This window comes from Carcharhinus amblyrhynchos, chromosome 21, assembly GCF_965287045.1.
Source record: "Carcharhinus amblyrhynchos chromosome 21, sCarAmb.v2.hapA, whole genome shotgun sequence".
In the NCBI taxonomy this organism is placed as follows: Eukaryota; Metazoa; Chordata; class Chondrichthyes; order Carcharhiniformes; family Carcharhinidae; genus Carcharhinus; species Carcharhinus amblyrhynchos.
The window spans coordinates 41,583,054-41,641,322 of record NC_137344.1 but is presented as its reverse complement, the minus strand read 5'-3'; the positions used below and the strand labels follow the sequence as shown (position 1 = coordinate 41,641,322).

The following is a 58,269-nucleotide window of genomic DNA, read 5'->3' as shown; positions in this document are numbered from 1 at the left end:
TTGGTAGGAATAATAGTAGGAAGGACTACTACTAACAGGGCGAAAAGCTGCAGCATGCTATGGTGCAGAGGGACCTGAGGGTCCTTGTGCATGAGTCGCAAAAACCCAGCCTACAGGTGCAGCAGGTGGTCAGGAAGGCAAATGGGATGCTGGCCTTCATAGCGAGGGGGATTAAATATAAAAGTAGGGAGGTCTTGCTGCAACTGTACAGGGCATTGGTGAGGCCGCAGCTGGAGTACTGTGTGCAGTTTTGGTCGCCGCACTTGCGCAAGGATATTTTGGCCTTGGAGGGAGTGCAGCGGAGGTTCACTAGGCTGATACCGGAGTTGAGGGAGCTGAGCTATGAGGAGAGGCTGAGTAGACTGGGCTTTTACTCGTTAGAGGTTAGAAGGATGAGGGAGGGATCTTATTAAGATGTATAAGATGATGAAAGGGATGGATAGGGTAGAGGTGGAGAGGTTCTTCCTGCTCAGAAAGGACAGCAGGACTAGAGGGCACAGCCTCAAGATAAGGGGGGGGGGGCAGTTTAGAACAGAGTTGAGGAGGAACTTCTTCACTCAAAGGGTGGTGAATCTCTGGAATTCTCTGCCCGTTGAGGTAGTGGAGGCTACCTCGCTAAATATATTTAAGAAGCAGGTAGATAGGTTTTTGGTAGGCAAGGGGATTAAGGGTTATGCGGAGAAAGCGGGAAAGTGGAACTGAGCCACTTCAGAACAGCCATGATCTTATTGAATGGTGGGGCAGGCTCGAAGGGCTGGATGGCCTACTCCTGCTCCTATTTCTTATGTTCTTATGTCTGGAGTGAAAGATAGAGGAAGAAAATAAGTTTTCTCTTCGTTTGATAATGTAGTAATTCAGCCAAATGCTAGTGTCTGTTGCGGCCTCATGGGTAATGGCAAAGGTAACAACAAGAATCAGGTATGCTGGGAATTTTAGCCAAGTTATGTTCAACATAAACGCAGATCAGTGAAGGCTGCAGCAAGTCATGACCTGTACTGTGAATGTGACCTGACACTTCCTGTGTTGAGCAAATAAGGATGGTTGTTAGGAGGAATACTATACATCTCAGAGTCATTGATTCCCAATGGTGAGGCTATGTAACTTGCATGCAGCTTTGTTAAAAATATTTGGGAGTTGTTTATGAGTAACTCCATTGGCTCTAATAAAACATTGTGATCAGTTTCTGGTGGTATTATTGGCTGAGTGCCAGAGAACTTTCTGGAAGATTGCATAAAGTTTAGGATTAAAGAAGTATTGAGTCTTTCTTCTCAGTGGAAACTCGAATCATATTCGCAATGTGCCTTTTGAATAAGACAAAAGGAGCCACGCAGAAGATCCACTCACAAGGCAAACCTGGCCAGTTCACTCAGGCAGGTAGTATTTGTTTTCATAGAACACTACAGCACAAACAGGCCCTTCGGCCCACTTTTCAATCAAAACTTACAGTTCAAAAGGTTAAAGTTAAATGAGTTAAAGTTAAGGTTGAAGTTAAATGAAAATAGTTGCGAGTTAAAGTAAATGTTGCAATTAATGTAGATTTATGTTGAATATTGGTACTTAAGGTGTTTACTAAAGAGAAAAGTCTTGTTTAACTGAAATCTGAGTCAACTCTATTCTTCTCTTGTTGGTCACACTAAATGTAAATATTTGGGGGAAAAGGCTTATGTATTCCAATCAGATAATGTCATCACCAACACCCTTTATTGTAAACCAAAGGAAAGACCACTCCCACGGCTTTCAATAAGGTAGTCTTCACCACAGGACCTACAACTCCTGTCCAGGTCATGTTACAGGCTTAAGAGTCCCTGTTGGCTGCTGTTCATTGGGCAAAGCTCTGCTTGCTTCATAAGGCAGCTCCTACACCACAAAGCTCACCCATAGATCAATTAATGATTCTCCGTTGCCTTCATGGATGTCCAAAGTGGAACTTCCGTTGATAATTTCATAATAGTACTTCTCAGATTCTGAAGCAGTCCGTTTCTTACATATGTGGAAATACAAGTGAAAGGGCATTACCATCTCCAACAAAAGACAATCGAACGACTCACCTTTGTTATTCAATAGCATCATCATCATTGAATCCCCACCATCAACTTCCTGACAGTTAGCACTGAGTAGAAACTTAACTGGATCAGCTATTAAGTACTGTGGCAAAAAGAGCAGGTCAGATGCTTGGAAGCCTGCAACAAATAACTCAATTTCTGACTTCCAGAACATGTTCAACATCTACAAATATAAGTCCTGAGTTTAATCAATCACTCCCAACTTGGCTTGAGTGAGTGCAGCTCCAGCATCACTCAAGACGCTTGCCTTCATCTAGGTTAAAACAGCCTGGTGTACCCCATCCACCACCATAAACATGCACTCCTCCCAACACCAGCATACAGTGGCAGCAATGTGCAACATCAAAAAATTCACTTCAGCAACTACCAAGGATCCTTTGATAGCACTTTTCAAGCCTATGACCTCTATCATCTAGGAGATCAAGGACAGCTAACGTATGGGAACACTGCTGCAACTCACCCAACATCCTGACTTGGAACCATATTGCTATTCCTTCACCATCAATGGGTGAAACAACCGAGACTGTCCTTTTTAGATGTGTGGATACACCTACACCACATGAACTGCTGTAGCTCAGGAAGGCAGCTCAACACCACTTTTATCAAGGCAAATTGGGATGGTCAATAAATGCTGACCTTGCCAGTGACTCTCACATTCCATGAAGGAATGAATAAAATCAAAAAGGAAAAACTGACTGGGGGGAAGGGGGTGGAAGCTGAACTGTAAAATGATAAAAGCCATGAAGAAGGCAGTTATCATTTTGTCACTTTATTTTGTTAACCTGGAAACATAAGGCAAAATCCCCATGTGTCATATAAGCACCTGAGGAAATCAGAATAGGCTTACAGAAGTCATGAATGACACAAATATAGAAATCATGAGTGTAATCCTCAATGTAAATTTATTTTCATCATTCATGTGGAATGATTGCTAACCATTTGCACATTTAGTGAGTTAAAGCCCTCTTGTTCAATGCCTTATTGACACTGCCAGGCCATGCGCCAGATCTGCTGGCAGCTTCAATGACCTCCGATCCACCCAACATGGCAATGGTACCTGGTCTCTGCTGATGGAGACCAGCAGTTAGGCCTTTTAATTCTTGCTGATCAGCTTTGTACCCCTTCTGAGTCCAAAGCTGATCGCGCTGGCAAAAGAGGGCCAAGACGATAGCAAACCAATTCGCAACCAGCATAGAGCGGGTAAGATTGCATCCAAATATGCAGAGTGTAACCTAACCCATTACAATCACAACCACCGCTTCTATTATGACAGTAGATACCAGGGCATTCAAATACCTCATTATGGAGTGGCAACATAGTAATTAACAAACGTAAATCAGGCTCCTATAATGGCACTGGGATCCTCATGTAAAACAGACAGTGACTGTACAGTGGTTTCCAAAGAGCACTAAAATCCACAGTGAAATGGAGATGACATTGTGTAGCATTTTTATGGTTAAACAACAAAAAGCCCAATCCCAATAAAGACTTTATGCTCAAAGCTGGTTTCTCAGTTCCCTCTAGGATATGGTTTGACGAACATGTCTGGTTTATGAGAGTCTTGAGTTGATTAGATTAGAGGAGCACATGTTGTTTGCCGTAGTTACTCTTGACTGGGCTTCAACAGAGGTGGAGGATGATAATTTACAGTAACAATGCTACGTTATGGAAGAAGTTGCAAATCGTCAGCAGTGAAGGAAGCACAGAGTGGCTGAGCCCTCACAAATACTGCCCACTTAGAGGCTCAACTTCCTTTATGTTTCAGAGAAGCAGCACTACCGATGGCTTAGGTTGATATTTCAGGTGGACATTACATATTCCCCAGGTTCTGAGATGAAGATCTATTGCTTACTAGACCTCACGTGCGCATATTACCAGTGATACTTGGTCTCTGGTTTGCGGTACAGTCAGCTGCACATAAATACATAAAATATACGATGGATAAATTGTTTGTCAGGGCTGGGAGGTGATGACATTAGTCAGACTGAGTGGGCACTCAGATTAATGTGTCTGGTTGGTTGCCACAGGAGCAAGATGCAATCCACTGCATATACATGGCCACATGAGCAGTCCTGATCCAGCAGGATGTTTGCCAAGCAAAAGGAATTTCATTTCATCAGTCTACAGCTGTTGTACATCCATAAAACAAAGTTCATGCAGGCTTGTCTGAAGGTTACCAGGAGCTGCTTGATACTTTTGTACTGTGGCAAGCCTTCATATTTGGCTTGATCTGAGCTGCAGACAACTTCAAAGAATGGCTAAAATAAATGCAAAATACTGCAGATGCTGGAAATAAAAATCAAAACAGAAGATGCTGGATACACTCAGCAAGTCTGGCAGCATCTGTGCAAAGAGAAACAATTAACACTTAGAGTTCATGTGAGTCGTCTTCAGAGTTAAAGAGAGGAAAAATGTGATGGATCTCATACGGTTAGAGAGAGAGTGGAATGGGTGGAGCAAAAGAGAATGACAGTGATAGGTATGAGCTAGGAGAAATTGCACAAAAATATTTAAGGCACAAGGCAAAGGAAGTGTCAATGGTAGTGTTAGGGACAATAGAAAATGTTGTTAATGGCATAAGGCACAAAGGTAAGATAGCAGTATGTGTTAAAAGGATAACAAAGGTCACCATTCAATGAAACCAAATCTAAAGAGCAAGTGACAGATGATACTGCTTGGGGGCGGGTGCATTGGGACAAAAAAATAGATTTTAAAAAAAGGTCAAGATGGAGGAGAAAGTTAACAATCTAAAGTTGTTGGACTCAATGCTGAGGCCAATAGGCTGTCACTTGCCTAATCAGAAGATGAGATGGTGTTCCTCCAGTTTGTATTGGGACACTGTAGCAGGCCAATGATGGACATATGGGCACATGAGAGTAAGATAGTGAGTTGAAATGGAAAAAGACAGGCAAGTTGGCAACATGCTTGCCGACTGAGTGAAGGCGTTCCACAAAATGGTCACCGTGTCTGCGTTTTGTCTCCCCTGTGTGGAGGAGATTAACTGAAAATGAGTGTCTGGGGCTTTAGACAGTGAGGATGGGGGAGGTGATGTGGGAAGAGCATGAGGTGTTTGGGATGATGGAAGAGTGGACCAGGGTATCTTGGAGATATATTCCCTGTGGAATGGGGGAGGGGAAGAGCTGAAAGAAGATGTACTTTATCATGGCATTATGCTGAAGTTTGTGTAAATAGCAAAGGATGATCTCTTGAATCTGGAAGCTGAGGGGGTGGAAAGTGGGCTTTTCACTTTGTGGAACACCTTCACTCAGTCCACAGGCAGCGCTGAGGACAACTGGGAACACTTCAGGGATGCTGTCCATACATCTGCATTGAAGATGCTCGGGCCCTCTACCTGCAAGCAACATGACTGGCTCGATGAGAGTGATGAGAAGATACAGGCTCTACTTGTTGAAAAGCACCGTCTTCATCAGGCCTGTCAGAATGACCCAACATCAGCTGCCAAGAAAAATGCTTTTACCAGTGCTTGCAGGACAGTCCAGAATAAACTGCGTAAAATGCAGGATGCCTGGCTAAGCGCCAAGGCAGATGAAATACAGGGATACACTGATAGAAATGACTTGAAACGGTACTATGAAGCCCTCAACACTCTCTACGGACCTCAAACTCTCAGGAGTTCCTCCCTCCTGAGTACAGATGGTGCAACTCTCATTACAGAGAGGGCTCAGATCCTGCAGAGATGGCTGACCACTTTGAAGCCATCCTCAACCGACCATCATCTATTAATGATGAGGCAATAGACAGAATTCCCCAGGTTGATATCAACAACGCCATGGATGACCCACCGGTAGTAGCCGAAGTCACGAAAGCTGTCAGCCAACTATCCAGTGGTAAAGCCCCAGGGGCTGATGCCGTACCCACAGAGATCTACAAAGCTGCCAGTCCTGTACTTATCGAGAAGCTCACCGAGTTGTTCGAGTCCTTTTGGAAGCAAGGATCCATTCCTCAGGAACTTAAAGATGCTTCCATCGTACATCTCTACAAAAGGAAGGGTAATCCGCAAGTGTGTAACAACAACCGAGGAATCTCACTGCACTCCATCACAGGAAAATCCCTCGCAAGAGCCCTGCTAAATTGTCTGGTCACTCATCTGGAGCTGGGTCTGCTTTCCAGAGTCTCCGTGTGGCTTCCGCAAAGGTTGCGGGACTATTAACATGATTTTTGCTGCGCACCAACTTCAGGAGAAGTGTCAGGAGCAGAATCACAAGCTTGGTTGACCTCGCCAAAGCCTTCAACACTATAAGCCAACAAGGCCTGTGGAGGATCATGTCAGCTGCCCTCCCAAATTCATTCAGATGATACACCAGTTCCATGATGGCCAGAGTACTGTTCAGCATGATGTTTACTGCCATGATAAATGATGCCTTCCAGGACAGTGTTGCCTGTATCAGCCTCAAGTACAGAGTGGATGGGAAGCTCTTCAACCTGAGGAGACTTCAAGCTATTATTAAAGTGAAGGAGACTATTCTGAGAGACTTCCTCTTTGCGGATGACTGCACCCTGTATGCTGGCTCACAGTCAGAGATGCAAGTCAGTATGGACAAAATTTCCACGGCTTGTGACAACTTTGCACTCTCCATCAACATTAAAAAGACCGAAGTCATGCACCAGCCTACTCCTCATGCACCGTACACAGAACCCATAATCACTAATCAAAGGGCAGAAACTACAGGTAGTGGACTAGTTCACTTATCTTGGCAGCACTCTCCCCCAAGCAGTGACTACTGATACAGAAGTTAACTTCAGAATAGCAAAGGCATGTTCTGCTTTTGGTAGACTGCGCTCCACTGTATGGGAACGTTGAGGAATCAGCCCAGGAACAAACCTGAAGGTCTACAGCATCGTGGTACTCACTACCCTCCTGTATGCCTGTGAAACGTGGACTGTGTTTCAGAGGCATGCAAGACAGCTCAATCATTTCCACATGACTTGTCTTTGCAGAATTTATGCATCAGATGGCAAGACGAAGTACCGGACACTGAAGTTCTCTCTAGAGCAAATCTACCATCAGTCCACACACTGCCGATGACAGTGCAGACCCGGTGGGCAGGTCATGTCATCCGTATGCCAGATGAGCGCATACCCAAGCAGCTCCTTTCTGGGGAACTCTCTGCTGGAAGACGCTCACATGGAGGGCAGAAGAAATGTTTCAACGACACACTCAAGGCCTCCCTGAAGTCACTGGACATAGACACGACCACCTGGAAAACGCTGGCACAAAATTGCCCTACCTGGCGCTGCCTCATTCACAAGGGCTGTCAAGCTTACGAAGAAAGGTGCATTGCTGAAGCATAACTTAAGTGCAAGTGGCGCAAGTCCAGAACCACCAGCGCAACAACTACAGTGCCTACACAAGGCTGTCCATTATGTGCCCAAATTGGCCTGATCAGTCATCTTCAGACACACCACAACCAGCCTCAAAACGACTAATGGTGTCAAGGTCCTCATTGATAATGATGGACGAACAGCATTGAATATAAAAGTAGGGAGGTCTTGCTGCAGCTGTATAGGGCATTGGTGAGGCCGCAGCTGGAGTACTGTGTGCAGTTTTGGGCGCCGCACCTGCGCAAGGATATTTTGGCCCTGGAGGGAGTGCAGAGGAGGTTTACTAGGCTGATACCGGAGTTGAGGGGATTGAGCTATGAGGAGAGGCTGAATAAACTAGGCTTGTACTCGTTAGAGTTTAGAAGAATGAGGGGAGATCTCATTGAGACGTATAAGATGATGAATGGGATGGATAGGATAGAGGTGGAGAGACTCTTCCCGCTCAAAAAAGACAGTAGGACTAGGGGGCACAGCCTCAAGATAAAGGGGAGGCGGTTTAGAACGGAGTTGAGGAGGAACTTCTTCACTCAAAGGGTGGTGAATCTCTGGAATTCTCTGCCCGTTGAAGTGGTGGAGGCTGCCTCGCTAAATATTTTTAAGAAGCGGGTTGATGGGTTTTTGATAAGAGAAGGGATTAAGGGTTATGGGGAGAGGGCGGGAAAGTGGAACTGAGCCACGACAGATCAGCCATGATCTTATTGAATGGCGGGGCAGGCTCGAAGGGCTAGATGGCCTACTCCTGCTCCTATTTCTTATGTTCTTATGTTCTTATGCTGAAGTTAGTGGAAATAGAGAAGGATGGTCTTTTGAATCTGGAAGCTGAGGGGTGGAAAGTGAGGATAAGGGGGATTCTAACATGTTCTGGGAGGGGAAGGGGTGAGGGCAGAGCTGTGGGAGATGGGTCAGATATGGTTGAATTCCATGTTCAACCACAGTTAATGAAAAAGGCAGACTTATCAGAATGTTATTTCAAAGGTGGCACTGATAATTGTCTGGGATAAACAATTCCAAAGATTCACAATCCTTTGAGTGAAGAAACCTCTCCTTATCTAAATCTTAAAAGATCGTCCGCTTATACAGGAAGCATGGAAAAGTTGAGAAAGAGATGGTGTTGAGGTAGGGATGAGTGTTGTCAGTATATGTGGAACCAAAACCACTTTCTGATGATATTGCCAAGGGCAACACATAGATGAGCAAGATCAAGGCACCAAGGATCGATGCTTGGAGAATGGCAGAGGTAACAGTGTGGTTGTGGGAAGAAAATACTTTGTCACAGATGCTCTGCCCAAGGCTTAACTGACAAGAGTGATCTTTAGGTCCTTTAAGCCCTGAGTCTATTCTCTATTCAGGGAGATCATATCTGATTTTGTCACAAATTTCTTAATACTTTTTCTTAACAAAGATCAATCTATTTTCGATTTAAAATTGACAACTGACCTAGGATCAAATTCCATTTGCACGAAATAATTCCAAACTTCTACCAATGCTTGGTTTCATAATTCTTTCTGAGTGGAAATCATTTCCTCAATCTACCATATCAGTTTCATTTAGAACCAAAAGCAAAGATATCCCCATCAGGTGAACAATGGATTGGAGGTGTTGGAAGACAGTGGTGTGGTTAAATATGTCAAAGGTTGCAGATCAGACAAGAAGGACAAGGACAAGAAAAGCAGGATAATCAGTTGGAGGATGTCATTTATGGGCTTTAGGAGAGTATTTTGATTCTTTGGCAAGGATGAAAAACACATTGGTGCAAAATTTGCTGAAATTGTGCAACTCTTGACAAGTGGCTTTAATTGAATTTTTTAGAGTATGTGCACTTTGCACTTTCACTGCACTGCATATCACTGGAATTTCAATGAAATTTTCGGTACAACACCCAAGTCCTTCTGAATCACGAATCTCAACATTTGCTCTTAACTGTTCTTAAAAAGTGTCTGCTTTGTACTTTCCCCATTAAAGAACATAATTCTGTTCTTCCTGACGTTGCGCCTTTTCTGCTATTTTCTCGCCGAGCTTTTAAGGCTGTAAAATTGGCCTCTGTAGCACCACTGATGCCAGCACTGTGGAGACTCTAAAGTGGAAAATTGTTGACCAGAATATTTCTGGCTGATTCAAGGGAAATCCAGGCAACTTCTGACTTATTTTTGCTGGTGCTGCATTGATGAAAATACTGTGTCTGCGTTATTAGAGAATTTTTGGATTTTCCAACAAGCAGTGCTATTTCTTGACAAGGGTATTTGGAGGAACTGGTTGGCCTGTGGAGGATGCCAGCTTCAGTCATGAGGCTATAGATTGCGTTCCTCCTGGCTTGCAGTATGATTTGGAAATGGAGGTTAGTAAGTAGGGGGAATGCATTTCAGAGTGTGGAAGAGCATTCTCAACATAAAGACCTATTCTCAAAGTGTTTTAAAGAAGCATCTTTACAGCTGCAACCCCAGCCAGTAGCAGTGTGGCTTCTTAGGTTGTGCTTCACCAAGGTGATGGTTAACGAACTGTGCACTTCCAACAACTTGACCTGCAGCCTTATGCCAGGGTGGGGATGATGCTGCCAGTGGCTGTCAAGATTCCCATTGCCTTCAATTTCTATGCCAGTGGGTCCTTCCAGATATGAAGAGGGAACATCAGTAACATCTCTCAGTCCGCTACTATCGTTTGCTATGCCTGAGAGGTGGACAAAGCCTCTTTGTAAGATGAGAGGGACTTCATCATCATCTTACAAGCCAGAGGGACACAAGACCAGCGAACATACAAAATTGCCAGACTGGCAGGATTCACAATTGTGCAAGGTACAATCAACTGCACTTGTGAATTTGGTAAGATCCACAAGTCATCAGGAGGATTTTCTAAAATCACAAGCACTGCCACATGGCGTGTGACCTTTACCTCAAAGATGATGATTCTTGAACATCTGCTACACTGGTAATAACCATAACACACCTATCCTGCACCAAGAAAACATTGGCACAATGAAACAACAGTTCCACTTTCTGGACTTCTCCAGGGATTAACAGGAATGGGTGTTCTAAGACACTCTCCGTAACCTTGCTACCATGAGGGCACAGCCCTTGCTACCACAACTTTGGATGTTACCTCAGGTGGAAGAAGAAGAACAAGAGGAGGAAAAGCAATAAGAAGATGATCAAAAGAGGATTGTCATAACAATGAAGTAAAAAGCATTGAATTAGATCTGGGAAGATTGAACTCTAAATAAGACCTGACACTTTTTTAATGGATGCACAATGCACTGGTTGAATTACTGCAGGGTAATTCTCTAAAAGACAACGGAACCCCATCCTATCACCAGAACAATGATACATAATGATCATCTCACCACAGGGTTTCCTGAGTACCCAGATGGATTTTTGTGGATTTGTTTTCACACCTGAACATACAAATTTGGTTAAAAACCATCTGAAAAGCTGCCAGAAAAAAATCTGATTGTGTGTGCCCTGTAAGGATAAGTGCTGAAGGAAAAGTCAACAACACACTCAGTATCCATGCAAATTGTCATTTTGCTGAACTATTTCTCAAGTCAAAATAGGCCCTTTAGAGATTGTGATTGGGGAAATAATGTCAAACCAGCAAATGGCAGATATGTTAATTAAATACTTTGCATCAGTCTTCACAATGAAAGGGAAAAAAAGCAAGGAAAATGAATGGATCTAAATGCTGCTAAGTACCGAAGACCTGATGGGTTGCATCCTAGGATATTAAAGGAAGTAGTCACAGAGGTAGTGCATGCACAACTAGTAATCTTCCAAGAATCCTTAAATTTTGGAAAAGTGCCAGAGAATTGAAAAGCTACCAATGTATCACCCTTATTCAAAGAGAGAGGGAAGCAAAAAAACAGGCAATTATTGGCAGGTTAGCTTAACATCTGTCAATAGGAAACATTGGAAAGGCGGCACAGTGACTAGTGCTGCTGCCTCACAGTGCCAGCAACCCGGGTCTGATTCCGGCATTGGGTCACTGTCTGTGTGGAGTTTGCACATTCTCCATGCGTGTGGGTTTCCTCCAGGTCCTCTGGTTTCCTCCCACAGTCCAAAGATGTGCGGGTTAGGTAGATTGGCCAAGCTAAATTGACCCTAGCGTCAGGGGGACTAGCTAGAGTTACAGGGATAGGGCCTGGGTGGAATTGTGATCGATGGGCTGAATGGCCTTCTTCTGCACTGTAGGGATTCTGTAATTCTCAGTATCAATTATCAATATACAATATAATATAACCAAACAGAGTCAGCATGGTTTCATGAAGGGGAAGTCATGCCTGACAAATTTATCAGAATTCTTTGAGGTAATGAGCAGAATAGATAAAAAGGAACCAATAGATGTCGTGTACTTGGAGTTCCAAAAAGCATTTGATAAGGTAAAACACAAAAGGCTATATAAGAAGCTATGGTGTTTAGTGTAGTATAAACAGAGGATTGGCGAACTGAGAAAAGACGGAGTTGGAATAAGAGGTGTATTTTCAGGATGGCAACCTGCAACCATGGAGTACCACATGGATCAGTAGTGGGGGCCACAAATATTTACAATTATACAGTTAAGATTTGGATATGCCAGTGATTATGCATCACACAAACCTCCTCCCAGCCTTATTGGCATATCCTTCCATACTTTTCTCTCCCTGATGTAAAGTACAGTTTTCTCTCAAATGCATCTATGATATCCATGCTTAAGTGAGTTTCACATTCTAACTTGTTTCTGACCAAATATTTTCTCCTGTTTTCCTTATTTGATTTATTAGTGATAATGTTACATTTATGGAATTCAACAAAACAACTCATTTCCATGGAAACCTTACAGCAAGTTCACTTTTTGGGGGCTATTTTGAGATTAATGGTGGAGACAAAGCATCCAGCAATTAGGAAAGAATTGAAAATCACAAAATAACTTGGTTGCCTCAAACATTGCTAGATTTTTTGTGAACTACTAACAGCAGGCAACATTAATTTACCATATTTTCAGCATTTCCTGAGGTAATGTGTGTAACAATGTTGCCATTTTCTACCATATATTTTAGAAAACGTATACATCTCAGCAATTTTGTATTTTAATTAAAACGTTAGATAGACAAGATGTTGTGGTCATACTTCCAAAATTTATGTTAGCCACAAAGGAAGCAGTAAACTTAAAAACGGCAAGTTATATATTTGCAATTAGATTGCTTAACGATACATTCAGTCTTTGCTCACAAGGAAAATTTCACCTGGTCAGCAGAAGCCTATTTTAGAGATTCAGTCGATGAGGATATGAGGAAAAAGACTTGTCATATTCAGTTTCACGGGCTTAACTAATATGGATACGCATGACGATTCTGTACGGATGGTGAAAGATTCCAAACCAAATTGCTTGCTTCTCTAATTATAACATGATATTAGAATAAAGCAACCATCGTGCTTTTTTGTACGCTAAATATAGGAACGGGACCTGCTGTGCCGACAGAAAAAAAGGTATATAAGTTGTCCAGGAACAGAGAAAGCTGCTGGTGTCCAATCATCAGGGTAAGTTTCTTGCTAACTTTCTCAAGAATCTGAGTGAAAGTATTGATTTATTTTTCAGCACTGAGATGATCTCATCAAATTATGTAAAGTTTAACAAAATGAACCAGTCCAGAAAATTATCTCAAAATAAGCGTCACAGGACAAATGTAATTCGTCCGTTCAAAATCAGATCCAAATAAGTAGAATTAATTGATTTGTTGTGCATTTTTTTTTACTAGAATTGCTGTGAAGGAGTTTTCTTACCAGGGACGCATAAAGGTAACGGCTGTTATGACAACCAAATGTAAACTCAAATTTCTTGAATAGAAAACAAGTCAGTGCCACTGTTTGCGTGTGACAGTGGGACTGGCAGACAAAAGGACTTCAGAATCATTTCACATCTAGTTTTTCTTACTGCTATCAAAGATCTCACTGTAAGAAGCTAGTTCAGCCACAAGAAGCACAACACCATGTAGCAGACCAAGGCCACATATGCTGGACACGGTTCAATGTAAAAATGGCTGAACGATCGGGCATTGCTTCCTACAGTTTGGAAATCATTTCACACAATTATTCCGGACCATTAAAACCTGTAAATCACTATGGCATCCTTAAGATGCCAGACAAATTCACAGGACAAGACGTTTCCAACCTACTAAATTCAGCGGCACACAACACATGCTCTGGTTTTGAAAATGTCAAGGCACATCCGGCCTTTTGGCAGTAACCTGGGATCATCAAACCAAAGATGTATTTTCTTTTCCTAGAAATGAATAAACCAGGAAAATCGTAACAATAGGCTTCATGTAAGAAACAGCTACTCCTGAACTTGCGAACATGTCGCTCGCGGAGGCTTCTTACAGATTTTATCTTCTTTAACACACAAATTGCATTTTGTAATCTCGTGTCAATCAAATCACAGATCATCAATCATTTTAAAGGATCTGAATAGCTTTCAAGTTTAGAGGGACTCGCCATTACGTTTTAAAGTTTATTTATTGGTGTCACAAGTAGGCTTTACATGAGCACGGCAGCGGAGAGACTGTTAAAATAGGAACTGACACTTTACTTCTACAAGCAGTTTGATTAGATTGAGTTCAAATGTGAGAGATCTTGCTTTCCGATAAACCAAGGAAGTATTTAAAGGTGTCAAGAAATGATGCAATAGAAGGTGCTGATTCCGTTATTTATATAAACTCACCTGTCTATTTTAGCAATAAACCGAAGCCATGGGGGATGCGGAAATGGCAGTGTTTGGAAAGGCGGCGCCCTTTTTGCGTAAAAGCGATAAGGAACGACTGGAGGCTCAGAACAAACCGTTCGACGCCAAAACAGCCTGCTATGTCCCCGAACCAAAAGATTTGTACGTGAAAGGTACAGTCAAGAGTAGAGAGGGTGGTAAAGCCACAGTCGAGACACTTGAGACCAAGCAGGTCGGTTGAAATTTTAAAAATAAGTAAATCATCCTGAAACGCTTTAGTGTTTTCACAAAACACACATTACTGTAAATAACTTGGTAGGTTTGTGGATCATTTTTCAGACAATAACTGTCAAAGAGGAAGACGTCCTCCCAATGAATCCTCCGAAGTTCGATAAAATCGAGGACATGGCCATGATGACCCACCTGAATGAAGCATCTGTGCTGTATAACCTCAAAGAGCGTTATGCAGCCTGGATGATCTATGTAAGTACAAAAACTTCAGATTGCTAAATGAAAACGATAATTGTCGACACTAAATATGTTTAATTGCTTCCTCTGACTTTAGACCTACTCCGGGCTGTTCTGTGTCACTGTGAACCCCTACAAGTGGTTGCCAGTGTATGATCCCGAGGTGGTGGCCGGTTACAGAGGCAAGAAGCGACAAGAGGCTCCTCCACACATCTTCTCCATCTCTGACAACGCCTATCAGTTCATGCAAACTGGTGAGTATGTGAGTTTTAATTCGTTATGTCGGGTGTTCAGCGAGGAAATTTTCTCATTCTCGTCGAAAATGGGAATAAATTTCGGCGAAACTCAGTTATCTAAACTTTGATCTCACGTTCGTTTTACTTGCAGATCGTGAAAACCAGTCCATTTTGATCACGTAAGTGTTGCTGCTTTAATAGAGTCAGCAGAGTTGTTAATGCAATTGGAATTAACTCTGGTATTTTCAATCGCCTCTGGTAATTCACGAATTCGTTATTTTCTACTCTTGCCCCGTCCAGCGGAGAATCTGGTGCCGGAAAGACTGTGAACACGAAACGTGTCATCCAGTACTTTGCATCAGTTGGAGCGACAGGGGAAGCCAAAAAGAAAGAGGCTCAACAATCCGGAAAGATGCAGGTAAAAGAAAATTGATACAGTGAAATTCGTCAATTTTTTAGCTGTTTGGCTGTAATTCATTTCTTGACTCGGTAAATGCTGCAACTCCTGATGTTTTTACAGGGCTCTCTGGAGGATCAAATCATCCAGGCCAACCCGCTGCTGGAAGCCTTCGGTAATGCCAAGACCGTGAGGAATGACAACTCGTCTCGCTTCGTAAGTTTCCTGCAGTTGCATAAATCAGACCCCCGAGTATGCACCACAATTATTACAACCAAGTTGCTAATAAGTAAAAAATGGATGATTCAATACAAACGCAAGTGTTGTATTATGCTTTAAATCTCTGATTTTAAATTATCTTCACATTCTAGGGTAAATTCATTAGAATTCACTTTGGCGCCACTGGGAAACTGGCTTCTGCTGATATTGAAACCTGTAAGTTCTGCTGAATTTTATTTATAAATATCAGCCAATTAAATTTTCAACACACATAGGTTCTTCAGTGAATCTGTATTTGCGTGTGTACATTCTCTCTAGATCTACTGGAAAAATCCAGAGTAACGTTCCAGCTAAAAGCGGAAAGGAGTTACCACATTTTCTATCAGATGATGACCAATCACAAACCAGAAATTGTTGGTAAGGATGGAGGTTTTGGCAAGTTGCTCCCTTCAATTCTGTACTTTGCCAGGTTGAAATGATTAGTTTTAACACGGTAAATATACCTTAATCTCATTTGAAGTAAAATCTGGTGTATTCTTCTAATTGATTGATATTATTTGTCAACTTTATCTGACATTCACCTTCCAAATCCAACCATTAATTTGTCAGTATAATGAACACCAGTCAAATGGTGAATTGAAACTGAATTTGACAAGCTCTCTGAGTGGAAGAGGGAAATCCTGACTGTAAAACTGAGTGAAACACAACTTTCATTTCCTTCATTCACAATTCCTCCAACAAAACACTTGTTTTGCTTTCTGCAGAGAGTTGTCTCATTACCACCAACCCCTATGATTATCATTTCATCAGCCAGGGTGAGATTTCCGTTAAGAGTATCGATGATACGGAAGAATTGGTGGCAACTGATGTGAGTATCAGCCGTGCATCTTCAGTTGTATTATCCTGATTCGTGCCTCCTAAAGTATTTAAAAATTCAAGCAGTCAGCGCCAATCCCTCTTTTACTCGCACAAAACATGTCTACAATGGACAGCTTGGTGACAATGTCATTAGCACTGCTGCTTCACAGCACCAGGGACCTGGTTTCGATTCCCGGTTTGGGTTACTGTCTGTGTGGAGTTTGCACATTCCACCTGTGTCTGTGTAAGTTCCCTCTGTGTCCTCCAGTTTCCTCCCACAGCTCAAAGATGTGTGGGTTAGATGGATTGGCCATGCTAACTTTCTCCTCAGTGGGGGACTAGCTGGGGTAAATGCATAGGTTATGGGGATAGGGCGTGGGTGGGACTATGGTCAGTGCAGACTCAATGGGCCAAATGGCCTCCTTCTGCATTATAAGATTCTATGATTCGAATCAAGATGATATGGAATAGAAGTCAACTGGACAAAATCAAGCAATGTTTATCAGAATTGAAATGGAAATGTAGAATGTTTTGAGTAAAATATGGCAGAATGATATTTTAAAGGACATTTCTTTTTATCCATAACTAAGTAGATGAAAGATTTCAAACTATTTGAAACAGTTGCCAGTTCTAACATGTAATTTATTTTTGTTGGATTTTGAATCTATTGTTTGGGTTTACAGACTGCCATCGATATCCTGGGCTTCACCAATGATGAGAAATGGGGCATCTACAAACTCACTGGTGCAGTAATGCACTTTGGGAACATGAAATTCAAGCAAAAACAACGTGAGGAGCAGGCCGAGCCAGATGGCACAGAAGGTAACTGTTTCATACATCTCGCATCAACACAGTATTTACTAAAGTCTAGATGCTCAGAAGAATATTCTGAGACATAGTGTATTTCAATTTATAATCTCATATAATACAGGTGTTATTTTAACATTCTGCAACAATGCTGGGCCAATTTTGCACTGCTGATCTCAAACAAAGCTCTTGTGATGTCTGTGACACGGACCTCTCCTTCCTGACAATCTGCCAAATTAAGGTCATTTCAAGGTGAGCAATAGCAGTGAGTTCACCAAGGAGGAAAATCAACCAACTACGCTGAAGCGTTCTCCCAAACAATAACCAGAAAGATAGAAAAACTTTATCTCATTTTTAATTTAAATCTCCAAATAGTGAAATTAATGATTAGGATTGCATCAAGACAGAAGCTAAAGTATCATGTTGTCATGCTTTAAAAAAAGCCTAATTGCAGTCATAAAAAGTGCAAGTACGTATCCTCCTAATAAGGGTATTGTTATATCTGAAATCTAACATTGGACAAGAATTAAATTTTCAGGGCCAATGAGGCTGTTTAACTGGAATTATGAATTTAATACACAATTAAAAGTCCAGTTACATGTCATCCAACAAGCTACACTTTTTAAAAGGGATTTTGAGAGAAACTAATAGTATTGGAGAGGAAATGCTCATTAGTTCAATTCCCTTGGTAGCAGATTGGGGAACTCAAAGTCACAGACTTAGGGAAATCTTGAATGAATGACGGTAACTTTTGATTTTCCACATTCTTCTGTGCGTATGTAGACTCCTAAAGTGTCTGTCAGTTTCAGTGGGGCAATTATGGTGAACACTGATAGTCTTGCTGCCATTATCACTGTAAAGTCTGGGCCACTCATAAATGTGGAAGGAATTATCTGCATCTCCTTCATTTAGTCCAGTGCCTGTATGTCTATGGTTAGTATCATGCTCCCTTCAGTCAGTTAGATTGCAGAGATAGAGAACACTGTCCTGTAATCAGTTATTTCCTTCAGATATGCTAAACATTACCGACTAGCAAATCTGTTGTTTCTGCGAACTGAAGGCTTTGAGATTTCGCTCTGTGTATTTTTACACAGTAAATTCCAAAAGTTACTTGTGCGTGTGTCTCAGATAGCAGAGGAATTCTTATCATGATACACTTTAAATCAAATGTCAAATTATTATTCTGAAGAACAAGAAACACAATTAGCTGCAATTAAAAAGTAGCCCTTTGGTGTAAAGTGTGACATCCTGTGATAAAAACATGTGCAAATACTGCCCTTATTTTACATTATCCATTGAAGCAGTTTAGCCTTAGTCCAAAAATAACTACAGGTATATCTTTCTCCATTAGTGAGAAAGAGACAAAAACAGAAAATGCTGAAAAGGTCATCAGATCTGACAGCAATTATGGAAAGATAATAGAGCTAACATTTTGAGTCTGGATGACTCTTTAAAAGAGACCATTGGTTATACATAGCTTGGAGGTATTTCTCCATAAGTGTTGGCAAAGTAAGAAAGCAGACCAGAATAAACAATCACAGCCAGTATGGGACTTGAACCCACACAGTAGATGACATTCTGCATCACAATCTGGCCACTCAGCCAACTGAGTTAAAGTCTCACAAAACAAAGATATAAAATAGCATTCCCTATTTCATAAAGGAACAAACTTTGCATTTGCCAATCTGATATCTCTACAGCATTTTTGTCTTGAACAATCGTGTGTGTTGATCTAAAGGTCCCCAGTGGTGTATTACACGACTCAAGGAATCTGGGTTTCAATAGCAACATGCATTTTTACCCGATGATATAATCTGGAGCTGCGGATAGTACGGACTCCAACTTTTCTTCCTGGCTCACAAGGAATCACTCCCATGGCTACTGCCTATCATTGGTATGTGTTGAAAAGATTTGCAGGTTGATCCTCAACCTGTTTGACCACATCATGAATACACTTTCCGTGCCAACCAAGTCCTGCAGTGGGGTATGAACACAAAGGCAGAGATACATTCCAAATTTAAAATTAGATGTTGTACACAAATATACTGGATTGTCATTTCTATTTTTATTAGATGCCGACAAGGTTGCTTACTTGACTGGACTCAACTCTGCAGATTTGCTAAAGGCTTTATGTTATCCCAGAGTGAAGGTTGGCAATGAATTTGTGACCAAAGGTCAAACTGTTCAGCAGGTAAACTTTGAAGAATTTTGTAAAGTGACATCAATAAACCTTGAATATATTTACTTAAGGTCTTTGACTATGATGATTATTAAATTTTTTCAGGTCTACAACTCAGTTGGTGCCCTTGCCAAATCCATTTTTGAGAAAATGTTCTTGTGGATGGTTATCCGTATCAATCAGCAATTGGACACAAAACAGGCCAGACAGTTCTTCATTGGTGTGTTGGATATTGCTGGGTTCGAAATTTTTGATGTAAGAATCGGAAACATAAATATCAACAAAATAAATTACTGAAACTTTACTGCACCAAAAAGCACAATCCAACACTTAATTTGCTCTGTATATTCAGTTCAACAGCTTGGAACAGTTATGTATCAACTTCACCAATGAAAAACTGCAGCAGTTCTTCAACCACCACATGTTTGTTCTGGAACAAGAAGAGTACAAGAAAGAAGGGATTGAATGGGAATTCATTGACTTTGGAATGGATCTGGCTGCTTGCATTGAACTCATTGAAAAGGTCAGTAATGTCATGCAAGACATTAATTAGAACTGAAATATATTTATGTAGACCCTAATTTATTAATAAAATGCTTCAATATTAACTAACTTTCTCATTGCTCCAGCCCATGGGTATCTTCTCAATCCTGGAAGAGGAGTGCATGTTCCCCAAGGCCTCAGACACTTCTTTCAAGAATAAGCTATATGATCAGCATCTTGGTAAGTCAAACAACTTCCAGAAACCTAAGCCTGCCAAAGGAAAGGCTGAAGCTCACTTCTCACTCGTCCATTATGCTGGCACTGTGGACTACAACATTAATGGCTGGCTGGACAAGAACAAGGACCCCCTGAATGAAACTGTAACTGGGCTGTTCCAGAAATCGTCAGTGAAACTATTGGCTCATCTCTACGCTGCATCCGCTGAAGGTAAATTTCTAAGACACTCAAATATTGATATTGCTTTTTGTTAACATTGTGTTCCCATGTTTCCCAATCAGTTTAGAACAAATTAATTTGTTGTTTTGTTGTAGCTGAAACTGGTGCAAAGAAAGGTGGCAAAAAGAAGGGTTCTTCCTTCCAGACAGTATCTGCTCTGTTTAGGGTGAGTTTGTCTAACATAAATATTTATAACATGTAGCAAACCAAATTTTAGTAAATTTTGAGTCAACTAGCAAAATATTGATTAATATTGTATTATTGTTACAAATAAATTGGGACAAAACTGGAGAGCAAATTACTTTTCTGTTCAATACACAGGAAAACTTAGGCAAGCTGATGACTAACTTGAGGACCACACACCCACACTTTGTGCGTTGTATAATTCCCAATGAAACAAAGACACCAGGCAAGTGTGGTTCCCTTGTTATATATCAATGGATGCAGTCAATTATTGTCAATCTTTCAGGTCTTGGAATAACTGATTTAATATGCTGCATTTTAAACATTCTGTTGCATTCATCAGGTGCTATGGATAACTTCCTTGTCATTCACCAGTTGAGGTGCAATGGTGTGCTAGAAGGCATCAGAATCTGCAGAAAGGGATTCCCAAGCAGAATCATCTATGGTGACTTCAAGCAAAGGTAATGGAACTTAAAAGCTGCACCTAAACTTTCTATTCAATGGAATTGTAAGTACGTGGAATTTTACAGAGAAAGTCAATAATATGCTTAAAACTCTATGCAACAGATACAGGATTCTTAATGCAAGTGCCATTCCTGAAGGCCAGTTCATTGATAGCAAGAAGGCTTCTGAGAAGCTACTGGGATCCATTGATGTTGATCATACACAGTATAAATTTGGACACACAAAGGTAATTAGATTTAAAATTGATGTTTCTCACTTTGAAATAACATGCTAATGAACCTATAAATCCATCTTTTTGCTTTCATATTAGGAAGCAGAAAAGGTCTCTTATATTTCTTGCATTATTATGGGGTTAGATATATGGAGCTAATTCATGCCAAACAACTCCATTTGGATAGGATTGAACCATTTGCACATACAAACATTCTATCATCAATTCAACAACATAAAACATGAAATGTAACACTTACTTTAATTTCTTTAAGGTGTTCTTTAAGGCTGGTCTCTTGGGTTTACTTGAAGAGATGAGAGACGAAAAGTTGGCGCAACTTGTGACCCGTACCCAGGCTATTTGTCGTGGGTTCCTAATGAGGGTTGAATTTAAGAGAATGATGGAAAGGAGGTAAACATCTTCATATATGAACATCAAAAAAGCATTTGTCAGTAAAACCTTTCATACATTTTATGAGTTTCTTCTGATACAAAATCGTTTCAAGGATGTGTGAACTGTGTTCCTCTGTCTGACTATATTCTTCAGGGAAGCACTGTATACTCTACAGTACAACATCCGTGCATTCACAAATGTCAAACACTGGCCATGGATGCAATTGTATTTCAAGATCAAACCTCTTCTGAAGAGTGCAGAAACAGAGAAGGAAATGGCAAACATGAAAGATGAGTTTGAGAAAACTAAGGAGGCACTTGCCAAATCTGAAGCACGAAGGAAGGAATTGGAAGAGAAAATGGTGGCTATTGTACAGGAAAAGAATGATCTTGAACTCCAAGTCCAAGCGGTATCTATGTTTACAATCTTATTATGGCAACTTTGTAAACAATATATAAAACTGTAGCCTGATACAACTAACTGTTACAATTTTCTGCAGGAAAGTGAAACTCTGGCAGATGCAGAAGAAAGATGCGAGGGATTGATTAAGAATAAAATTCAACTGGAGGCTAAATTGAAGGAAGCTAATGAAAGATTGGAAGATGAAGAAGAGATAAATGCTGAACTTACAGCTAAGAAGAGGAAACTGGAGGATGAGTGTTCAGAATTGAAGAAAGATATTGATGATTTGGAGCTCACTTTAGCCAAAGTTGAAAAAGAAAAACATGCAACAGAGAACAAGGTATGAACAAATGGTCTTTAAAATGTATAGTAGATGTATAATTCACTGCAGAATGCTCATATCTGTTGATTACATTTCATGAAATTATTCTGTGCACTTGATTTTTGTTGAACACAGGTGAAAAACCTCACTGAAGAGATGGCTACTCTTGATGAAAGCATTGCAAAAATAACTAAGGAAAAGAAAGCCCTCCAAGAGGCCCATCAGCAGACCTTAGATGATCTTCAGGCAGAGGAAGACAAAGTCAACACTCTGACCAAAACAAAGACTAAGCTGGAGCAACAAGTTGATGATGTAAGTCTTCTCAAACAGAACGAGAGCAAATGGATTTGAGGGTACAATCATTGTTTGTGCCAAATTTTGATCAAATATTTTCCTTTTTCTTTAAAGCTTGAAGGTTCTCTAGAGCAGGAGAAAAAACTTCGCATGGATCTTGAACGTGCTAAGAGAAAGCTTGAAGGTGACTTGAAGCTGTCACAGGAAACCATAATGGATTTGGAAAATGATAAGCAGCAACTGGATGAGAAGCTAAAAAAGTCAGTATTGATCTTAGTTTTTGCTCATCTTCCATTGAATATTTTTATTATTTGCCCTGTTGATAAGAAAATAGAACTTGGTATTGGAGACATTGGATCTTCAGTCTGAAGATATTAACTTAACCATTTGATCTTGTGAATCTTTTCTGATTTTGTTTTCTAACAATTATTCTAACCAGCGTACTGTTCATAGAAAATAATTTGATAATTAATGATGCATTATATGTATTCCCTAATTTCAACATGTCAATGGAAACAGATTTCAGACGTTATGAAACATTAGTCATTGAAACATTAGCTACCCATCTATTGTATATAGTCTAGTGTCACTGTTCAAACAAAAGTTTTATTCGTTGTGAGTAATATGAAGTTAACTCAAGAATGAGAATTGCATTTTAAATAGTGACACATTTCAACCTGTCAGTGAAATAGTTTTCTGCTGTGAGTTCATTAATAATACAGAAATTTCCTTACTAATTGATTTTGTTGAATTTTTACTATTTGTTGAACTCCTACTATTTAAAGGAAGGAATTTGAGATCAGCCAACTTCAAAGCAAAGTTGAAGATGAGCAGGCTTTGGCTTCACAACTGCAGAAAAAGATTAAAGAATTACAGGTGATTTATATGCTCAGTAACATTAGCGATCCATTCTTTGTATAGGTTATGTGCACGAACTGATGTTACTTGTTCTAAAATTATAATCAATACGTATTCATCTTCAGGCTCGTATTGAAGAACTCGAAGAAGAAATTGAAGCTGAACGTGCTGCTCGTGCCAAGACTGAGAAACAGAGAGCTGATCTTTCTCGGGAGCTTGAAGAGATCAGTGAACGTCTAGAAGAAGCTGGCGGAGCCACTGCAGCACAGATTGAAATGAACAAGAAACGAGAAGCAGAATTTCAGAAGATGCGTCGTGATCTGGAAGAGTCCACCCTACAGCATGAAGCCACGGCTGCTGCTCTTCGCAAGAAGCAGGCTGATAGTGTTGCAGAACTTGGGGAGCAAATCGACAACCTGCAACGTGTCAAACAGAAACTAGAGAAAGAAAAGAGTGAGTTGAAGATGGAAATTGACGACCTTGCCAGCAACATGGAATCTGTGTCTAAAAACAAGGTATGGTTCCAAATGTTACTAAAGCTTCTTCGTATAAATATGTCAAATAATTGTCTATTTTCACACTGTTTGACAATTCTGCATATTGGCTTTAGGCAAACCTTGAGAAAGTAGCCCGGACTCTTGAGGACCAGGTCAGTGAACTGAAGACCAAACATGATGAGCATCAGCGTTTGATCAACGATTTGTCAACTCACAAAGCACGTCTTGGAACAGAAAATGGTATTTGTCAGTTGCATAAGCATTTACTTTTTGGTGTCTAGAGATTATAAAATTAAGTCATAATTTGTTTGCTTGAAATCACTTCTGATTTGCAGGTGAACTGAATCGCCAGTTGGAGGAGAAAGAAGCCTTGGTATCTCAACTAACAAGAGGCAAACAAGCATATACTCAGCAGATTGAGGAGCTCAAGAGACAGTTGGAGGAGGAAATAAAGGTTTCAGAATAGTTTTAGTAACTAATTCATACAACCTTTATAACAAAATATGTATTCAATTTAAATTGTCCAATGTGCAATGGAAAAGTTATTTCATTCTGTGGTTTGATTGTCCAGTAATTGACCTCAGATTCTACCATTATAAAAGTGAATACTCCTGGTCATTATGTTCCTGGGTGAAGATATGCAGGTTAGATGGATTAGCCATGATGTGCGGGGTTAGGGTGGGGAAGAGGGCCTGTGTAAGACATGCTGGGCAGGATTTTATGGCCTAGCTTGTCCAGAAAGCGGAAGATCCCACCTGAGCTCAATGGGCCTTCCCACACTCTGCCGCTCCATTTCCCATGGCAGATGGGCCGATAAAGTTCTGGCCTCTGTCAGAGAATTAGTACAGACTCATGGGCTGTATGGCCTCCTTCTGCAATATAGGGATTCTACGTATCAAGATTTATTAAAGTCTTGTGTACTAAGTATCATGTCATCACAAACTTATTACTTATTTCAGGCTAAGGGTGCCTTGGCACATGCCCTGCAATCAGCTCGCCATGACTGTGATTTGCTCCGTGAGCAATATGAAGAGGAACAGGAAGCAAAGGCTGAGCTCCAACGTGGCATGTCCAAGGCCAACAGTGAAGTCGCTCAGTGGAGAACAAAGTACGAAACTGATGCAATTCAGCGCACAGAGGAGCTAGAAGAGGCCAAGTATGTTGTAATAAAATGAGAGTTTGGCTTCCTGTGCTGTTTAAGATGATGTTATTAGAACATTGCTGCTTTTGTACATTTCAGGAAAAAGCTTGCTCAGCGCTTGCAGGATGCAGAAGAGCACATTGAAGCTGTGAACTCCAAATGTGCTTCACTGGAAAAGACAAAACAGAGATTGCAAAATGAAGTGGAGGATCTGATGATAGATGTGGAGAGAGCAAACTCAGCAGCAGCAGCTCTTGACAAGAAACAGAAGAACTTTGACAAGGTAAGAATATGTTGTGGCCTTGTTACTCCTGCTGAGATTTTAAAGACTTGTAATACTAATTCAATATTAAGTAATTTCAGTTGTGGATCATCATGAAATGAATTAGCTGTGGATAGCATGAGTGGCAGTATTACGGTTTTAGAATTAGAATAATTCTTTAATGGACAAAAGTCCTCCAAGAACCAACTAACAATATTTTCATAATTTTCTTTCCTTGAAGACTGTGGACTCATGGTCAACTTATTTTCAAATCCATGATGGATGAATTTTTGTTGGGTAAATTTATCTAAGGATATGGATACAAATATGGGTGTGGGGTAAATTAAGCAGAGTTACTGTTCAGCCATAATCTAATAAAAAGACAGAAATAGCTCAAGAGGCTGAAAAGCCTATTCCTCTTCCAATGTTTGAAAACACATTTAAAATGTACTCCGACAGTAAATTCCTTCTTCTTGGCATTTTAAAAGTTATTACTCAACATTTCTATTATAAGATGACAAATGCTATCTATCCCCTGCACTGTTGTAGCAAAATATAGCTGTTTGGAAGCAGACCTTTGTGCTTCTAAATAAACACACGTGCATCAAGTCTCTTGTGACAGGCAGAATGTAGTCATAGGCCTGGATTATGGTGTGCAGGATAGATAATTTGGAAAGGCAGCCAAAAGGCCACTTTGGGTGGTGTGATTGAGTTATGGGACAAAACTTAACATTCCCCCTGCCAGCAGGCTTTGAGCAAGATTAGCTGTAAAACATCTTGGATTGCCTCCCCACCAAGTTCCCTTCCTTTCCGACCTCTCTGCAATTCTGCACTGAGATGGGTGGCCTTGCCTGTCTTTTCTCAAACTAAGGCCTGTAAGTGGCCAATTATTGACCACTTTAGAGCTATTTCCCTACCAGTATCAATTTTCAGGCTCATGGGAAGAATTCAGAGAAAGTGGGGAATTTTGAAAAGTAATGCTGTTAATGGTTCTGGTTGGGAAAGACTGGCCTCTCCACCTCCTCCTTCCTCCCAACTCGTGGCTAGGCCTCACCTCCCCACCACACCCCGAGACCCACAAATCGTACCACTGGACCACTGGATTTCTGAGGCAGGACTTCTTCCTGACTGAGGGGTAGAGGCCCCACCACCAGCCAATTAACACTTGGAGTGTGAATTATTTACAGGGCAGGCAGTATCAGCAGGGATCTTTTCTCCGCTGACTCACTGGATGGCAGGAAGGCAAACTCCACCATCCTAAAATTCTTGGCCTCAGAGTTATTTACAGCACAGAAGGAGGCCATTAATATGATTTGCAGCCCAATTTTAGATCCAATCTTGCATACTTCCCAGCTATCATCTCCAATCAGTATTGATACACAAATGCAGCCTTATATTTAAGTTATAACTTTTTCAATTGTCCACTACAGGTCCTGGCAGACTGGAAACAGAAATTTGAGGAAAGCCAGTCTGAACTGGAAGCAGCCCAGAAGGAGTCTCGCAGTTTGAGTACTGAGCTCTTCAAGATGAAGAATGCCTATGAGGAGTCTCTGGATCAACTTGAAACTCTTAAAAGAGAGAACAAGAATCTTCAACGTAATTGTTAAACCTTTCTTATCATTTACACATTTAAGAATGTTAACCTTATTAAATTATGTTTTTTCCTTCATTTTAACACCTACAGTAAGATTTTATCTTGCCAATTGCACTTTGAAGTCTCCAAAAATCAGCCTCACATCCTTAGCATCAATCCAGCCCCATATCTCTTACGTAATATTAATTTCATCTTCATAAAATATGCATAATCTTTATTTTTTCATAAACCAGAGGAGATTGCTGATCTGACTGAGCATCTGGCTGAAAGCAGCAAGGCCCTCCATGAGATAGAAAAGGCAAAGAAGACAGCTGAGCAGGAGAAGAGTGAAATTCAAGCAGCTCTAGAGGAAGCAGAGGTAAAACGAATAATTATTTTAGCAGAATACATTAAAAGTTGAAAATTAGAATAGTAGTATTTTCTACATAAACGTCATCAGTTCAAAAGGAACACACTAAATGGTCTAAATTGCAAGTATTGAGAGTAATTATTGAAAGATCTTTCCAGAGCATGGTTTTCTTTATATTTGGAAATAACAGAAAAACTGGATATCTATATTATTGTTTATAAAACTGGTTGGTATAGTTTTGAGTCACGTCAGTGGATTAATATTTTTGTGTGACGGAATGATAAGCTTTTAAAACTCAAAAAATATAATTCTTTTTGCTTAATGCAATTTGATTTGTAACCCTGAAGTGGATGAAGTAGATAGTCATGAAGCTTCAAATGTTTTCTGGCTATTTAATCTAAATAAATGTCCATATACCCAACTGAAAATATCTCAGTGATTAAAACAGTGAATTACATTTTGGAAAGCAGCAACTTTGTAAGTAAAAGTAGCAGTCGCTCTAAATCAATAACATTGTGAAAACCATAACGGGACAAATAACTGGGTATCAATTAAATGCTCGAATTTACTCAAATACTGGCCTGATAAGAGGACTTTGAAAGAAAATTAACTGTCTGACCTCATCACTAACATATTTTGTATGAAAGTTTAGAATTTCCTTTTATCGGGATCGCACTGAAATTTACAGATGTGAAATTTTGGTCCCCAGGCCTAAGACTATCATGACTCTGTTCCATCTTCCTAGGATTAATTCAATATTCTGGGAGACCTTCCAACGGTAAAAAGGAAATCAACTGCTGCAGCACTTTATTTACCACAGTTGCTCAAAAGGTGTTGGTCAATCAATGGGGAAAATCGGGAAACTTCCAGAAGTATGAAGCTGGAATTGTTTCAAAAACTGTAAAGATCCAGCGTTGGAAGTAAAAGAAGAGCACTGTAAACAAAAATTTTAACTTTTCATTTTATTCCTTACTTAGGCTTCTCTGGAACATGAAGAGGGCAAGATCCTCCGTATTCAGCTAGAAATGAATCAAATCAAATCTGAAGTTGACAGGAAAATTGCAGAGAAAGATGAGGAGATTGACCAACTGAAGAGGAATCACCAGAGGGTTGTAGACACAATGCAAAGTGCCTTGGAGGCTGAAATCAGGAGCAGAAATGATGCTTTAAGAATCAAAAAGAAAATGGAAGGTGATCTGAATGAAATGGAGATTCAGTTGGGACATGCGAACCGCCAGGCTTCTGAAGCTCAGAAACATCTCAGAAACCTGCAGGGTCAACTAAAGGTCTATTTAATAGAGCATTTCTCTTTGATTTATAGTTATTTTTAAAATACCTTTAAAAATTGTCATCCATCAATTATGGAAACATAATGGCATTTTCTCTTAACCTAACTTGGTAAATTTGTTACTAGTTTCAAACTCTTAAAATATTATTCAAAAGGCTAATTCCACGTTGTGTCATATGAATATAATGACATCTCCTAACAAAATATTTCTGCCATCTAAATAGGATACCCAGTTACATCTGGATGATGCTGTCAGAGGTCAGGAAGATTTGAAGGAGCAATTGGCCATGGTTGAGCGCAGAAGTAGTTTGCAGCAGGCTGAGATTGAAGAAATGAGAGCAGCACTGGAACAAACAGATAGATCTCGCAAACTTGCTGAACAAGAGCTTGTTGATGTCACTGAGAGAGTACAGCTGCTTCACTCACAGGTTTGTCCACCTACTAATGTCACCTTGATGAAACAGATATGCAGGCTATATCTCCAGAGAAGCCATGAGAGGATTGGGTGAGGACAAAAATAGCCAAAGAAGTCCCTAAAGTTTGATAGAATTCTTTGCTCAACCAAATGGCAGAACTCTTTTATAATCTGTTTCATGGTTAGCAGCCAGACAGCCAAATGGATAGTCTTAGCTGCTGGCAGGAGAAAGGACCAGAGCAGGACCCTTGAAGAAGCTTCAGTAATGATGGGGAGAGGCAGAGACCTGTAATCCGGGAGGAAAAGTCTGCGGTCAGGAAGACACACTGACCAGTAATTAAGGCAGCAATATGTTGGCAACCAAGTCTGTGAGCATGAGAGCTTGGGAGTGGCTTGTAAACGGGCCAGGAGAGGCTGATAGCATCTTTGAAAGCACTTCTGCTCCTTCTTATCTATAAAGAAATGCCAAAGTCAACGCTTATGAACACTTACTACCTTCTCACTGCTGAGGTTCTGGCTTCTGAGAACTGAGCAGCAACAATAGATTTTAAATCAGGCTCCAATTTGCCCAACGTGACATTAATATAGAGGCAGCAGCCTTTTTGTTTTAGCAGTCTACAAACCCTACAAAACATGTTCTCACAAAATGATGCCTCCTGCAGAACACAAGTCTCATTAACACCAAGAAGAAGCTAGATGCTGATCTAAATCATCTCCAAACTGAAATGGAGGAAACAATTCAGGAATCGAGGAATGCTGAAGATAAAGCAAAGAAGGCTATCACAGATGTAAGCCACAAGTTAACTTAATTATATGCTCATATTTTCACAAATGATGATTTGTCAATTACTTTGTTTATACTCTTTCAAGTTTAAACTTGAATAATGATTTGCTCCGTTACCTCACCATTAAGGCTGCCATGATGGCTGAAGAGCTGAAGAAGGAACAGGATACCAGTGCTCACCTTGAACGAATGAAGAAGAATCTCGAGCAGACAGTGAAGGACCTGCAGCATCGTCTGGAAGAGGCTGAGCAACTGGCAATGAAAGGAGGAAAGAAACAGCTCCAGAAACTGGAGGCTCGGGTAATTAGCATGACTATGTTACCATGTGCTGCTTGCTAAGGTTTATGAACACGCTGAAGCCTCAGCAAAAATAAGAGGGTTATTTTAGTGAAAGACGGAAGTTAGGCACTAAGTGGGTGCTGTGTTAAACAGACATGCCTTTTTGATTATCATAATTTGACCTTGCCTGCAAATAGCAAAATAGGTTTAGCACTTGGATCATGTTTAAAACAATTCTTCATGGAGCAATATTGGTCAGCACTGCATTCACTTCCACCAAACATGTGGAGTAGGCTGTCTGACAGACACTGGCAGGTTTTAGGCTGGCTCATGTCCTAAACGAGAGGGATCAAAAGTTCTGATGCGAGGCTCTGGCTTTCCTGGTGGAGGAGGTCTAGAGGAATTGTGATGTATCGTACCTATAGGATGTGAAGAAGTCCATTTCACTCTGCTGTACTTTTCTCTCTTGTAGCAGCTGCTTCTGTTCAGCCTGTCTCATCGCCTTTCTCCATTTTTCCTAAAAACTGCAGAGGGACCTCCCGGGAAGTTCCCCATGATCAAGCATTCCCTTCTTTCTGGTGATTTTCATGAGATGTTCAATTAAGTGGAGCATTAAATCTTTCTAGGTGAAATCCTCATAAATTTCCAGAATAACGGTAGAACTGTCCAAGGCAGTCTCTCAATGTATATAATAAATCAAACCTCCAGCAAAAAGTGAACAGCGAAAACTGAACGTATATTAAATAACACTCGAAATCCTCACCACAGACTGTTCACTTCTATTTAGTTGAATGCTTTTAGGAGACATTGTTAATGTATGTGCTAACAATCAAAATACAGTGTAGGCCTTCTAATGAATGCTAACAGACAAGCTTCCAGCCTCAAAATGACTAATGGTGTTGTGGTCCTCGTCGACGATGATGGACGAACAACAACAGACAAGCTAACTGGCAATCAGCTGATGAACAATTCTATGGCGGACACTTTTGTCATGTGGCATAATTCAACTTTTTTTAAAACCAGCACTGTGTCTTGCACTAAACATAGGCTAAACAGGCATTACAACTTCTGAACCCTCTGGGCTACTTCAAAGACTCTTAACATAACCTCAAAATCATCCCCTTTGAGCTATGATAATTTAAAAGTCAATATGAAATTTGTAAAATAATTAATTCCATCTGGTGACTGGTTTAGGTGCGTGAGCTGGAAAATGAACTGGAAGCTGAGCAGAAACGTGGCGCTGATGCCATCAAAGGTGTTCGCAAATATGAAAGAAGAGTCAAGGAACTGACTTACCAGGTACTTATAAGTTGGTTATTTGGAATGAGAAACCATTTGCTAATTAGTAGTAATTATTATTTTCTTAAAATATCATTATGAATGTTTCCTCTTTTGCATTATTTACAGTCTGAGGAAGACAGGAAAAATGTTCTGAGACTGCAGGACTTAGTTGACAAGCTACAGATGAAAGTTAAGGCTTACAAGAGGCAATGCGAGGAGACTGTAAGTAACTGAGGACTTAGGCTGCATTTATTCTATAAAGCATTTTATGAAAATTATTTTGTAAAACTAGTATTTAAATTTAAATATTTGAGATTTTTTTCTACATCAAACATTCATGAAACCTACCTGAAAGGACATTCAGGATAATCAACAACTTAGAGTCACACAGGTTTACATCATGGAAACTGGTCCTTCGGCCCAATTTTTCCATGCTGCCCTTTTTTTTAAAAATCATATTGTCTATATCCATCTTACCCATGTAACTGTCTAAATGATTTTTAAAAGACAAAATTGTACCTGTCTCTCTACTACCTCTGGCAACTTGTTCCAGACACTCATTACCCTCTGTTTGAAAAAATTACACCTCTGCACCCTTATGTATCTCTCACCTTACATCTATGCTCTCTAGTTATAAACTCCCCTACCTTTGGGAAAAGCTGTTGACTACCTGATCTATGTCCTTTATTATTTTATAAAATTCTATAAGATCACCCCTAAACCTCCTATGCTCCAGGGAAAGAAGTCCCAGTCTATCAAGCCTCTTCTTCAAGTCCCAGTAGCATCAAGTAAATCTTCTCTGCACTCTTTTTCTATTTTAGTAATATCCTTAGATGACCACAACTGTACACAGTATTCCAATGTCTTGTACAACTTCAACAAGATGTCCCACTCCTGTATTCAGTGTTCTGACCAATGCAACCAAACATGCCAAATGCCTTCTTCACCACTCTATCTACCTGTGACTCCACTTTCAAGGAGCTATGAACCTGTACTCCTAGATCTCTTTGTTCTATAACTCTCCCTGAAGCCCTACCATTAACTGATTAAGTCCTACTCTGGTTCAATCTACCAAAATGCATCATCTCACATTTGTCTAAATAGAACTTCATCAACTATTCATCAGTCTACTGGCCCAATTGATCAAGATCCCATTGCAATCTGAAATAAGCTTCTTCACTTCCACTATGCCACCAATCTTGGTGTCATCTGCAAACTTACTAACCATGCCTCCTAAATTCTCATCCAAATCATTATTATAAATGACAATTAACAGTGGACTTGGCACCAATCCCTGAGGCATACCACTGGTCACAAGCCTCCAGTTTGAAAAACAACCCTCTACAATCACATTGCCTTCTGTCAATTTTGTATCCAATTGGCTACCTCACGTTGGATCCAGTGAGATTTAACCTTATGATGAGATCGCAGAGTACTTGGAAGTGTGATAAAGTAGGACTGGCTTTGTCAAGGGGAGGTCATGTCTGACAAATCTGTTTAAAGTTCTTTGAGGAGCTAACAAGGAAGTTAGATAAAGGAGAACCAGTGGACATGATTCATTTAGATTTCCAGGAGGTCTTTAACAAGGTGCTGCACAGGAGACTGTTAAATAAGTGCCCATGATATTAAGGGTAAGATCCTAGATAGAGGATTGGCTGGCTGGCAGAAGGCAGAGAGTGGAGATAAAGAGGTCTTTTTCAAGATGGCAGTCAGTGACTTGTGATATGCCTTGGAGTCGGTGCTGGGACCACAACTTTTCACAATATATGTTAACGATTTGGAAGAAGGAGCTGAAGGCATTGTTGCTAAGTTTGCAAATGATATAAAGATAATCAGAGGGACAGGTAATATTGAAGAAGCAGGACTTGGACAGGTTAGGGAAATGACAGATGGAATACAATGTGGAAAAATGTGAGGTTATGCACTTTGGAAGGAGGATTAGAGGCATAGACTATTTTTTAAATGAGAAAATGCTTAGGAAATCAGAAACACAGAGGGACCTGGGAGTCTTTATTCAAGATTTTCTTAAGGTTAACACGCAGACTCAGTTAGCAGTTAGGAAGGCAAATGCAACGTTAGCATTCATGTCAAGAGGGCTAGAATGCAAGGGCAGGGATGTACTTCCTGAGGTTGTATAAGGTTGTAGTCAGACCGACTCCATTTGGAGTATTGTGAGCAGTTTTGGACCCCATATCTAAGGAAGGATGTATTGACTTGGAAAGGGTCTAGAGGAGGTTCACAAAAATGATCCCTGGAATGAAGAGCTTGTTGATGAAGAACTGTTGAGGACTCTGGATCTGTACTCGTTGGAGTTTAGAAGGATGAGGAGATCTTATTGAAACTTGCAGGATACTGCGAGGCCTGAATAAAGTGGATATGGTGAGGATGTTTCCACTAGTAGGAAAATCTAGAACCAGAGGGCACAATCTCAGGCTGAATTGACAATCCTTTAAAACAGAGATGAAGAGGAATTTCATCTCTTCAGAGAGCAGCGAATCTCTGGAACTCTACCGCAGAAGGCTGTGGAGGCCAGGTCACTGAGTGTCTTTAGGACAGAGATAGATATGATCTTGATAGATAGGGGAATCAGGAGTTTGGGGAAAAGGCAGGAGAATGGGGATGAGAAAATAAATCAGCCATGATTGAATGTTGGAGCAGACTTAGTGGGCCGAGTGGTCTAATTCTGCTCCTATGTCTTATTGTCTTATGCAACAACTTACCATGTGGTACCTTGTCAAAAGCCTTGCTAAAGTTCATGTAGACAACATTGACTTCATTGCCTCATCTAGCTTCTTGGTTATCCCTTCAAAAAACTCAATTAAATTTGTGAGACATGATTTTCCACTCACAAAGTCATGCTAACTGTCTCTATCAGTCCACATCTCTCTAAATGCCTGTAGATCCTGTCTCTCAGGATACCTTCTAACAACTTACCCACTACAGATGTGATCACCGGCCTGTAGTTCCCAGGCTTTTTGCTGCAACCCTTCTTAAACAAAGGCACAACATTTGCCACCCTCCAGTCTTCAGGCATCTCATCTGTGGCAGTTGATGATTCAAATATCTCTGCTAGGGGACCTGCAATTTCCTCCCTAGGCTCCCACAATGTCCTGGGATACAACTCATCAGGTCCCAGGGATTTATCTACCTTGATCCACTATTAGGTCATCCATAAGTTACAGGACAGAGGTGGGAAGGCAGCAGGATTCTCACCCACATTAAATGCCCTCTCACCACCAAACTTGTCACAGGGGGTGGCATCATTTTCCACCCATAATGGCTTTTGGCTATAGTCAAAAAGCATCTGAACAATTTGCACTTATTCTAGGGGCAATTCACATTCTCCCACAGTCAATATTCTAATCTGAAACCCGATCATTTCTTCTACTATATCCCCTTTAGGAGGAACAGGCTAACATTCACCTGTCCAAGTTCAGGAAAGTGCAGCATGAACTGGAGGAAGCTGAAGAACGTGCTGACATTGCAGAGTCTCAAGTCAACAAACTTAGAAGTAAAAGCCGTGACATAAGTGCTAAGGTACATAAGATATAAATGATTTTTGAAATTGAATAACTAATCGAGCTGAAGAAATAAGTAATAATTTAAGAGCAATCTCGTTATCGTGTTGATTTAACTATTTGCATTTGCTTTTTTCTGATTAGGCCTCTGCTGAAGAGTAGATGACGATTTGACATGGTCCAAAGAAGAAATCCACAAAATGTGTGTTTCTTTGTAACATAGTTTTATAAAGATAGTTCTGTCAGTAGAAATAAAAGTGCAACTCTGAAAAATCTTCTTGTCATCTTAAATTTGTTAGCTTGCTTAATAAACATACTAGGAACAAAAGTGTTACAAAGAAAGCCTCCAACTAAATTACATTGTCAACAGAAGTTTGACACAACTATAAAAAGGAGAAGGCATTAGAATGGTGCACATTTAATTGTTAATCAGGAATTTGTCATATCTTTAGGATCATATTGAAAATATTGTGTTTTAATTTCATTAAAAAGGATTGTAGAAGATATTGAACACAGAAAGGGGTCATTTGGCCCAACTAGTCCATGTCCATGTCGTGCTCCATTTGAGTCTCCTCCCATCTTTTCTCATCTCAATCTGTCTATTCCCTAGCCTCTTAAACGTGTCGAGCCTCCTCGTAAATGTATCTATGCTAATCATAAAAATCTCTCTAAGTGGTTGTAAGTTTTGTGTCATTATATAGCTAAAGAAGGTTCTTCTGTAGCCAATTTTCAGTTGGTTTTCTTGCAGTGTTAATGTAAGCCTTACTTGTGACTAATAAATAAACTCAAAAAAACTTACAATAATCCATAGATTATCAACCTTTAGATCCTACCCCAAGTTCCTTTTTAAATGCAATCTCCATTCTGTTCTATCTATTTCATTTCAACATGGATCACACCAACTTGATTCATTCTCTTTCTCTCCAACCAATGTGAGATACTTCTATCCCTGGCACTGAGTAAGCAACACGTGTTTCAGGATTCTGATTCTTAGCTGCAAAGGAAACTATCCCCCAATTATAGGCTACCCCGTTACTACCACATTTCTATTCTACTCTTCCCCACCGTGAGCAGCCTTCTGAATTGTGGTATCTTAGTCTGCATTGTGGCTGTCCTCTCTGCAATCTATCTTCTGATACTCACAAGCAGCAAGTACCTTTGGACAGAATGACTGTCTGCAGGACTTGCCTCTCAACTTCTGCTAATTCCTGGCTACCCAGCTTGCTAAGTCACACCCTCCCTTTTCTTAATCTATGTTTTCCTTTGGGGGTGAGACTGTTTACTTGATAAAACTGTCCAGAAATTCTTACCCCTCTCATATGTGTGGGAGTCTCTCCAACTTCCATCCAGTTCAATGATTCTGAAGTACGGCGATGGAGACATTTCCTGATTTAACATTGACTCACAGCAGAGAAGATAGAGATGCAGAACAGGATTTCGCCCTGTTCTCCAAGTCCTAATCCATATTAGGCCACCAAACATACAACTCTTTCATTCAGGAGGCACCTGGAAAGTGACTCATCACAACTCTGTATAAGGAAGGAAGTGCATGATCATTGAGGGAGATTGATACTTGTCAGTATTCATCCAGTGACCGAATGAATTCGTGGCTCTCGTTTGTAGTCAGTAGAGTTTTGCTGACTCGAACGTCTCCGTGAAACCACATTTGATTAGCAATGAGCCAGCTGGGGTGGTTGAGTTCAGATTACAGGGCTGTGTATTTTATGATGTGAGTACAAGTTGATTCACTCTTGGCCTTAGCCAAGCCAAAGTTATGACTTGTGCTCAAGGAAATCGGATACTAAATAAATAGCTTTCATCTACTGACATAACTCAAAGTCCTCAGTTTTTAAAGAGATGTTGAACACAGTGCAACAACTGACAGTATCATTAACAACTTTATTGTGTTATTTTCATGACTCTTAAATCTCATTATGTTACTTTTATTCCCATTTCTCTTGTTTTAATTTTTTGTAATTCAGCTTCATCTTGAACTGAAACTCACTGTAATTTCTTTAATGTAGCTGATTTTGCAGGTGGATAGAAAAGCAAGAATGTTTGTTTTTTTATATGTGAAAGGCTTGTCACATTTGAGTGCATCATTGGAAAAATAAATCAGTTTCTGGTTGTGCACTTCACGTGGTAGAAACATTAGTGCATGCCTATGGGCAATATTGGATGTCACCAACAACACAGCACCAGTTTCAACAACTGGCATCTGTGTAGCTACACAAAATCCACAGTGTCTCCAAACTTTCTCCTGATAATTGACTCAATCAGCCAAACAAGGTGCCAGCAGTCAAGTCCCATCAAGCCCAACCAGACATTTTGCAAAGCAATCTCGGATGTACCGGATAATCTTACTCAGATTTTAAAATGTTTTCTACTTCTATAAATGAGAAATAACCATGCTAGTGATTCCCAAATGCATGTTGTAAACTTAATGCTGCAAATATAGCTGTTTTAAGCAAACCTCAATAATGCTGAAAGTTAAAGGTTAACCAGTCAATGTTTCATCAGATTGGGCTGCAGTTCATCATTCAAAAAAGTGAAATGTTAAAGATGCCATCTTGTTTTGGGTTAACTTTAATACTGTTAATATTGTTTTCATTTGATTTCTCATAACATTACAGGGACATTATTGCACATGATGAAAACAAAAGACATCTGCTTTTTGCAATGAACAATCATCATTTTTCAGTGGAAATATATCCCTGTTGTACCAAACTGAATTGTTGATGTTATGTTGACTGAAATTGGTTCAAAATTTCCACAACATGGCAGCATAGTGGCTCTAGCACTGCTGCCTCACCTGATGAAGGGGCAGCACTCCGAAAGCTACTGGCTTTTGCTACCAAATAAACCTGTGGACTTTAACCTGGTGTTGTGAGACATCTTACTGTGCCTCACAGCAGCAAGGATCCGGGTTCAATTTCCGGCTTGAGTCATTGGCTGTGCAAAGATGCATGTTCTCCCAGTATATATGTGGGTTTCCTCTGGATGCTCCGGTTTCCTTCCATATTCTGAAAGACATGCTGATTAGGTGCATTGACCATGTTAAATTCTCCCTCAATGTATCCAAACAGGCGTTGGAGTGTGGTGACTAGGGGATTTTCACAGTAACATCATTGCAGTGTTAATGTAAGCCTATTTGTGCCACTAATAAACTTATAAACTGTGCTGTTGTTTGTGCCATTCAGTGAGTACCAAGGAGAAGGTTACAGCATCAATGGTAGGCTGCAGTCTCTCATTATACACTCTTGTGAATGAGACATTGGAAGAAATAGAGAGAACACATAAAGGAAGCTAGAGATAAAGTGAGAGTCACACAAAGGGAGAAACAAAGATAGAGAGAGAAAGAGAGAGTGAGAGAGAGAGACACACAAAAGGGAAGGAAAGGCATACAAGGGCAGGACAAAAAACCTCCATGTAGAATAAGGAATTTTGTCAAGACAGTTGGATTCATTCATTAATTATTGAAAGAGGAATATTAGAATTGCACTTCAAAATATACTAAGGCTGGGAAACTACACAGAAGAAGGCTATTTGGCTGGCTCTTCAACCAGAAAATTCAATATCCATCACCAAGAGTGATTCTGCCAAGGCCACTCAACTCTTGGCCTCATTACAACCTTATTTCAAACATGAATAAAAGAGCTGAACTTGAAGTGAGGTGAGAGTGACTGCCACTGATATCAAGACAGCATTTCATAGAGTATTGCATCAAGGAGCTTCAGCAAAACTGATGTCAGCAGAAATTCTCTTTGATTTGATTTATTATTGTCACATGTATTAGGAGATAGTGGAAACTATTTTTCTTGTACACTATGCAGTCAAAACGTACTGTCCAGAGAATACATTGGGAGAAGGAAAGGATAGGGTGCAGGATGTAGTGTTTCAGTTACAGGTTGAGTGAATAGAAAGATCAGCTTAATATGGGATCACTCAAAAGTCTGATGGCAGTAGGGAAGAAGCTGTTCTTGAGTCTGGTGGTGTGTGTTTTCAGACTCTTGCATCTTTTTCCCGATGGAAGAGGTGGAAGAGAGTATGTCCGGGGTGAGTGGGGTCCTTGATTATGCTGGCTTCTTTCCCAGCAGGAATTGTAAACGGAATGAATGGAAGCTGATTTGTGTGATGGGCTGGGCTACATTCACAACCCTTTATATACAAAACCACTTCAGCTGCTCCATCAATGAATTTGGCTCTATCATTAGGTCAGAAATAGAGATGTATCGTTGAAGATTGCACAATGCTCCACACCATTTGCCACTCCTCAGATACTTCGGCTGTCTATGTCCAATTGCATAATATTTAGGCTGGGGCTGATAAGTGCTAAGTACTATTTGCATCAAACCAGTATCAGGCAATGATTACCTCCAACAAGAAGGCTCAACTATCTCCCCTTGTCATTCAATGGCATCACCATTGCTAAATGTCTTACTATCATCTTCCTTGGGGTTACCATTGACCAGAAACTGACTGGACCAGCCATATAAGTATTGTGGCTACAAGAGCAAGTCAGAGGCTGGGAACTCTGTAGAGGTAACTGCCTCCTGACTCTCCAAAGCATGCCCACCATCTACAAGGCACAGATTAGGACTGTGATGGAATATTCTCTACTTGCTGGATGAGTGCAGCGCCAAGAACACTTCAGATGCTTAACTCCAACCAGGGCAAAACAAACTGCTTGATTGTCGCTCCTTTCCACCACCTTGAATATCCACACCCTCCACCACAGTGGCAACAGTGTGTACCATCTACAAGGTGCAATGCAGCAACTCAACAAGGTTCCTGCCAAATCTACCACCTAGAGCAACAAGGGCAATCAGTGCAAGGGAACACCACTACCTGTATGTTCCCTTGCAATCCACTCACCATCCTGAATTGGAACGATATCAACATTCCTTCACTAACACTGGGTCAAAATCCTGGAACTCCCTTCCTAACAGGGTTGAGGGTGTACCCACACTACACGGACTGCAGTGGTTCCAGAAGACAGCTCGCTAGTGCTCTCTCAAGGGCCATTAGAGATGGATTATAAATGCAGGCCTGGCCAACGATGCCCATATTCCATGAAAGAATAATTTTTAAAATTGCATCTTCATGTTTCACTCACCCAAGTGTCAGTGAACCTTGCCCCAATCACACAGGTAAAATTAATTCAAATTAATATTTAATTCATTCATTTATTCATTTAAATAATGACCTTCAAACATAAACTTCAAATAAATGTTGTGTTTTAAAGTTCACCACACAAATGAAGTTTATGCATTCTTTAGACTGCATTTGTTTAGAAAGCACAAATATAAAAATGTTAAAGTTTTTTAAGATCGTTTACCTAATAAGCACACTTGGGAAATGGGTGATGCTGGTTGATGAAAAGCCCATTGTGTGTTTTCATTCAGAAAGTGGTAGAGATGGGATGTTGAGGTGTCATGAGATACATGGGAGTGAGCGGTGCTGAGGGAAATTAGTGCACTAGACTGAAGGTTCACCCAAGCAGCAAATAACCTAGTGCCACTCCAGGGATTCCCAATTTGCTGATTTGATTTTTGTGCAGGACTCAAGACATTAGCATCTTGTCGGTTTATTTATTCTTACTATTTATCCTTGACCCATCAGTCATTCCAACGCCTTATGGGCCCCTCAGATCTCTTCCTGAGATCTGAAGTCCTCCATTCGTGTACTGCAATTGCTGGATGCAATACAGACATGGGGACTTCAGCGAGGAAGGCATGCAATCTCCCGAGAAGGCATGCAATCACGAGGATAATTGCAGAGGCTGTGAAGGACACAAATATGCATATAAACGGGCAGTTGAGACCAAGCACCCTTCACCGACGGACATCACCAGCCAAGAATGGGTGAGTAAATAGATATAGTGATTATCACTTGAAGAATTTAAACCACTAGAGTCCAACATTGGTAGCTTTAATTTAAATAAACCGGCTCATTTAAGTACATAGCAAAGATCAAGAACAAGAGTATGACATTGCAGGAATGGTTTAGTGAAAATATTCGGTATGTAATTTATAGTTTTAGTCACCATGCTTCATACCTTTTTCATATTGCTTTGTTTTGTTTTCAATATCTTTGGGTCAGTTAGCCCAGTTGGCTGGATGGCAGACTTTTAATGCAATACCAACAATATGGATTCAATTCTTATAGCAGCTAAGGTTATTCTCAGCCTTGACCCTAACCTGTGGTGTGGTGATCCTCAGGTTAAATCACCACCAGTCAGCTCTCCCCTTCAAAGGGGAGAGCAACCTATGGTCATCTGGGACTATGGGCACTTTAATACCTTGGGCATCATCACAGATATCTTGCGTGCTATTTTATAGTTGAAAGTTGAAATGTAGTACTACATCCAATATGTTTACTTTATTATAAAGTGGACATAGCCAGGTTCTAAAGGTAGGGGGAGCGGGCACATAAAAATGGTGCCATGATGCATCCCAAATAATTTTAAATTCATTATACATTTTTACTTTGTATTTAAAATCAAAACATAACAAAAACATGTGTGTTATTTAATTATTTTACATTTTAAATGTAAAATGAAAACAAAAGGGAAATAAAACCTCTCCCACAAAACCAAGTGTTAGAAGACTACTGCAGGGGGACATTACCTCCCTACCCCAGCTGTATGACCGTGAAACTCACAGCGCCTGGTGGCAACTCTGATACTGAGGAGGAGGTCTGTGATCTTGCTCCGGTAACGAGGGGAGGAACGGTAATTAATCCCACTGACTGATTTAAATCCTTCACACCAGGGGAAAGACATCAAATCCTAGTGTGGCTGGGAAAATTCCAGCAATGGAGTGCAAATGCCAAATTTTGGTATTATCATCGTTCCACAAGATATTCACGGTATTAGATATAGCTAACGAGTTCTAGTCCATCCCCTTGAACTTTAACTCACAGGATAAATTTTTCTTCACAGTAGGCACTAAGCAGTATACATGGACTAGACTCCCACACGGTTTCCATAATAGCCTGGTCATATTTCACCTAGCAATGAGCAATTTCTAGAACAGTTGGAACTCTCGAAAGGGAGCACAATCTTACAGTATGTGGACTATATTTTGATAGCCTCTGAAACTAAAGAAGAACATCAGACAGCATTATACTCGATCTTGAAGCACTTAGAAGATCAAGAGTTAAAGGCAAATCTGGAAAAGGTCCAAATAGGAAAAACATATCTGGGATGTTTAATATCGCAAGGGATCAAGGAGATGCCCGTGGACAGGAAAGCCACCATATAGCAAATGCCTAGGCTGGTGACCATCCAAGGGGTAAGGAAGATTTTGGATTTATTTAATTATTGCAGCAACTTTATGCCAGAATTTGCTAAAGTGGGAGGCAGTGCTCCTCCCCCACCCCCGGCATTGTATGAGACATGAGAGAGAACCCCGCCAAAGGAAGGTTAGATGAAGGAAGACCACATATATGTGGGAATGTAGATGAGGGAGCAGAGGAAAGTAGAATAAAGGAGGTGCCCATAGAGGCACTGGAGGAGACCCTGTTTGTGGAAGAGTCACAGAAGTATGTAGATGGGTCACCGCGAACGGGATGGACTTACAAGTGGTCCGAGCAGGAAGAGTAGGGGGAGGTATGTCAACACAAGTGGCGGAACTGGTAGCCCTGACATAAGCTTTTACTGAGGTGTGGGGAGAACATTTATACCGATAGTGGATATGTATTTGGAATTGTGCATGACTGTTTGAGGGAGAAAAGGATTTGTCAGAACAGGAGGCACCCGAATCAAACATGGTCAAATTTATTAGAGGCCAGTGAGCTCCCATCAGTAAAGGGTTAAAAAGAAACAAGCTGACTCCGTATGGTACAGAGAAAGAGAGAGAGGGCGTAATTGTGTGATCGAGAGCCTCATGTGATGTAATAGGTATAGCCAATCAAAGTGAATTGCTTCAAGTTTAATAAATTACGTAGGGATCGGACAGAGATTTGAGTTCTGCCATGTGGGAAAGGAGGAATTACATTACATCTGAAAAGTTATAAGGAGAGATGCCTGGGGAACCACTGTTAGGTGCCAGGTGTATCTCCCAAAAGCTTTTGAATAAACTTGCTGTACTTTGACTCACAATTAGTCTCAGAGTTATCTTTACCTACAACAGAGGCAATGGGAGGTCTGATTGCACACATGTCATTTGCTGCACTATGCAGTTGGCCACTCTACTTTTCTCATGGAAGAAATATCAACAAAGGCTAGCATGTCACTTGTGCTAGAGGTGAACTCATCCAATTTCTACACGATGGCACACATTTCATATAGAATGCTTTCCAGAATATTGCATATCCTTTGCTGTTACTCAAGAAGTATTCTGTTTATCAACCAAGATACAGCATCTGGGTCCAGCTGAGCAGAGCTTGGCAAATCGCCTGGAATATCCACTGCTGTCCTTGATTCCACCATTTGCTCATGCTCCTTTGTAAAGTGTGATTCACCATTTGAAAACCCAGCTATCTCTCTCACTCACCCCTGGAAATATCTGTGCTGGTGCATGGCCTGCATAAATTCTGTGATGGAGAACACTTAGAATGAGTAAGCTCCTCGTCATTATCATGGGTGACCTCGATCACTTCCCACTAGATGTGTACAGGCCCTGTGCACAACAGAAATCACAAATGGGTGCTCTAATTACAAATAAGCTTGAAGTAGCCATAATGCACATGATAATATTTTTGTGGAATTGATATCAAGTCAACATGACTGAGTGCTGTCTGGCATGTGGTTGACAAACATTCAATTCCATCACCAATACAAGCACAGGACCTCAGCTCTGTTGGCCAGGCACATCACATTTCTACTGACTTTCATCACCACCTCCTCTGCAGATTTCAATCTAGATATAGCTGGAGGGTCAAGTTTGTCTCACCCTGATGTTCTCTGCCCTCTTCAGCAAAAGGGACCTTTGAGTGAGAACAATGGCATGTGTTTACCAAATGGACGGAAATAATTTGTTGAGGATGACAATGAGAGATGCATATCATTGTATAACGATCAGTATGAGTGTTTATGGTGGGAAGGAAGTGCGTAGGCTAAAAGAAATGGGTACATCTAAAAAGTAAGTTGGATTGAGGACTGATGCACTGAAGTAGATTTGAAAAGGCAGAGTGCGGGTGGAGTTGGAGGTTTGGGGGGGTTTTGTTCAGATGATACATACCTAAGGATATAAGTGACCTGTCTGGACAACCTATTTTACAGGAAAATTCCAATCTGGGTGGCAATCCCTATTTTGGGATTTTCTGGGCCCATCTTCTGATGGAAAATCCTTCTAGGTTCACACAATGCTGCAATCCTTGCAGACAGAATTATTGTGCAAGCTCCCTTTTCACTAAGTAGAATGTTTAGAAGTCCAAAAGCCACTTTGAGAAGCTACAGAGAGAAATTAAGTGTGTACGTTAAGCGGATAAAGGGGCTAAGGTGGCAGGTAAGTGGCTGAAAGGGTAACGTGGGAGGTAAATTGGTGAGGGGGAAGGATAGCAGGTGAAGGGCTTTTTTTAATATATTAATTCATGGGATGTGGGCGGGATGGGCGCTGGCTGAGCTAGCATTTTTTGCCCATCCCTAATTGTCCTTAAACTGAGTAGCTTATTCAGCCATTTCAGAGGGTGTTTTAAGAGTCAGCCACATTGTTCTGGGCCCAGAGTCACATGCAAGTCAGACTGGATAAGGACAGCAGATTTCCTCTCTTAAAGGACATTAGCAAACAACACGAATTTTAGAAAAATATATATGGTTTATGGAACAGCCTAGAAATAATGCAGAGTGCTATCGATGTGGGAGAAGTCACTCCCTACAAAGGTGTAAATTTAGAAAAGCAGAGTGCTTTGAATGGAGAAGAAAAGAACATCTGAGGGACAAGTGTAAAACCAACAGGGCCTGCCTAGCACCAGCAGACACATAAACTTGTACCAGTGCAGAGTATGGAGGATTATCCAGCAGGTGCATGGAACATTTTGTTGTTAGATAATTTAAAAGTGAGCAAGGTAGCCCCCATTTCAGCAATATTGTTAGTAAATGGTCGCTGGAAGTAGACACTTGGGCGTAAGCCACAGGCATAGGCGAGCCGACCTACTGGTATTTCCACGAAGGGGTTCAATCCCTGAGGCTAAAAAATACTGCAGCTAGACTAGCTATGTCTACTGGGGAAGTATTAAAATAGTAAAAAGTCTGACAACACCAGGTTTTAGTCCAACCTATTTATTTGATAATATTCTCACAAGCTTTCGAGGGGACAGCCTCTTCGTCAGGTGAATGCAGAACTCTCCATTCACCTGACGAAGAGGCTGTCCCCTCGAAAGCTTGTGAGAATATTATCAAATAAATAGGTTGGACTAAAACCTGGTGTTGTCAGACTTTTTACTGTGTTTACGCCAGTCCAACGCCGGCATACCCACATCAGAAGTATTAAAATAACAGGAATGACCATGACTCCAGTGAGTTACGACAGCAATCTGCACAATTACCTTTGATAATGGTGTCGGGCCAAGGACGAGCTTATTGGGATATGATTGGCTTCAAGAGATCAAGTTGAACTGGCTGAAAACTTTTAAAATATGCATGTGTTCCGGGGGAATTGGAAAAAGATCAAAGGATTACCGGCAAAAATCCATGAAGATCCAGAAGTAACCCTTAGGACGAGGCCTGCACCCGATGAATTAGTAAAGAAGGTTGAGATACAGCTAAAATGACAAGAAGACCTAGACATCATTAGACCTGTATAGTGCCCATTGTGCCAGTAGTCAAACCAGACAAGAATGTTCATATCTGTAGGGTCTGCAAGCTAATGATGAATCAGGCCAAGAAACTGGGTAGGTACCCCATCTCCAAAATAGAGGATTTATGCAAAGTTGGCCGGTGGTCTGACATATACCATAAGACATGTTTACCAGCAGTTATAATTGAGATGATGCATCAAGTGGATATGCCACCATAAATACTTCTAAGGAGTTGTTCCAATGGCTTGTGCCGTTTTCCAACATACCATGGAGAGTTTGCTACAAGTTTTGCCTAAAGTTCTTGTTTATTTGGATGACGTTTTAATCACAGGATCCTCCGAAGAGGAATTTGGACAAAGTTTTGAGGAGCTTTCTTGAGGCAGGAGTGCGACTAAAAAGAGGAAAGTGCACTTTAAAGGTGAAGAAGATAGCTTATTTCAATTATCAGTTTGATGCAGAGGGGCTACACCCCATGGAGAACAAAGTGAGAGTGATTAGGAGGCACTGGCCCCTAGGAACACCTCGGAAATTAGATCCTTCCTCGGAATGGTCAATTATTATGGGTGGGTCCACCCAAATCTATCAACATTTCCAGGACATGTTGTTAAAGAAGCTTCTAATCAAGTGAAGCAGGCAGCCCATTCATCATACGACCCCACAAAGACGACTGTGCATCCATATAGGATTGGGGCTGTTCTGTCCCATAGAATGGATGATGGATTTTTTAAAAAATTAATTCGTTCAACATAGGTGTCACTGACTGGCCAGCATTTATTGCACATCCCTAGTTGTCCTTGTTCAGAGGGCAGTTATGTGGCAATTACATTGCTGTGGCTCTAGAGTCACATATAGTCAGACTGGGTAAGGATGGTAGATTTCCCTCCCTAAAGGACATTAGTGAATCAGATGGGTTTTCCAACAATAAACAATGGTTTCATGGTTATCAGTATATTCTTAATTTCAGATTCTTTTTTACTGAATTCACATTCCACCATCTGCCATGGCAGGATTTGAACCCAGGTCCCCAAAACATTAGCTGAGTTTCTGGATTAATAGTCCAACAATAATACCACAAGCCATCACCTCCCCATATGAAAGATCCATTGAATAAGCATCAAGAACCCTAACAAACTGGAATATGGGTATTTCCAGCTAGAAAAAGACAACTTAGCCATTATTGACAGGATCAAAGAGTTTCAGCAATACATATATGGGTGACATTTTACTATCAGCACAGGCAGCAAGCCATTATTGCAGATTTTCAAGGAGGACACCAGTTGCTTCTGCTAGAATACAACGATGGGCCCTGTTCCTGTTGGGCTATGAATATATCTTCAAGCAGAGGCTTAGAGTACACATAGCTAATGTGGGCACCTTAAGTCATCTCCTGTTGGCAGAGAGTACACTACATCTCTAGTGCTGGAAGAGATATTAATAGCCTTAAACTGTCTGGACACTTTGCCAGCGACTACACAACAAGTTACGTATCGGACAAATAAAGACCCACTAAGATCGAAGATCAAACATACGATAATGTTTGGATGATAGAATAATAAGATTGTTTTGAAAGAAATCAAACCTTACTAGATAGGAAAGATGAGCTTAGGTATGAGGATGGTGTCATCCTTTGGAGATCCAGAGTAGTCACTCAGACCAGGAAGAGAATTCCTTCTCAAAGAGTTACATAGTGCCCATCCAGGTGTCTCCAAAATGAAGATGCTGATATGAAAAGGATCATGAAACAATGTGACCAATGTGAATTACAACATAAATTGCCTGCCACCGCCCCTTTACACACCTGGGAATAGCCAGGTTGCCCATGGGTGAGGTTTCACATGGATTATGTGAGCCTATTGAAGGGCACCATGTTCCTTTTGTTCACAGATGCCCATTACAAATGGTTGGAGGTATTCAAAGTAGAAGCCACAACTACTTGCACAGTGGGAAAACTGCGGCAATGCTTTGCAACCCACGGTGTACCAGAAGTACTTGTACAGGACAACAGAACGGCATCTGCAAGTGCCAAATTGCAGAAGTTCATGGCATTTAATGGAATGAAGCATATTTGAACTGCACCATATCATCCTTCATCAAATGGGCTGGCTGACTGCGCATTTCAGACCTTCAAGGCTGGAATGAAGAAACAGACTCCTGTGTCGTCAGACACCAAGATAGCACATTTTCTGTTCGCGTGTAGAACTACCCCATACACCACCATAAGAGTAGCAATGCTTGAGAGCCAGATTAACCCTGGTAATTCCAAACTTTGGTGGGAAGGGTGGAGACAAGCCAGAGTTGTCAGAAAAGGAACCATGATTTACTGAAAGTCAAGAGTGTTTGAAATGGATTATCTAGCTTTTGTCAAGAACTTTGGCAGCAGACCAAGTTAGAGTTGTGGAGGCCAGGATGGGACCACTATCCTAGAAAGTGAAGGTGCGGATACAGTGTCACAACTAGATCCAATTGTGCCAGCAAGTAGTGTTGTTGTTTGTCCAAGGAGTGAAGTGGCTGAGCACCGAGGAAATAGTGGGAAATAGTGGGAAGTGATGAGTTGATAGCTGGAGAGGGTCCGAGTGAAGCCTGCCCTATCCCTACCTCTACAGTGAACCCCAATCAGTTGAGCAGCGTCGCTGTAGAGAAAGAGAAAGTCACCTGACAGACTAAGTTTCTAATACTCCGTCTACAAATGTTTATTACTGCTAATGTTTTGGAATGTACTGGTTAATAAGGGAACTAAAGGGGGACGGATGTGGCAGTTGGCTACTCTTTAAGGGATGTGCATTAGAAGAGTCATGTGACCCAATTGTCCAATGGGGAAAGAGCGTGGGTCCTTATAGCTGAGTGCAGCTTTCGCAGCCAGTGTGATCCTGGTGCTGTAGAATGATGACATCTATTATAATACACTGTAAATATTGTAAATAGTAATAAACCCAGTATCATTCATCAGCTAACTAATGGTTACCAATCGTTGCACTTACTACACATTCAATAGGGCCAGAGACTTGGAGGAGATGCAGTATAAAGGGTTAATGTTAAATAATAAAAGAACAAAGAAACAAACAGGTGGCATGATGGCACAGTGGTTAGCACTGCTGCTTCACAGCACCAGGGACCCAGGTTTGATTCCTGGCTTGGGCCACTGTACGTATGGCGTCTGCACGTTCTCCCTCTGTCTTCATGAGTTTCTTCTGGGTGCTCCGGTTTCCTCCCACATTCTGAAAGATGTGCTGATTAGGTGCATTGACCTGAACAGGCACCAGACTGTGGCGACTAGGGGAATTTCACAGTAACTTAATTGCAGTGTTAATGTAAGCCTTACTTGTGATGAATAAATAAATAAACTTTAAAACTTTAAAAAGTACACCACAGGAATAGGCTCTTTGACCCGCCAAGCTTGTGCCGATTATGATGCCCTAACTCAAGAGAAAACCTTCTGCCCTTGCTTGGTCCATATTCCTCTAATCCCTCCCTATTCATGTACCCGTCCAGATGCCTCGTAAATACTGCTAATGTGCCTGCTTCCACCACCTCCTCTGGTAGCAGGTTCTAGGCACCCATCACTCTCTGCATGAAAGAATTCCCCCGCACATCTCTCTTAAACTTTCCCCCTCTCACCTTAAACCTGTATTATCTTGTAATTGCATCTATCAATGCCTCTCATAATTTTGTAGACCTCTTTCAGGTCTCCCCTCCATCTCCATCTTTCCAGTGAAAACAATCCTAGTTTGTTTAATCTCTCCTCATAGCCAACACCCTTGAGACCAGATAACATCCTGATGAACCTTCTTTGCACTATCTCCAAAACTTCCACATCCTTCTGATAGTGCGGTGACCACAGCAGTACGCAATACTCCAAATACGGCCTAACCAACATTTTATATCGCTGCAACATGATTTCCCAACCCTTGTACTCAATGCCCCAGCTGATAAGGCAAGCATGCCATATGCTTTCTTAATCACTTTGGTCAGGGGTATTGCCACTTTTAGGGAACTGTGGACCTGCACGCCCAGATCCCACTGTATATTGATATTCCTAAGTGTTCTGCTATTTACAGTATAATTTTCACCTAAATTTGATCCTCCAAAATGCATCACCTCGCATTTGTATGGATTAAACTCGATCTGCCATTTCTGTGCCCAAGTCTTCAAGTCTCGTAGAGTCTGTGTCCAACGCCTTTGCTTTCTCAGACGACTAAGGAAATTTGGCGTGTAAGCTACAATTCTCACCAACTTTTACAGATGCGCCATAGAAATAATTCTTTCTGGTTTTATCACAGCTTGGTATGGCTTCTGCACTGCCCAAGACCACAAGAAACTACAAAAGATCGTGAATGTAGCCCAATCCATCATGCAAACCAGCCTCCCATCCATGGCCTTTGTCTATACTTCCTGCTGCCTCAGCAAAGTAGTCAGCATAATTAAGGAACTCATGCACCCCGCACATTCTCTCTTCCACATTCTTCCATCAGGAAAAAGATACAAAAGTCTAAGGTCATGTACCAACCGACACAAGAATAGTTTCTTCCCTGCCGCCATTGGACTTTTGAATGGACCTACCTTACATTAAGTTGATCTTTCTCTACATCCTAGCTATAACTGTAACAGTACATCGTGCACTCTTTGATTTCCTTCTCTATGAATGGTATGCTTTGTCTGTATAGCGCACAAGAAACAATACTTTTCACTGTATGCTAACGCGTGACAATAATAAATCAAATCAAATCAATCTATCTATATCCTGCTGTGTCCCCTGACAATCCCCAACACTATCAGCAACTCCATCAATCTTAGTTTCATCCACAAACTTATTAATCAGACCCCCACATTTTCTTCCTGTCACTTATATATACTACAAACAACAGAGGCCTAAGCACTGATCGCTGTGCAACACCACTAACTACAGATCTCCTTTCTGATAAAACCCTTCCACCACTATTCTCTGTCTCCTATAACCAAGTCAGTTCTGAATCCATCTAGCCATCCCACCCTGAATCCCATGTTATTTTAGTTTCTGTAGCAGTCTGCCATGTGGAACCTTGTCAAATGCCTTACTAAAGTCCATATCAACTACATCCACAGCCCTTCCCTCATCAATTATCTTTGTCACCTCTTCAAAAACTCAATCAAGTTTGTGAGACATGGCCTGCCCTATACAGAATCATGCCACCTGTCACTAACTAGTCCATTCTCTTCCCAATGTACATACATCCTGTCCCTCAGTATCTTCTCCAAAAGCTTCCCCATCACTGACGTCAGGTTCACCGGCCTGTAATTTCCTGGATTGTTCCTGCTTCTTTTATTAAACAAGTGAAAAACACTGGCTATTCTCCAGTCCCCGGAAACCTCACCTGTGGTCAAAGAGGATGTGAAGCTATCTGTTAAGACCCCAGCTATTTCTTCCTTTGCCTCCCATAGTAACCTGGGATAGATCCTATCTGGTCCGGGGACTTGTCTACCTTACTGCAAATAAGGATACTCAATACCTTCTCCTTCGATGTATTAACATTCTCTAGAGCATTCAAACATCTATCCCTGACCTAACATCTGTCATGTCCTTCTCCTTGGTGAATACCGATACAAAGTACTCATTAAGGATCTCACCCACTTCCCATGGCTGCTCGTATAACTTAGCTCCATATGTAAGACGACAGTCTACATCATCAATGATGTAAGATCACATGGCACAGAGATTGTTCTATGTGAAGTCCTGTGCTAAGCTTTGTGGTGTGAACAGTTAGTAGAATGCTCAATTAAAGGTAAAGTTTACCAGCAGCCTTACTCTATTCTTAAAGATACAAAGACAATGTGCAGAGCAGACTGGGCAGACCCTTTTCCAGCTCATTATTTGCTCCGAAAACCAAATTCAAATTGAATCCAATTCATAATCCCCACAAGAGAGATGTATAAGATCCAAGCTGACAAGAAAAGGTTTTGCACTCAAAAGGCTGAGAAGCACACCCCTGACAAGTGCAAACCACCTTCTCGATCATGATTTCACCTCTTGCCTGCAGGAGTCTCCATCAACCTTGACCAAGGAAAACTCGTCAATGACCCACAACAATGACAACAGATTTTCTTTTCTTCTGGCCCTTCATTCTCAAGTACCATTGGCTGGGTAACTGAATGTAGAAATGTAGGCAAATAGAGTTGAGATTGGAGGTGGGTAGGATTGCATGGAAGGTCTGTACTCAATATTATAATTACATACAGAGAAAATTAATGAGTTTTATGACAGAGGTTGTAATGATGTGGGTATGCCGGTGTTGGACTGGCGTAAACACAGTAAAAAGTCTGACAACACCAGGTTTTAGTCCAACCTATTTATTTGATAATATACTCACAAGCTTTCGAGGGACACCCTCTTCGTCAGGTGAATGGAGAGTTCTGGCCTCAGACAAAGCATATAAAGCACAGACAGTTTAGAGATTACTGATTAGAATGTGAATCTTTACACCTAACCTGCTGTTCAAGACCTGAAGTGGCTGATAATGTGAGTGGAAGGAGCACTGATCACAGTTTAAAGAGATGTGTATTGTCTCCAGACAGTACAGTAAGTGAGGTTTTGCAAACCCAGGCAAGTCACGGGGGTTACAGATAGTGCGACATGAACCCAAGATCCCTGTTGAGACCGTCCTCGTGTGCGGAACTTGGCTATCAGTCTCTGTTCAGCGACTCTGCGCTGTCGTGTGTCATGAACACACGACAGCGCAGAGTAGCTGAACAGAGACTGATAGCCAAGTTCCGCACACATGAGGACGGTCTCAACAGGGATCTTGGGTTCATGTCGCACTATCTGTAACCCCCGTGACTTGCCTGGGTTTGCAAAACCTCACTTACTGTACTGTCTGGAGACAATACACATCTCTTTAAACTGTGATCAGTGCTCCTTCCACTCACATTATCAGCCACTTCAGGTCTTGAACAGCAGGTTAGGTGTAAAGATTCACATTCTAATCAGTAATCTCTAAACTGTCTGTGCTTTATATGCTCTGTCTGAGGCCAGAACTCTCCATTCACCTGACGAAGAGGGTGTCCCTCGAAAGCTTGTGAGTATATTATCAAATAAATAGGTTGGACTAAAACCTGGTGTTGTCAGACTTTTTACAGAGGTTGTAATGACAGATCTAATTTTAAGCTTGGAATTTGGGGTGGCATGGTGGCAGAGTGGTTAGCACAGCTGCTTCACAGTGCTAGGAACTCAGGTTCCATCCCGGCTTGAGTCACTTTCTGTGTGGAGTTTGCACATTCTCCCTGTGTCTGCGTGGATTTCCTCCAGTTTCTTCCCACAGCCCAAAAATGTGCGGGTTAGGTGAATTGGCAATGCTAAATTGCCCCCTAGTATTGGGGGACTAGCTTTAGGATAAATGCATGGGGTTGTGGGGATAGGGCCTGGGTGGGATTATGGTAAGTGCAGACTTGATGGGCCAAATGGTCTCCTTTTGCACAGTAAGATTCTATGATTCCTTTGCATGACAATTATTTAATTAAGAATTAGAGTCATCCCCAACAGTCAAGAGTAAAGCACCTTTAGTAGTAGTTTATTTGTTAGTAACTCACAAAGAATTAAATTGCTCTTTCTCCACCAACTGTTAAATTTAGTTTTTTCTCCCATTTCAACATACTTACAGCAACTCAGCTCTATGTATTGTGTAAATTTTGTGCCAGGATGAATACGAATGAGCACTCAATCAGGAAAAATCTGCAGTAACAGCATTAACTCAATATGAGATTCATGGTCACTGTCAAGGAAACAGTTTTAAGTGCGTTCTCAAATATTAGAAATAAAGTTAGCTAACCATGGGTTTAATTTAGTGTTTTGTGCAGAAAAGGGCACAACTCTAATTAGATTCATGTTAAACAAGGTGTTTGCATGTACATAGATTTTGGATTCAGTTGAAACTGCATTTCAATTGTGCTCAGAGAGTTTACAATGTGTAAGGTAAATAAGAAATTGGGGAAAGAATGTGATGTTACTTAGCATCCAAGGGTCACTTCTAATGAGAAGACATTTTGAGTTTTAGCTTTTAACTGGATCCATGCAGTTGGAAATAGGAAGCTAGAACACATACCGCTCTCAATTCTGCTGGAAGCAGGGAAGTCATGAGAAGTAATGAGCAGGGAAGTCAGGGAAATAATGAGCTAGAAAGCAAGTCCAGAGGAGCTAAACATTAGTTACTTCTAGAAACTAGGAAGTTTCCAGGAAGTTAGAAATTAAAGAAATAAAGACGAATTGCATTGAAATGGGGTACAGGTCAGTGAAGTTAAAGACAGAGCTGGGAGATCAGACCGAGGTAAAATTGGCTACAAAAAGTCAACGATTAGAAGCAATCATAAGTTTGGTGTCCTTCTTTCCAGCCTTTGGAAATGGTAGTGTTCTGTTGGGGACTGTGTACCTGAGTTTTTGTACAGATGTTTGAATGCTGTGTTAATTCAAGACAAAGGAAATCCTGAAAGGTGATTTGGAAAACCTGAAGGTGAATCCTTGTTAACACTGTAGAGAGGAAATCTTGTTTGAAAGAATAGTTCTTGATGAAAAGAGCCGAGGGAAGGCATTGTTTGAAAGTGTGTCTTTCTGAGAACGGAGTTTCGAAATGATTGTGTGGCAATCATCTCGGGGAAATTTGAGGAGAAATCCACAGGGGTTCAATTCCATAGAATCCCTACAGTGCAGAAGGAGGCCATTCAGCCCATCAAGTCTGCACCGACCACAATCCCACCCAGGCCCTATTCATGTAACCCCCCCCCCATTTATCCTGCTAATCCCCCTGACATTAGGTCAATTTATCATCACCAATCAACCTAATTTGCACATCTTTGGAGTGTGGGAGGAAACCCACGCAGACACAGAGAGAATGTGCAAACTCCCCACATACAGTGACTCGAGACTGGAATTGAATCTTGGTCCTTGGCACTGTAAGGCAGCAGCATTAATGTCTGTGCCACCGTGCTGCCTATTTTAGATTGAGTGGCGCCTAGGTCTCAGAGGCGTTTCAGTGTTATCTTGAAATTTGTGTAACTTTTGAAGATAGATGGGAGTGAAGGAGCATTGTATTATCATCGAACTTCTCATGTTTAATACAGGTATTTTTCTTGTTAAAATCTAATTGACATTCCTGTGACTCTGTTCCTCCATGCTTTCTAAAAACTAAAACTGTTTTTTTTGAGCAAGGGTTCCAGCCTGGGATCTTCCTGTCCAGTTGTAATATCAACTGGGATTTTAACAGGAATGCTGTGGCGAATCACTCACTTCCTGACTCCTCAAAACCTGTCCATCATCTACAAGGCTCAAGTCAGGAGTGTGATGAAATACTCTCCATTAGCCTGGATGGGTGCAGCTCCAATAACACTTCAGAAGCTTGACACCACCTAGGACAAAGCAGCCCACTTGACTGGCACCAAATTTACAACATCCACCTTCCACCACCGATACTCAGTATGTGTTATCTACAAGATGCACTGCAGAAATTCAAAAATCCTTAGACACACCTTCCAAACCCACAACCACTTTCATCTAGAAGGATAAGGGCAGCAGATACATGGAAACACTATCATCTGCAGGTTTCCCTCCAAGCCACTCACATAAGAACATAAGAAATAGGAGCAGGAATGGGCCATCTAGCCCTTCGAGCCTGCCCCGCCATTCAGTAAGATCATGGCTGATCTGAAGTGGATCAGTTCCACTTTCCCGCTTTCTTCCCATAACCCTTAATTCCCTTGTCTATCAGAAACCTATCTACCCGTGACTTAAATATATTTAGCGAGGTAACCTCCACCACTTCAACGGGCAGAGAATTCCAGGAATTCACCACCCTTTGAGTGAAGCAGTTCCTCCTCAACTCTGATCTAAACTGCAGCCCCCCCCCCCCTTATCTTGAGGCTGTGCCCTCTGGTCCTGCTATCCTTTCTAAGTGGGAAGAATCTCTCTACCTCTACCCTATCCATCCCCTTCATTATCTTATACGTCTCTATAAGATCCCCCCTCAGCCTTCTAAACTCCAACGAGTACAGACCCAGTCTAATCAGTCTCTCTTCATAGGCCAACCCCCTCATCTCCAGTATCAGCCTAGTGAACCTCCTCTGCACTCCCTCCAAGGCCAGTATATCCTTCTGCAAGTGCGGTGACCAAAACTGCACACAGTACTCCAGCTGCGGCCTCACCAGTACCCTGTACAGTTGCAGCAAGACCTCCCTACTTTTATATTCTATCCCTCTCGCTATAAAGGCCAACATTCCATTTGCCTTCTTGATCACCTGCTGCACCTGCAGACTGGGTTTTTGCAACTCATGCACAAGGACCCCCAGGTCCCTCTGCACCAAAGCATGCTGCAGCTTTTTGCCTTTTAAATAAGAATCCCTCCTACTATTATTTCTGCCAAAGTGGATAACCTCACATTTGCTAACATTATACTCCACTCATTATCCTGACTTAGAAATATACTGCTGCTCCTTTGCTGTTGTTGGGTTGAAATTCTGGAATTCCCTCCCTAACAGCATTGTGGATCAACCCACTTCAAGAAGGCAGCTCACAACCACCTTCTCAAGGGCACCTAGGGATGGGCAATAAATACTGGCCAGCCAGTGACACCCATGTCCCACAAATGAATAAAAGCAATGCTGAAGTTCAGAAGGAGCATGAAACAGAAACAGATGATCATCCTATGTGTTCTCAGCAGCACTGGATACAGCAATATCTGTCACAGTATGCCCTATGATGTTAAGCACAATCTCCTTCAGCAGGGGTTTAGTCTGCACGTGTTGCCTCTAACACGTGCAGACTAGCGGGATCATGTGCTAGCCACACAAGTTACTGGGTCCCCTTTTGTGCACTCAGCCACCAGCAGCATGGGTTGCTCTTGACTAAACGCTACAAACCTAGTGCAAGGTTGCAACATGTTTGTGCAAATAAAAACAGAAAATGCTGAACTAAGCAAATTTGGCAGCATTTGTGGCAAGAGAAACAGAATTAACATTTTGAGTCGAAATGACTCTTCTTCAAAAACCACAAGCAGGATTTTCTGGCTGGAGCAACCCCAAGACCAGAAATTCCCACCTGAACTCAACAGACCTTTGAATGGTCCCCTGAATTTTAGCTTGCCCACAACAATTCCCACGGCAGGCGAGATGAGAAACTTTTGGTCCTAGTTTGCATGCTGTTTACTTCTAAGGAACTGGATACAATCTAATCATCAATTACAAACCACATACCTGAAATCAAATGCAAACCAATTTTAAGCCTCTTTTCTTAAATTGGCGATCCATCACTTTATTGCACAATGTGTTGCGGAACAGTCATAAATACTGGACATATGTTATTCAAATTTAAATATTATATTACAGAGTTACTTGATAGCTTTAGCTCAAAGGGGTGTTTCGTTTCAGTTTGAAATCCAAACACGAGCCGCTAATGTTAATAGCAGCCCTAATATTTGCACCATCCACACTTTAGTGTCAAGAGATAGTTGTAGATCTTGAAGTGTCAGTTGTTTATGGAAAAGATATTGCTACAACTTTCACAAAACCATATGTCCATTTAAAACTATTCAATCTCTATTCAAGGCATTTTACATAGCCACATCTATATATCTTAATTTCTTAAATGAAAAAAATCCTTCATTCTTCCAAATCATTTCACTGTGAATCAGTTTGTACTCAGTACGAAAATTATATGCAAGTAAAACCAATCAGCTTTATGTCTTAGATTGTAGTGGAAGGTTTAATTTAGCTTCCTTTGCATGACAATTATTTAATTAAAGGTTAGAGCCACTGTCCATAGTCAATTTTGGTATAGTACACTGTTGGAGTTTATTTGATATTAAACGCACATGAAGCACTTACTCTTTGTAAACTAATAATGTTAAATTTAGTTTTTGCTCCCATTTCAACAAGTAAAGGAACTTGCAGCTTTATGTATTGTGTACACTTTGTGCTCGGATATACAACAGCTGATGTATAGCTGACATTTAATTGGAAAAAGACTTGCAATAATAGGTTTAAAATCATTCGTTGACACATATGTGATCTGCTTTCTGCAGGATCCAACGAGAACACCAGGCAAACAAGAGTGCCAAGGTGAACAAGTGGGATGATTGTAATGCTGTTATATGGGTATGTCAATTGCCTTTCACAGCTATATTTGGCAATTGTCTTAAATTGTTGGTTTGATGGCTATCTAAGGAAATTACAAACAAAGACAGGTTCAGTTAAATAGTTTTAGATTTGATAGATTCATTCAAAATCATTAGGGGGCTGCTCAGAGCAGATAGGGAGGAACTGTTTCAGTTTATAAAATGATCAAGAACAAGAGGGCACAGATTTAAAGTGATTTAAAGAATTTAAAGTGAAGGAAATACAATGTGAGAAGAAAACTTTTTCACACAACAAATAGTTTGGGTCTGGAATGTGTTGCTTGTAAGTGTGGTGGAGGCAGATTCAGTTTAGATATCCAAAAGGGCATGAGATGAGTTCTTGAATAGAAACAATGTGTAGGGGTACCAGGAAAAGGCAAACGAATGGCTCCATTGGAGAGTTGGTGGAGACATGATAGGCTAATTGCCTCCTGCGCCGTATCAATTTTGTGATTCTGTGTTGTAATAAAAAAAGTGCACTTCAAAGAACAAAGAAAATTACAGCACAGGAACAGGCCCCTCAACCCTCCAAGCCTGCACCAACCATGCTTTCCAACTGAACTAAAACCCCCCACCCTTCCTGGGACCATATCCCTCTACTCCCATCCTATTAATGTATTTGTCAAGATACCCCTTAAAACTCACTATCATATCCGCTTCCACAACCTCCCC

General features: G+C 41.0%; 1 protein-coding gene across 1 annotated transcript; it reads left to right on the top strand.

Moving 5' to 3' along the window:
• The first annotated feature begins 14,118 nt into the window (after positions 1-14,118).
• LOC145356386 (myosin-4-like) lies at positions 14,119-34,934 on the top strand. The gene is made up of 38 exons (XM_080209066.1): positions 14,119-14,322; positions 14,430-14,573; positions 14,656-14,812; positions 14,946-14,973; positions 15,095-15,212; positions 15,315-15,407; positions 15,563-15,626; positions 15,729-15,827; positions 16,175-16,278; positions 16,952-17,090; positions 19,148-19,509; positions 19,607-19,777; positions 19,884-20,223; positions 20,289-20,359; positions 20,515-20,602; positions 20,720-20,837; positions 20,944-21,067; positions 21,327-21,463; positions 21,599-21,854; positions 21,945-22,187; positions 22,305-22,481; positions 22,578-22,723; positions 23,249-23,339; positions 23,447-23,836; positions 23,932-24,058; positions 24,154-24,272; positions 24,778-24,974; positions 25,059-25,242; positions 26,652-26,817; positions 27,049-27,173; positions 28,142-28,450; positions 28,677-28,880; positions 29,530-29,655; positions 29,781-29,951; positions 31,125-31,229; positions 31,338-31,433; positions 34,614-34,748; positions 34,874-34,934. Exons 1-38 carry the CDS (start codon positions 14,119-14,121, stop codon positions 34,889-34,891), a joined length of 5,946 nt encoding a protein of 1,981 aa, XP_080065192.1. The 3' UTR covers positions 34,892-34,934.
• The last annotated feature ends 23,335 nt before the right edge of the window (positions 34,935-58,269 follow it).

Coding starts and splice junctions, on each gene's coding strand:
- LOC145356386 (XM_080209066.1), top strand. CDS start 14,119: ATGGGGGATGCGGAAATGGCAGTGTTTGGAAAGGCGGCGCCCTTTTTG. Junction 16,279..16,951: donor AAGAATTGGTGGCAACTGAT/GTGAGTATCAGC, acceptor TTGGGTTTACAG/ACTGCCATCGATATCCTGGG. Junction 23,837..23,931: donor AATCTGTGTCTAAAAACAAG/GTATGGTTCCAA, acceptor TATTGGCTTTAG/GCAAACCTTGAGAAAGTAGC.